This window comes from Vitis riparia, unplaced genomic scaffold (assembly GCF_004353265.1).
Source record: "Vitis riparia cultivar Riparia Gloire de Montpellier isolate 1030 unplaced genomic scaffold, EGFV_Vit.rip_1.0 scaffold437_pilon_pilon, whole genome shotgun sequence".
Taxonomy (NCBI): Eukaryota; Viridiplantae; Streptophyta; class Magnoliopsida; order Vitales; family Vitaceae; genus Vitis; species Vitis riparia.
The window spans coordinates 207,592-273,577 of NW_023269678.1; the positions used below are offsets into that span (position 1 = coordinate 207,592).

Consider the following 65,986-nt stretch of genomic DNA (forward strand, 5'->3'; position numbering starts at 1 on the left):
GTATTAGAGTGTAATTGTCTCTCTATAGTGGGATATTGAGTCAACTTCAGAATTGGATTATGAGGGAGCCCGAATTGTCTTATGAGTCCTATTGATCCCCATTTGAATTCATCTTTCCTTGATAGCAAGGTTTATGAAGGTTGGATGAGTTGTTAGTTTACTTGTGTGTATCAACATTTTAATAATTATGCAAGATTACACATGGGTTTCTGGACTGGGCTAATTGATTAACTAGAACTTTGTTGGGTAATTAATTAATTAGCAACCTTTTTATGCTAAATTAAAAGAACCTAAGCCCATAGTGGGCTCAAGTCATTGAAGCTCAATAGGAAGCCTATAAATACCCATCTTAAGGGTTATAACTTTAGTCTAAATACTTCTTTCCTTAGTTCAAAAAGAAAACCTTAGTCTCTATCTGAGAGATTTCCACCATTTGTTTTCCTAGACTCAAAGAGGAGTCATCGAGTGGAAGACTACTACATTTATGAGATCATATGTAGTTTTGGAGCATTCTACATTGACAAGAATCAATTCGGGAACATCCAGATTGTAGGTATGTGAGTAATATCTAGATTTTTTATATTTATTTTGGTTTTAAATTCCATATTTTTGCTATGTAATTGTTGGGATTGAGCCTTGGAAAACATGACATGATGTAACGGATAGAGATTTATTTATAAATTTATTTATTTATTTATGTTTATTGCTTTCCTTTTATTATCCCATTTGCATTAATTGGTTGTTTGAGCATACATGCTCTACATCACTTGTATTGTACACGACTTGGGTGTATTAGGAGTTGTATGGAAGATTAAAGATATGGGTTCATCTATAGTCGATTCATGGATTTAGGCAATCTATCTGAGATTGTATTGCACTCCTCCTAATTGGAGAGATGAATTGTCTTGGCCATTGAAATGATTTTCCCATGGTAAGTGCACTACTGCATGTGATGCACGTTGGACATGACTTATAATGAATCATGACATAAGACTATATTGCATGAACTTTTAACCTTGAGAGAATATTGAGCTTGTGCCAAAGTCAATAGGAGGTTGTAACCTATGGGTGAGACCCTAAAATGGTCATATATCCCTATGGATTGTGTCATTATTGATGGAGGTTGGTGGTAACAAGTATTCTCAATAGAGACAACATGGTCTCTCATGGATTGAGACAATGTATCCTGTTGGGTGATCCAAATGACATATAATCTAGAAGACTATGGCCATAACATTTCATTTAATGGAAATTTGACATATGTTCCTTGGAGCTAGACTATATCAATTGATCACATAATAAGTGAGATCTATAACTTAAGGATTAGAAAGGTAATTTTGATAAGTAATAGCACTACCTTATTAGATTATAGATACCAGGTCATAGGGAGTTTGCATGTAGTGGATAGTAGGTCACGAACTTAAGCTTTGTCTCATTGTTATTTACATAAAGTATTGGATTATAGTTGATTCTCTTTAGTGGAATGTTGAATCAACTTAAGAATTGGATTCTAAAGGAGTCAATACTCCTATGAGTCCCAATGGTCCCCGTTCTGAGCTCATATACCATGATGACAGGGTTTATGATGGTTGGATTGACTTTAGGTTCACTTTGTGTATAAGGGTATTTTAGTAATTATGCAAGATTATACATGGGATGGTGAACAAAGTCTGTGGATTAGGCTAATTGATTAATTAGATGACCCTGTGTTGTTAATTAATTAATTAAGACCCATTTTGGGCTAGATTAGGTGATCTAAGCCTTAGTGGACTCAAGTTACTTAAAACTTAGTAAGGGAACCCAATAAATACCCCTTAGGGGTTAGGGTTTCCATCATTTTTTGGTGAGAGCCGTCTTCCATCTCCAAAGAGAGAGAGAACCTATGATTTATCTTTTTCAAAACTTACACTTTAGAGTGCCAAGATTGTAATTCCAGTCATTGGGCGGAAGATCTTGAGTGTACGAGACTTCTAGATTCTTTGTTCTTCATATTCACCAAGCGGAATTGATTTCAGAACATCAAAATTAGAGGTAAAGTTTTTCTAATACCTTTTCTCTGGATCCTAGCTTTGTAAAAATCTTATTTTTGCTTCTAGTGCATAGGATCTAAAGGCTTAGGGTAGTTTTCATCTACCTATATAATCCAGGGTATAGGAACAGAGAGATCTAAGATTCCTAACAATTGTTATCAGACCCTTTTGATAAGATTTTGCACATTAGATTTACTTTAGGGTGTGCTAATTCTATAATGTAGGACCTGTTTTTCATCTCATGGCCCCAATGATGAATTTATGTGAGTTTTCAATTTAATATGATGGTTATAGTTATTATTGGATTGTATGCTTTTCATAGAATGGGATATAAGCTTCGTGTTTAGAAGCATAGGATTTTTCTTAGTTGTAAAAATCCCCTTTTTATTGTATTGGTTGTAAACTCCATTAATGGAGTATAGGATTTTTGTGATGTAAAAGATTCATTATTTTTTATTTTTTATTTTTATCAAACTTGTAACCTATGAAAACCTAGAAATCAATTCAAAATCTTACTTTGAGGCAATCGTGACTTCCACACTGGCTAAGGTAAATTTTTGGTGGAGAAAACGACTAGAAAATAAAGTTACAACAAATTTGGCGTATAGAAAAGGGATGCAGTGCTCAAGTGTTGAGATTAGCACTCAAGCATCTCAGGCACCCAAGTGGTGCTTCCAAGGGTGATAAGTGGCTTCCAACATCCTAATTTTTTTTTTTTAAGCTTTCTAGCACAAGTGATAACAAATGTGCAGTAAGGAAAGACAACAACATAAAAATAGCAATTTGGGATTTATCTAATAAATAAGGATTTTTGTGTAACTAACCCTATTTTTGGTTGCAAATATAATTTTGGTAAATTTGGATTTTTTTTTTATCTAAATCGGTTACCAATTTTATGCAACAAGATCCTTAAGGCCATGAGAAGTAATTTTGTTTATTTTATTATTTATTTTATGCTTATTTTATTTAGCATGGGTTAAATAAATAATAAATTGGAAAAATAATTTTGGATTTTTCTTAAGGCAAATAAATTTTCATAAGAACTTCTTTCCAATGTTATTTTTTCTTTTGAATGGGTTATTGTTGAAACACATTGCTATTTCTTTTTGGATTATCTACTTTGTTGGATAGGTGGTTCTCTAGGCTTTCTTCCTTGAGAGAGGGAAAACCACACCTATCATTGATTCTCTAGGCTTTCTCCCCTGAGAAAAAAAGGAAACCGTTTCGTGTATGGATAGTACAAGGATAGAGGAATAAAAGAACGGTTCTTTTGGCACAACAATCCTAGTTTTAAAAGTAAATAACGGAATTGTAAAATCTCATGATAGAGAATTTATTTTAAGAAAGGTTACCATAATTACTAAAATCCATTTTTTTTTCAAAAGATTAAGTAGGAGAGAGGCCTTAGCAAAGACCAAAGCCTCTATTATCAAGCCCATCTTGATTTGAGTTCATCACCACCCCCACCTGTGGGGTGGGCCCTAGGATTCGAGGGATATAGACTCTCCTTAAGGATAAGACTAAACATGTTTATAGTGGGAGCAGCCACCTTACCAGTGGGGTTCCTTTCTTGGTGACATTGATAGTTTAAGAATAAGGTTATACACTTAAAATGTGATATGGAGTGGTTGAATCGCCCACAATGGTCCCATTTGCATAGTCCATAAGCCAAATAAAAGGTATGTTGATCTTGTTTTTATATACTTTTATGGTTAAGGCAATGAGATCAATATGAGAGGGTCTCTAACTAGTAATAAGGTCATGACCTGCCCACCATAGACTTGATTCTTATGATACTAGATACCTTACAAAAGGATATATAGTTTGAGAGTATTGCATTTTTGCTAAATTAATTACCAACTTGTTGTGTATGCTTAATTAATTAATGTATGGTTTTATTTTTGTTACAAATATAATGTCTTATAATCCGATTAATCTCATTCTCACTACTAATAAGTTAACCAAGGCAAACAATGTGGATTAGAAAAAGAATTTGGACATAATACTCATTTGGACATAATATTCATTTATTTATTTTTTTTGTAATAAACAAGTTTTTATAAAATTAAATAATTCATTTATATGCTAAGGATAATTGATAGATAGTCTTTATTGTGGTTCTCCATTATTTGTTTTGCTAAATAATGAGAGTTATCATATCTCACAGTAAAGAAATGAACCTAACACTAATCAAATATAGCTTTGGCACTTACACCTAGGTCATATTAATCGAAATAGGACCCAAAGACTGTTTTATTATGAAATATTACCTCTAATTCCACAAGATTTCCAGTTTGGGAATCCTATAAAAAAAAAGGTAAAATGGATTAAAGGACTCTTTACTGCTAAAGGATATAGAGCCAAGGAGTGTCTAGAGCTAGTGCATAATAACGTGTGTGGGCTTTTCAATGTCCATGTATAAGGAGAGTATGAGTACTTCATCTCATTCACGACTGATTACTCTAGGTTCAGATATGTTTACATGATGCACAAGAAGTTTGATGCCTTGGACAAATTCATTGAATTTAAGGTAAAATCAGAAAACTAATTGGGTAAATGTATTGAGGCACTTTGATTTGATCTAGATGAAGAGTACATGTTTATTCAATTCAATTCTTTCCTCAAAGAACACAAGATTTTATCCCAATTGAGTGATCCTGGAACTCCACAACAAAATGAAGTAATGGAAAGAAGAAATCAAACATTGATGGATATGGTGAGATCTATGATGAATTTCTCATCACTTCTTGTATCTTTTTAGGGATATTCCTTGTAGATTACAACATACATTCTTAATCTAGTGCCTTCCAATTCGATACCTTTAACTCCTAGAGAGATGTGGAAAAGTCACAAACCTAGTTTGCAACACATTAACATTTAGGGGTGCCTAACACACGTGCTGAAATTAAAGGTAGTGATAAAACAAAGGCTATGAATAATTAAGGAAAATACCCAAAAGGGGGGGGGGGGGGGGGGGTGAATTGGGTTTTTCAAAATCTTTTTCCACACAATAATATATGCACAAAATAAATAAAGGAAAGAGATAAAATTAGAGAATTCAAACTCGGGTTTATAGTGGTTCAACACTCCCTTGCCTACGTCCACTCTCCTCAATCTCCTAACCGAGTGAGGGTTCCACTAACTTGAAGCTTCAATCAAGCTTTCAATCTTCTTACACTTGGATTCCGGTTCCAATGGGCTCTTACACAATCTCTTCAAGATTTGAACCACTTGAAGGCTTTCACACTCAGTTTACACAAAGATGAAACTCTCAACCTAGCTTAAGGATGGCTCAAGTACAAGAGAAAGCTAGGATGATTTACAAGAGTGCACTAAGAATATGCAAGTGATGGTTTAATGCACTAAGAAAGAAATGAGAGCTTTTTGATCAAGAATAGGTAGGTAGGCTTTGACTGCAATTGTTCTCTTATCAATAAATGAAGTGGAGCTCTCAATTTATAGGTTTCTAAGCTCGGGAGTCAAAAACAGCAAAAGGCAACCTCGTCCGATCGAGCTAGGGGTCGACTGGTTCACTAGCCGTTGGAGTATTTAATGCATGACAGGTTACCGTTGCCTCAACCGGACCTCGACCGGTCCTCGACTGGACCTCGACCAGTAAAGGAATCACCTCGATCGGGAAGAGAAGGCTACTGGGAGAGAGAGAAGGTTTTTAACCTTCCTCGACCGGACGACTCATCCGGTCGACCGGTTCCTCAATCGGTTGACCGGTTGGCCTTAGCCTCGACTGGTTGAGCCTTTTTGGCCCTGAAAAACCTATTTTTTGATTCCTTTCTTTTCTAACACTTAGGCAAGGTCTTTAGGTGAGTTAATATGCCAATTTTGAATCAATTTGCCTAAGGTATATTTGATAAAACTCGGGTTTTAAAGAAAATCAAGTTTTAAAGAATAAACCGAGTTTTCTAAGATGTATGAAAAGGTATGAACATCCTAAGTGCACTCATGCTATCATCTTACATTCATTTCCTATGATCTCAAGTCTTCCAAGCGTCTCGATCTTGTATCCATTTGGTCATTTGATGAATTTTCGAGTTTATACCTGAGATTCTTAAATATTAAACCAATTAGTTACTTAACCATGGTTTATTATCATCAAAACCCGATTAGGAGAACCCTTGGGCTAACAAGTAGATAAGTTGGAAGTAAGGTATGAGGTATGGCTATTTGTAGGGTATCCAAAAGTAATGAGAGGGCATTACTTTTATTATAAGGTTGACCAAAAGGTATTTGTTAGTATAAATGTCACATTTCTAGAAAATGACTCTATATGATGAATAATAGGGTAAGACATGATATAAATTGAAAAACCCTTGAAAATACTCCCACATTAGCATAGAGGACCATGTGTCTAGATGTTCCTACACTTAACATTCCTATCGATTCTAGTACACTAGTGCCTCATCGTAGTGGGAGGGTTGTTATACGATCAGATAGGTTCATGTATTTAGGCGAGTCTTTTGAGGCGATTCCAAAGGAACATAAGACCAATCCCATGGATTATAATGAAGCAATGAACAATGATGATGCTATTCTTTGGTAAGGAACTATGGAGACAAAGTTAGAATCTATGTATTCTAGTGTAGTATGGGAGCTTATAGAAGCACCTGAATGGATATAGGGTGTAAATGGGTTTATAAAAAAAAAAGAGATAGGTAGATGGAAAAGTTGAGATGTATAAGGCTAAGCTAGTAGCAAAGGGTTATAGTCAAAACTAGTTTTGACTATGAGGGAACCTTCTCACTAGTAGCCATGCTTAAATCCATCAAAATTCTCCTATCCATTACGGTGCATCTCGATTATGAGATATGGAAAATGGATGTTAAGAAAGTGCTCTTAAATGATGATCTTGAATGGAACATTTATATGATAGAACCAGATAGATTCATAGAAAAGGGCCAACGACACCTTTTGTGCAAGTTGCATAAATCCATTTATGGATTAAAACATGTATTTTGCTTATAGAATAGGCATTTTGATCAGACTATCAAGACTATTGATTTTGATCAAAATGAGGATGAGCCTTGTGTGTACAAGAAAACACAGGAAAGTATGGTGGTGTTTTTGGTCTTGTACATTAATGACATTTTACTCATTGGGAATGATGTAGGCTTATAATTATTATTCAAGATCTGGTTATCTATTCAATTCTAAATGAAGGATCTAGGTGAGACACAATATATTCTTAGGATAAAGATCCTTTAGGATTGTAAGAATAGGACGATTGCATTGTCTTAGGCCACCTAAATTGACAAGCTTTTAGTTAAGTATGTGATGTAGGACTCAAAGAAGGGTTTGCTACCCTTTAGGCATGGAGTGCCTCTTTAAGTATGCAATGCTATGTACTAGACTGGATATTTGTTTTTTTTTTTTTTTTGTAGGGATGGTGAGTAGATATCAGTCCAATCTAGGGATGGAGCATTGGACGATGGTCAAACATATACTTAAGTATCTTTAAAGAATGAGGAATTATATGATGGTGTATCATCACAATGAATTGTTACCTGTTAGGTATACAGATTCAAACTTTCAGTCTAATAGAGACTCTCGCAAGTTTACCTTTAGTTTTTTGTTCACTCTAGGTGGTGGGAATGTTAGTTGAACAAGTGAGAAAAATTTTGTATTGTTGACTCTACTATGAAAGTTGAGTATGTTATTGCTTGTAAAGCAACCAAATAAGCTGTTTGGCTTCAAAATTTTCTTTTAGGACTTGGGGTAGTACTTTTGGTTGTATTGCCCTTGGTACTATTTTGTGATAATAGTGGGGCGATGACATAGTCTAAAGAACTAGGAAATCACCAGAAGACTAAGCACATTGAGAGAAAATATCACTTCATACATGAGATAGTAATGAGAAGAGATGCAGTTTGAAGAGAACCTAGAGGATTCCTTCATAAAGACTTTGTCTACTAGAGTCTTTGATGGTCATAGGGATAACTTAAGTGTCAGATGTATTCCTAGCATGCTTTAGGGTTAGTGGAAGTTTGTTGGGATTGAGTCTTAGAAAACATGACATAATGTAACAGATAGAGATTCAATTATAAATTCATTTATTTATGTTTCTTGGTTTCCCTTTATTATCCCATTTACATTAATTGGTTATTTGAGAATACATGTTCCATATCACTTGCATTGTACATAACATGGGTGCATTAGAAGTTGTACAAAAGATCTAAGTCATGAGTTCCTTGCAAAGTGATGAGTTGTTCACAGTTGGTTTATGGATTTGGCCAATCCATTTGAGACTATAGTGCACTATCTCCTAATTGGAGGGATGACTTATCTTTGTCGTCTGGATGGTTTTCCCATAATAAGTGCACTAGTACATGTGATACATATTGGATAGGACTTATGGTCAATCATGATGTAAAGCTTTTAATTGTCATGATCCACCAAACTACTATATTACATGGACTCTTAACCTTGAGCGAATATTGAGCCTATGCCAAGTTTAACAAAAGGCTTTAACTTATGGGTGAGACCCTAAAGTGGTCATATATCTCTATGGATTGGGTCACAGTTGATAGAGGCTAATGCAATAGGTATTCTCAATAGAGGCATCATGATAGCTCATGGATCAAGATAGTGTGTCCTCTTGGGTGATCCAAAGGACATTTGATTTAAAAGCTTATGGTCATAACATTTCCTTTAGTGAAAATTTAAACTATGCTTTTAGAGATAGAGTATGTCAATTGATCACATAATAATTGAGATCTCTAACTTAAGGACTGGAGAGGTAATTTTGATAGGTGATATCACTACCTTATTAGATTATAAACACCAGTTCCTAGGGAATTTGCATGCAATGGATAGTAGGTCATAGATCTGAGCTTTGTCTTCTTGTTATTTACACAGGGTATTGGAGTGTAGTTGGTTCTCTTTAGTGGAATGTTGAATCAACTTCAAAAATAGATTATGAGGGAGCTAGTTTCTATGGATCCTAATAGTCTTTGCTCTAAGATCATATACCATGATGAAATGGTTTATAAGGATTAGATTGGTTTGGATTGGGTTAATTGATTAATTTGATGACTATGTGTGGTTAATTAATCAATTAGGATCTTTTTTGGGTTAAATTAAATGACCCAAGCCTTGGTGGACTTAAGTCACTTGAGCCAAGTAGGGGAACCTTATAAATACCCTTTAAGGGTTATAATTTCCATCACTTTATGGTGAGAGCTATCTTCCACTTCCACAAAGAGAGCCCCTAGGATTCCTCCATTTAAAAGCCCACACTTTGGAATGCCAAGATCATGGTTTGAGTTATTGGACAGAGGATCTTGGGTGTTCGAGACTTCTGGATTCTTTGTTCTTCATCTTGATCAAGTGGAATTGATTTGAGAGCATCTAAATCAGAGGTAAAGTTTTTCTAATGCCTTTTCTTTGAATCTTAGTTTTGTAAAAATGTTATTTTTGATTTTGTTGCATAAGATCTTGAGAACTAGGGTAGTTTGAATTCACCTATATGATCTAGGGTATGGGAATTGAGATATCTAAGGTTCCCAGTAGTAATAGATCCAAAAAGCCTAGAACAAGATTTTATGCACTTTAATGATCCAAAGCATATGAATGAAGTAATCCAAGTTTCCTAATACTAATGTAGTCATATATCCCTATGGATTAGGCCATTATTGATAGAGGTTGGTGGCACTAGATATTCTCAATGGAGACACCATGATATCTTATGGTATTGAGATTATGTGTCTCCTTAGGTGATCTAAAGGACATGTGATCTAAACGACTATGACCATAACAATACATTTAGTGAAATTTTGACATATGCTTCTTGGAGCTAAAGTATATCAATTGATCACATAATAGGTGAGATTTGTAACTTAAGCATTGAAGACGAATCTTGATAGGTGATAACACTCCCTTATTAAAGCATGAACACCAATTCATGGGAAGTTTGCATGCAGTGGATAGTAGGATGTAAACCCGAGTAAGGGTCATTGTAATTTCATAGGACATTGGAGTGCAGTTGATTCTCCTTAGTAGAGTGAATAATTAAATTCAAAATTGCATTTTGAGGGAGCCATTATTTTATTAAGGGTCCTAGTGGTTGGGAACCTTGAATTACTTCATTCGTTGTCCCTGGATCTCATAGGTTGCATGTAAACTATCCTAGGCTTCTCTAAGTCTATTGAAGTAGAAACAAATGACTATAAAAACCCTATTAAGATAAATATCTAGAGAAAAAGTGCTCATACATGGATCTGGATGTTCCCAGATTAGTTTTTTGCATTGAATAACATGCCTGAATGTCTTGTAACCTAAGATCTTTCGCTTGATGAGTTGTACCACTATCTTGGCACTCTAAAGTGTGGTCTTTGGAAGCAAAGAAGCTATGACTCTCTCTTTCTATGGAGGTAGAAGACAACTCTCACCAAAAGTCATTAAGAAACCCTAACCCATGAAGATGTGTTTAAAGGGTTGCCCATTAGGCTTAAGTGACTTAAGCCCATCAAGGCTTGAGTTACTTTATCTAGCTTAAAACAGGTCTTAATTGATTAATTAACCACATATGACCATCTAATTAATCAATTATCCAAAACTAAAGACCTTGTTCATCCCCTATGCATCCTTACATAATTACCAAAATGCCTTTATGCATAAGAATGAACCTAGAGCCAATCTAACCCTCATAAATCATGTCATCATGGTATATGAGCTCAGAGCGAGGACCATTGGGACCCATAGGAGTACTGGCTCCCTCATAACCAATTTTGAAGTGTTGGGATTGAGCCCTTAAAAGTAAAATATGATGCAACAAAGTTAGACTTAACTATCCCCTTGCTATCCTTTTGGTGTATTGACATTGATTTGAACATTTAGCCCATATCTCTTGCATTGTACATGACTTGTGTGCATTAGGAATTACACAAAAGATACAAATCATAGGTTCCTTTTAAGTAGATAAGTTGTCCACAATTGGTTCATGGATTTGGGCAATCTAGTAGAGACTATAGTACACCACCTCTTGATTAGAGGGATGACTTGTCTTAGTCGTCATGATGGGTTTCCTATGGTGAGTACACTAGTGTATGTGATGCACACTAGACAGGACCTACAATGAATCATGACGCAAGGCTATCAATTGTCATGATTCACTAAGCTACTATACTACTAGAACTCTCAACCTTAAGAGGATATTAAGCATGTGCCAAAATCAACATGAGGCTTTAACCTATGGGTGAGACCCTAAAGTGGTCATATATCCATGTGGATTAGGTCATTATTGATAGAGACTTGTGACAATAGGTATTCTTAATAGAGACACCATGATATCTCATGGGATTGAGATAGTATGTCTGAGTGGGTGATTCAAAGGACAAGTGATCATGAAATATGTGACTATAGTAATTCATTTAGTTGAATTTGACATATGCTCATTGGAGCTAGAGTATGTCAGTTGATCACATAATAAGTGAGATCTATAACTCAAGGATTTTTGAGAGGTAATCTTGATAGGTGATAATACTATCTTGTTAGATTTTGAACATTAATTGATGAGGAGTTTGCATATAGTGGATAGTAGGTCACAAACCTGAGCACTTGGTGTCTCGTTGTAATATACATAGGGTATTGAAGTGTAATTGACTCTATGTAGTGAGATGTTAAGTCAATTTCAGAATTTGATTGAGGAAGCTAGTACTCCTATGGGTCTTAGTGGTCCTTATTTTGAGCTTATATCCCTTGATGACACGGTTTATAAGGATTGGGTGAGTTTTTAGTTCACTTTTGTGCATAAGGGCGTTTTGATAATTACGCAAGGTTGCACAGGGATAAGTGATATGTATGGATTGGGTTAATAGATTAATTAGGGCCTTGTAAGGTTAATTAATCAATTAGCAACCTTTTTGAGTTATATTGAGTGACCCAAGCCCATGGTGGACTTAAGTCACTCAAGCACAGTAGGAAGCCTATAAATACCCCTTTAGGGGTTAGGGTTTCGAGATCTTATCATTCTCCCTTTTCAATCTAGAGGGAAAACCCTAGTCTCCACCATTGAGATCTCAACCATCTAAGTGCCTAGACACAAGGAAGAGTCATCAGACGGAAGATCTTGGATGTATGAGAAACACACCAGAATCACATAGGCCGCATGCACAAAAACCACATGGGATGCGTATAAGCTACAAGCATGGGAATCACATGTGATGTGCACAGGTCAAGTGCATGACAATCACATGGTACGTGCACATGGGTAGCATGATGAGGAGAGATTCTCCAATTTTTCTAGGCATGTTCTTCACCACAAGGAATTGATATGGGAAAATCCAGATCCAGGTATGGACATTTTTTTCTTTAGATATTTATTTTATAATGGTTTTTGAAGTCATTATTTTATCTTGCGTTAGATTTAGAGAACCATAAGGATAAATGCATGCACCCTATGAGATCTAGGGCATGAGAATAGAGTAATCCAGTCCCAACATGAAGTTGATTCAATATTTCATTAAAGAAAATCAACTGCACTCTAGTACCCTATGTAAATAACACCGAGACAAAGCTTGGGTCCATGACCTACTATCCATTGCACGTAGAGTTCCCATGAATTGGTGTCTATGATCTAACAAGGTAGTGTTATCTCATATCAAGAGTACCTCTCATATATTTGATTTACAACTCTCACTTATTATGTAATCAACCAACATATTCTAATTTCAAAGAGCATATGTCAAATTCCACTAAAGGAATTACTATGATCATAAATTTTATGATCACATGTTCTTTAGATCACTTAAGGGGACACATTGTCTTAATCCCATGAGATATCATGGTACTTCTATTGAGAATACCTATAGCCACCAACCTTTATCAATAGTGACCCAATCTATAGGGATATGTGACCACTTTAAGGTCTCACCTATAGGTCAAAATCTCTGGTTGATTTTGGCACAAACTCAATTTCATCTCAAGGTTGAGAGTCCATGAAGTATAGTAGTTTGGTGAATCATGACAATTGATAACCTTGTGTCATGATTCACCATAAGTCTTATCTAGTATGCATCACATACACTAGTGTACTCACCATGGGAACCCAATTCCAACTGCCAAGACAAGTCATCCCTCCAATTAGGAGGTGGTACACTTCAGTCTTTATTAGATTGCCTAAATCCATGAAATGGATGTGGACAACTTATTTACTTACAAGAAACCCATGATGACCCATGACTTGTATTTCTATGCAACTCCTAATGCCCATAAATCATGTACAATGGAAGAGACATGAGTTGAATACTCAAATCAGTTTCAATTCACCAAAAAGGATAGCAAGGGGACAATTAAGTCTAACTTTACTACATTATGCCTTGCTTTTAGGGGCTCAGTCCCAACATTAGTGGTCCTTACTCAAACTCCTATGTAGATAAGTTTTCCACAATTAGTTCATGGATTTGGGCAATCCAGTAAGGATTGTAGTGCATTACCTTCTAATTGGAGGGATGACTTGTCTTGGTCGTCGAGGTGGGTTTCCTTTGGTGAGTGCACTAGTGTATGTGATGCATATTAGACAAAATGTATAATGAATCATGACATAAAGCTATCGATTTTCATGATTTACCAATCAACTATACTACATGGACTCTTAACCTTGAAAGGATATTAGGCTTGTGCCAAAGTCAATGAGAGGCTTTCATTGAAACCCTAATGTGGTCATATATCCCTAAGGATTGGGTTACTATTGATGGAGACAGGTGGCAATAGGTATTCTCAATAGAGGCACCATAATATCTCATGGGTTTGAGATAACGTATCCCTTTGGGTGATTCAAAAGATATGTGATATAGAAGACTGTGGTTATAGCATTTCCTTTAGTGGAAATTTGATATATGCTTTTTAAAGTTAAAATATGTTAGTTGATTACAAAATAAGTGAAATCTATAACTCAAGGATTAGGAAAGTAATCTTGATAGGTTGTAGCACTACCTTGTTAGATCACAAACACCAATTCATACAGGTTTGCATGCAGCAGATGATAGCTCATGGATCTGAGTTTCATGTCATTGTTATTTACATAGGGTACTAGAGTGTAGTTAATTCTTTGTATTGAGATGTTGAATCAACTTCAGAATTAGATTTTGAAAGAGACAATACTCCTATGGGTCTTAGTGGTCCATACTCGAACTCATATAGCTTGATGACATAGTTTATTTAGGTTGGATTGGCTTTAGGTTCATTTTTGTATATAAGGACATTTTGATAATTACATAATGTTGCATAAAAATTAGTGAACAATGTCTCTGGATTAGGCTAATTGATTAATTATATGACTATGTGAGATTAATTAATCAATTAAGACCTATTTTGTGCTAAATTAAGTGACCCAAGCCCTTGGTGGGCTCAAGTCACTTAAACCCACACTACAACAAATATGATGTTTGGCAATAAATGTTTTCATGGCAAAAAGTTGGATTTCCATGGTAAATATGTTTTTACCATGAAAATTTTTTGTCGCAAGGTTGTCACAACAAGTTCATCACTAAAGGATTTTATTGATGAATAAAAAATTTTATTGCTAAAAATTACTTTTAGTGATAAATAATATTTGTGGAAAAAATAAATTATTAATAAATGCCTCTATCTTGAAACAAATTTTGTGGCTAAAAGTTTCTTTTACGACAAATATTATTTTATGGTAGAATAAATATCTTTAATGACAAATTTAAGTTCGTGGGAAAAATGTTATGATATATATATATATATATATATATATATATATATATATATTTTTCTATGTAGGTTCCGAGCATGAGTTTCTGTTTGTAGAAACATAATAACACCCCCACACTATCGCAAGTCTTATGGAAGACATTTTGGCCCCCTAATAATTATTATATTAAATTATAATCCTTGTAACTCGAACTTATGACCCTTCACTTTAACATCTTTTTTTTAAGAGACTTTTGTCATATGTTCTATAAACCAATTGATGTTCAAAAAAAGTATAACAACTTTATCTTTAATTGGGTTCAACATTATTTTTATCTTTACACTCATATCAAATTATATTATTTTCCATACTTTTATCAATGAATGAGAAAAAACTTGAAAAAGAAAATTAAAGAATTCAAAACAAACTTTATAAAATTATAAATACTTATTTGAATAATTAATCTTTAAAAATGTTAAAAAATAGATTTTTTTTTTTTAAAGTTTAATAGAAAATTGAGATTTTAATAAATAAAAAATAAAAACTTTAAAAAATTAAGCAGTTATATAAGCTAAAATATAAGAGAAACCAAAATTCTTATTAAAGGAATCTTAAAAAAAAATGTAATAGTTATGTAAATTAAAAAAAAAATTAAAGCAAAAAAAATGTCTATATTAAGCTTGAGAAACTATTTATTTATGTTTTTTTTTTCTTAATCTTATTTCATTTAATTCAGTATATTTTTAATTAATAAATACATTTTTTGCCCTGAAAACTTTAAAATAACACGTAGGCTTCAAAATTTATATATTTTTATTAAATTTTTAGAAATTTCATTTATATTTTCAAAATTATAATTTTTAAACTGACATAAAAAATCAAATAATTGTTTTTTTTTTCTTCACTTTTTATCAACATCAAACTTTTTCTATGCTTTAATAAAAAAATTTCTTTTTATAATTAATAATTATTTTGTATAAAACTATTAGAAATGATTAAATATGCAAATATTAATTATTTAAGAGTTTGATTTAATTTTAGATTTAGGGTTTCACTTTACCCCCCATCTTATACCATGTTTTTCACATTGCCCTTTCGAGTTTAAAATTGAGCAATGTACATTTTTGAAGTGATGGTATTATGTGTATTGGACAAAAGACGCATGTGCTCTCCATGTGACCTATTTAAGTGAGAGAAAAATGGTCATTTTAATTTTAAACTCCCAAAACCCTATTTTCATTTTCATTTTTAAAAAAATCACATTCAAATTTGATCAAAAACTTAAAATTTCACATTGGAAAGGAAAAAAAGAAAAAAAGAAAAAATCTAAAAGATAAAACTCAGTTTGGTAGCCAAGAAAGGATGGGAAGAAAAAAAGACATTGAAACTTTCAAATGATTGAACTTATAATTTATATCACCTTGTTCTCATTTTTCACATTTTCTTGAAACCAAGTTTATTTTCTTATGTTTTTGGTTGAAACCAAGCTTAAGACATTTGCATCAGTTGACTTGAAGGGTCTAATCTTTTCCTTCTATTTTTTAGTAACCAAACATATGGGAAACAAGAAAATTAGCCTAACTTTCAAACTTGAAAATAAAATAAATAAGAAAACAGAAAAGGTTAAAATTCACACCCAAATCTCAAAACTAACGCTAAAAATTCAACAAAATCAAATCCAAGTTTAACCCAAAACCTAATTTTCCAAATCAAGGGATCTAAAAGAAAATGAGAGTGAGAAAAAAGAAGAGCTTTTCAACAATAAAAAACCCAAATTCCCATTAAAATCTCAAATTCAATCCCCAAGTCAAAACTACCGCAAAGAATTCCATGAACTAGCACCAATTCATAAATTCAATCTAATTTCTTAACTCAAAACTAATACTAAGAACCTTATAACATAAAACTAATTCAACTAAAAATACTATTTGATTTCTCAAAAACAAAGAATTGGATTGCCAAAAAGAAAAATGGAGAATTTAAAAAAATAAAATCTCAAATTTATAATAAAATCCCAAACTTCAACCCCAAACTCAAACCTAACACTAACAATTCACCAACACAATAAATAAATAAATAAAAATAAAACCCAACCCTAAATCAAACTTAGAATAATAAGGCACTTGAGTGCCATGATTCGAGATCTTGAGGCGAGTAGAGAATGAGAAGGAAGAACCAACGGAGAAGGAGGATGACTCTTATTCAGGGATTCAACAACAACTTTGTGGGATTGATATTCTAGGGCTTCAAAGGAACGAAGGATGGGAGAGAAAGAAGGTTCTTATTTAGAGATTCAGTAGCAGCAACTGTGAAAGAACAAATGACGAGGGAGAAGAGGGCTGGAGGGGTTTTAGGATTTTAAAATGAAAATAACCCTTTTGCCCTTACTTAAACAAGTCACGTGGAGAGCACATGAGTCTTTCATCCAATACAGGTAATAGTGTCACTTTAAAAATGTACATTGCATGTAATTATAAAGTATGAAGGGTACAATATTGCTTTATTTTAAACTCAATAGGGCAATGTGAAAAACACGTTATCGGTTTGGGGGGGGGGGGGGGGGGTTTAAAGTGTAATAAACCCTTAGATTTATTATATAAAAATTGGTGCATATATAATTAAAATAAAAGGAAATTTTCTATCATAAATTATGTTGTTGAAAAAAAAATTGAACACAAAATGAAATTTTAAGGTTTTTCTTATATATATATATATATATATATATATATATATATATATATATATATATATATATTTATTTTATTATAAATAATTTTGTACTAAAAAATAAACTTTGTAGCAAAATGTCGCGTATTATGTGACAATTATTCTTGCTAAAGTTTTAAAGACGAAATGTAAATTTGTGGTTAAAAGTGATATTTTGCCTCAAATAATTTTGAGGTAAAAAGTGGAGTTCAGGGCACAATGTTATATCTTTTGTGAAAGTTTTTCTAGCCATATTTTTAACAACGAAAAGTAAATTCATAGTAATAGATAATATTTTACCATGAGTAATTTTATGGAAAAATGTTATATATTCCACAAGAATTATGCTTGCCATATTTTTTGAGACGAAAAGGAAATTTGTGGCTAAAAGTGACTTTTTCACGAAATTTAGTTTATGATAAAAAAAATTCGTGGCAAAAAACGATATTTATAGTAGTGCTAGTGGGTAAATCTATAAATACCTCCTTAGGATTAAGGTTTATAGTTAGTCATTTTCCATCTCTAGAGAGAAGAGAGTCGTAGCCTTCTCCCTTCCAAAAATCCATCTTTAAAGTGCCAAGATCGAGATTGAGCCATCAAATAAAATATCTTGGGTTTATGAGGCTTTCAACTACTGTGAATGTACTCTTCATTGAAATGAATTGATTTAGGAACATTCAAATCATAGGTAAAGTTTCTAATGCACAAATTTAGATCATTTTGATGGTTAAAAATGTTGTTTTTGCTTCCATTTCTTAGTATCTAGAGGCCTAAAAAAGGTTTCATTCACCTAACTTGAGCCTGGGGGAATGGAGAGATTCAGGATTCCCTACAGAGGGTTTTATCCTAACATACAAGGAGGACATAAATCATAATAAGAATATATTAATAAAATCTTACTTTGTTACATCATATCATGATTTCAAGGGTTCTATTCTAACAAACACCACTTAAGAGTTTGTAAGCACTAAACATTAATTAGATGGTATTTTCATAAAACTCCTAACTGAAGATAGATTTATTGAAATTAGAAGAGAATTAGAGATAATTAAAATTTAAATTGACCTTGTTTATATGTAAAATTTGCATTGAATATAAATTGATTTTGCATATCCTCATGTATGATCTTAAATTTAATTTTTATACACATTTATAGCATGATGTATCTTAGCATTGTACCACATGGTGTTATGCATTGAAAGGTTTCTTTCTTGAACCCAAAGTAATATTGTTACGAGGCTTAAGCATCAAAAACTGAAAATTCAGAAAGCAAATAAATTATTTTTATTTGTATTTATTTATTGGGGGAAGGGGGCAAAGGGGGTGACCAAACCAAAACTAGGACTGGCTAAAGTGCGTTGACAATTGGTCAATTGCCCACTCCACTGGCTGACTTGTACATTGAGATCAAGAGATTTAAATAGTAAAAACCTTTTATTTATTTATTTATTTTTCTTTTTTTTCTTCATGGGTTCTCTTTCCAAAAATAGATCAGTCTATTCCCATCACTTCTCACTTTTAGAACCTCTTCGAATCCCTTTATTTCCTTGCCCCTTACCTCCTTCCAAGCCCTAACCTCCATCCCAAACCCAAATCTCCATATCCATGGCACTTATATTTACTAGCCACACACAACATTAAGCTTTGATCCTTAGTTTTTCATCACCATTAAGCACATTAAGAGATTCTATGAGTTTTTTCCACCCTAAAGGTAATTGTTGGTAGAATTATTAAATTTTCTTGGTTGAGCTAACTACTTTGGGTTTGATAGACTTTTCATTGAGATGTGATAGCTTTTTGTAGTATTCATGACTAAAATGGTGTACCCTAGGCTTTAGATGTTTTTATTCTAATATGAGGTATGAGCTAAGAGGATCCATTTTTACATCTGTAAAGGCTATAGAGATTGCCTTTGATGTTTACCATTTGTATGCTACACTGGAAATTCTTAATGATGGAATTTATATATTTGAATTTAGAAATTGGCCTAAGGTTAAAGGTTTCATTCTTAGAGAGGTCATTTAAAGGCTATGTGGATTTCCATTTGACACTATTACTACTTGTCCTCTAGCTAGCTCCTTAACAATTTTGAGTAGGCTTTTGTACCATATGGTCACCTATATTTTAATTCCTAAGGGTAGTCAAAGAGATTATTGTTCCTTTTTTCAAGGGAATTCTAGTTGATACTATTTTGATTAGACAAAGAATCAATTTAGGATATATTATTTTTTAGCATATGAACAATTGTTATGAGAGCAACAATTCAATTATGCCATTTAAGATGATTATCACATTTTTTTTTATGGTACTTCAAAGTGAATTTTCAACATGAGTTAAAGACCTAGACCCTTCATATAATACACTTGGAGTTGAAACCTAATGGTATTTAGGGAAAGAAGACTGTTGCTTAAGCCGACAATAAGAAGATGCCAGAGAAGGGGTAGAGATTCATTATGTGAAGGTGGGAAGTGAACCAAAGGGCATGAAGACTAAGATGGGGATGGAGACTAAGATGACGATGGAGATAGATATCTAGTTTAGAGCTAAACAAACCATCCTTAAGCCACATCCACTCGAGGGGGCTTTTTTTGGTTGATAAGACCTATCTTAAGCCTTATGCTCCTCCATCTATGGTAGATCAACAACATTGAAAGACTCTCTATGCCCAAAGAGGTTCTATTGGTTCTTTCACAAAGGAGATGCACTTGGTTAGTGATAATCACTTCTCCTCCTTAGAGACTTGCTTTGATTAGTTCCAAGATAACATGTTTGCATGTCTTCAACTATAGCTTGATCAGTCTTAAGAGGACATCTTAGCTTGCTTATAGACCTGGCATGATAACATGATGACCTTCCGTTGCACTCGATTCCCATCTTATTACCCACCCTAACCCTGATGTCTCATGGATCCTTGTTTTTTTTTTTTTTTATGTTGCTAAAGTGGGAGATATTTTGTGGGCATCTAAGTCATATCTATTTTATATTTTGGATATTATTGACTTCTACTATGTTTTAATTATGTTTCTTATTTTCCATATTTTTTATGCTTTGACTTTTGGATGTTTGGATATGTTCAACTATGTTATGGTTGAAACTCATCTTACCATGTTTATGACATTTCCATTTGATTTTAAAATGTGTATATTCTTGGTCGTCTTATCATGCACTTAATTTGTCCATTTTTATGCATTTTTAGGAGAGTTTTTCTCCTAGTTGACATAGTTTTGTTATTCTCAAAAAGGAAATTTTAGCCTAGTTTTTCACCTAATTGTAATTTCGATGATAACAAAACGATGTTAAGGTGCTAATGAGTCAATTAGAACTAAAATTTGATTTTCTAAAAGAATTTAATCAAGCCTCTAGACAAATAAGGACCAAGATGGAATCTCAAGGTCTTTAGTGAGTTAAAAACCCTTAGGATCATATTTTGTAAGGCTGGATGGTGCATTAGGAGTTTATTACATTGCAAATATATTTTGAAGCACCTAACTCATCCAAAATGATCTTAATAACCTTCATTCATCTATAAATTAGATGAAAATTACTTTCAAGAAAAACCAAAGCTTAACTTGGTAAAAAAACATTTCAAAAAGGTTTTTCAAATGTGTTGAGCTCAAAACTTGTTTCTTTCCCTTAAATTTAGAGAACAATAATGGTTATTAGTTGATTGATTGATTGATTGATTGATTGATTGAGGTGGCCTAATTCCAAAATTATGGATTCCTTGACATTGGCCAATGGTTGACCTAGAAGTTTAACATCTTTAACCAATGAATTGATTGAGTTTGTCTCTCTTAGCAACCATCTATTGTGCTTTTACATCCAACATGTAACATGTCTATTGCTAAAGTCAATCGATCAAGGTAAACTATGCCTAATGTTTAGTGTGACCCTTCTTCTCATTTTTGAGACCTCATATTGAGAGCTATTGCCTCATCTTGAGCTATTATTCATGCCAAAAATAAGAAATCTTATTGTTCATCAATCTAAAGGCTTTCAACATTTTGTTAAGTTCATTTGAACTAAAAATTGCAGTTATTTAATGCACCACCTTTAATCCTAATTTCATTTTATATCTTTATGAACTTAAACTTGTGGCTATTTTTATGAGATAAATCTTCTTCAAATACTACCTTGTGAGTGAATTCAAGAGTGAGGAATCTCTGGAAAAAAAGTGTAAGGTCTATGGTAATCAAGAATCTAAGTGTAAAGGATTAAAGTTTGGTCAAAGCTTTGAAGCTCGAGGAATCCTCAACCTACTAAGACCTTGAGAAGAGTGAATGCAGGTCAGGTTTGGGTCGAACCACTAAAAAGCTTATATTTTCAACTCTCATCCCTTCCCTCAATTTACTCTATTGCTATTTTAATTGCTTATTATCTTTAGCTATAGTCTTTTACACTCATTTGGTTAAAAGTTTGTACAATTTGACCTCACCCCATTCACCTTAAAGGGTAATTAGCGTTACATGACGAGTTTATTTACAATAATGCCATCTCACAATATTAATAACAATGTCATCTAGTTATCATATTTCCTAGTGTTGGTAGTAAGAGGTATACTCAATGAATCTCAATAATTCCCCTAAGTTTTTTAAAAAATTTATTAGCTTTGCGAGTCTCATAATTTTCAAAATAGTTTTTAAAATTATTTTCTAAACATTAAAAAATCAATAATTTAAATAAAAAATAATTCATTTTTTTTTAAATATAGTAACCTTTAATTATATTTTTGGTGTTTGACATTGAAAATTTAAGGTTGTGGATGCATTAAGTATGAAATTAATATTATTATAAAGTTTAATATTTAAACTTAGTAAGATATGATAAATAATAATATAGTTAATTGATATAATTATTTTATAAAGTTTATTCTATATTCTATAAAGTTTATATTATGGTTGTGTGTATTAGTTTAGACTTGTACTTCATTATTTACGATTGAGAAAACTTTTAGGATGTGTTTGGTATGTGAGAGTGAGGAATGATAATGAATATTTTGTTTTCATTTCTTTTCTCTCTTCAATAGAAATTAATTTGAGAATTCTAATTTTTGTGTTTGCATGCATATAGGAATGTAAGGTTGAAATCATAATTTGTTTTCATTTCAACATTAAGTAAAAATGATAATAATAATAATAATAATAAAGAAATAAATTGTCAATAATAGACATAATTAATGCTTTAAATTCTTTAATAAATTTTGTAAATTCTAAGAATAATTTGAAATTTAAAAAAAATTGGTTAATTAATTATAGATTAAATAAAATAATTTAGAATCTCGTCTTCATAATTGAGTAATAAATTTATATATAAAATGAAAATTTTGACTCATTTAGACCTTAAAAATTAAATTTTATTTTTTTATATTCATTTAAAATAGAATAGTATTAGCAATTATAAATTTTGAACAATTATTCTTTATTTTTAACAAAATAAATCAATTAATGTTAACATCTATATTTTTATAATATTTATAAAAAAATAAAATAAAAATTATATTATATTATTAATATTCATATTATATTTAAAACTATTTATTTTTAATTTATTTGTAATTAAAAATAATTTTTATTTTTAATAAGACTTGAATTAAAATTTAATTGACATTATATAAATTGAATTTACAATTTGTATTTTTTTTATAAAATCAAAATAAAAAATTATTTTTAAACACAACTTATCTAAAAAAATCTTTAGTTTTTTAATTTTTTAAGAATATTTTTAAAAATAAGTTGCACTAAGGAATCAAAATATCTCCTAGTTAGGATAAATTGAAATCCCAATTATAAGTGAGATTTTATTTTCATTTAAATAACTTTTGATTCAATTCTCATTATCATTAGCTTTAAATAACTATAAATTGTTAAAAGAATATTTTAAAAAATTAAATAATAAAGTAATAATTTTTTTTATTCTTATATTTACATCAAATAAATTAAAGGGAAAAGTGAGTTTTGACTCATTAAATAAATATATATATATATATATATATATATAGAAAAAGGAAGCCAAACTTTTATAAATCAATTTTATCTTCATTTATTTAAAAATATTTTAAAACACATGCACTTTTTAACAAGTCAGATAATTATTTCCTAAAATGACTTTTTACTTACCACGTTAATAATACCAATCGATAATTTTTTATACTATGAGAATTGATATATATATATATATATATATTAACTTTTACTTCGTTAAATGACACTAGTAGAAAATATAGATTCAAGAAACAATTAAAAATAAAATGGGAGTCAACATTTTATTTTATTTTTAAATTTTTAAGTTTTTTGGTTTTAATTGTATTTAATTTTTAAACAATTTAGTTTTAATTATATTTTAAATTTGTAAAATTTCTTATTTTATTGTTGATGTCAACTAACAAAATTTTTATTCAATTTTGTTAAAAAAAAAAAAAAGAAAGAAAGTAGATTTATATAATACATGACATAAAACCATTATTAATTAGGGAATTAGAAAAATTTTATTTATCACTCGAGGATACTAGAAAAAATTTTCAAAATGATTTATATCTCATATTATATAATTAAAAAAATTATAATATATTTATTTGTAACATACTTTTATCAAATTAACATGATAAATTATTAAATATTATTATTAAGTAAAATGGTATTTGAGGAAATAATTATCTATTTATAAAAAAAGTACATATATTTTAAAATATTTTTAAATGAATGAATCTAAAATTAATTTATAAAAGTTGAACTTTACTTTTTTTATATTTTTTGAAATTAGTGAATCAAAACCCATTTTTCCTTATATTAAATATATATATTTGTAATTAATTTATATGGCATTAAAGACAGGGTTATCATACGGCCATAAAAATTTTCCTTTGAAACTAAATTGAATATCCAAATATTCTCATTGAAGACGGTAGTACTAAATTAATAAAGTGGAATTTCAGAATAACATTTCATTCATCGTACTACAACCAAAACAAAACTACCAAAGCCGCAACCTTTTAAATTAAAAACAATAGTACCATTCCTACGACTACCTCATTCCTCTCCATCCATTCAAACCAAAAACAAACACACTGCATTCCTAACTACCCCCCACATTAACTAACAAACTAAACTAACCAAAAAAAAAAAAGGAAACTCAATTCCACTATTTACAAGCTTTCTGCTGCATTAATCTTGAAATTTTCTCTCTGAATTTGTGGCTGATGGCCGTCAATTCCATGCATTTTTACAGAAGCGCATTGTATTAATTGGAGGGTACGTGGTAATATTTCCCTTTACACGTGCACCTGTAAACAATTGGGCAGGACTCTGCAACTGAGCACTTGAAGCTCACCATCACCCTCTTGCATGGAAAGCACGGCCCGCAAGCGTGCGAACAGTCTGGTAAGCTTGACCCCGTTGGATACACCCTCATGTCTCCTTCTTCCTTTTCTCCTTCCTGCAATATTACCCACATTCAGCTCATCAGATTTGTTTCAATTGATATGCCTTCAATTTTTTTCTCCTTTTTTTAAATTAAGCGACAAACCTGAGGGTTCACATGACTTTGATGTCCATTGTGGGTGCCTTTTCCATGGAAGCTGGATGAAGTATCTGGAAAAACATAAAGACAACAAAATGATAATCCAGAAAGCAATGGTCATTTTAATTTGAAGAGAAAAAATACAGCAGGTTCATGTCAGTTGTGTAATGATAAAATATATGAATTCAATGAAGGGCTAGAAGAGATGAGAACACATACAATGGTGGTGGGTGAAGCGGAGGCCTTTCCCAAGGGTTAATAGCAGGAAGAGGGTGACAAGGAGGAAAGAGGTGTGGGGTACAAGTGAGGAGGAGCTCTTCATACTTGTTCTGCCTTTTAGTCTTGAGGTGGTAGCAACTACACAAAATAGAGTAAGCTGGAGAGATATTTCATTAGAAAGAGGAAGCAGAAGCAAGGTAGGCAATGAAATGAGAGAGAAGAGATGGTGGAGGAATATGGTGAAGGACGAGGTACTAATATATTGGAGACCAAAAGGGGTGGCTTTAAATGCACCAACCAAGTACACCTGATGCTCTTCACATGATCCATGCCCTTCTTTTCAAGCTTCTTCACATGTTTTGGCGTGAGACTCCCACAGTCACTTGGAGAGACCTCCTAGGCATGGGGATGGGGACGGAAGAGAGGGAGGTATTCAGTTTCTAATAACCCCCATTAACAACTAACCCACATTTCATTTGGGTTTTGGAAAAGCATTTCATTTCTCTTGTCAGGAAAAGTGATAGTGATAATCAATGTGAAGGAGTGGAGAAATTAGTTTATAGTTTTGTCAGTATATGTGAAATTATATGTAAGGTGGCAATAAATGGAGGAAGCAAAGAAATTAAATGTGGGGATGGATATAGAAAGTGAAAATTAAAGTTGGGGGAGAGAGAAGCAGTGAAGGTAGGAGACAAGAGGGAGTTCACGTGGACAGCCACTTAGTATGGTCGTAGTGATGGATTATGCAAGTCTGGCAAAGGTCAATTGAAGGAGGCCTGCCATAAACGTGAATATCAACCTTTGCCTTAAATGAACTTCTTTAATTATTCCAAGCCTTTAGCTGCCATGTCCCCCTCCATCTTTCCCTTTTTGCCCATCCATCAATATTTTACCTTTTTTTTTCCAATAAAATTAAAGATATATATAATGTCAAATCATCATATATAGATTAAAAAAAAACAAAGGAATGAATTTTAATAAATTTTAAATGTTTTACCATAATTTTTATTCTAAGTTTTATTTTTAAATATTTATTTTAATGTAAAAAATAAAAAAAAAATTAGCTTTTGTTCTATTAATTTAAAATTTAAACGATACTTTTAGAGGTGTTTAATATATGGAAATAGAAAATGAAAATGAAAATTTAGTTTTCATTCTTATTTTTTGGTGAATGAAAATGAATTTGGTAATTCTATATCTAGTGTTTGGATGAACCTACAAATTCAAGATCAGAATGATTATTAATTTGTTTTCATTCTGATGTTTGGTAATAATAAGAATTTGAATGAAAAAAAAAAAGAATTGACAATAATACCCTTATAGATAGTTTAAAATAATTTTTTATTTTCATTTAAAAAAATAAATTTTGAGAGTTTTTTTTTGTTATTAAATAATAAGACTAAAAAAATAGTCTCGTTATGGGATGAAGAGGCATATGAATGAAAATTTTGAGGGTAAAATAGTAATTTTAGATTATTTTATATTTTCGTATGAGATAAATGAACCATAATACTGTCTACTTGTAATAATTTTTTATTTTATTCCTACTTTTATGACATTTATTCAAATATGGGAATAAAAGACGGAAACGGATGATTCTTATTTAGCCTTTGACCGGAAATGAAGATTTAAAATAAAAGAAAGGCATGTGTGACAAGATGAGACGTTTGAGCAGCGAGAGAATGCCTTGTCATGACTCGTAGATTGCCTGGCGGTACAAAATCTTTCACTCTCACGACTTCACTGTCACACTTGCAAAGTTACAATGAGACATGCCCTTTCCTAAGGGGCAACTACCAAATGGGCCTCACCTACCTTTTTCCACTTCTTTTGGACTATAATAAGCCTCTTTTAAGGCCCAAACTACATTCTGGGTTGTGGGCTTGTCTCGTTTTGGTCCCCGTTTGGCGTAGCTATTGTTTTTAATAAAGCTTTTTCTTTCTTTTTTTTTTGAAAATATCTCATCAGATTAAAGTTTATTACAAAAATATCTATGGCATTTGATTCAAGTATTGAACCCTTTTTCATCTTTGTATGAAGTTCTACTCCACTTTGCAATTAGAGTTATGACTGGGCCGGTTGAATTGGATTGATTACAAACCCAAGCCCAACTTAAATTAAAAAAAAATTACTCTGAACCTAATCCAAATAAAATCGTATATGGTATAATTATAATGGGATAGTTTTTTAGAAAACAAACAATGTGAATATTATTATAATAATAATATAAATTATAAATATTATAAAAATATTAAATTAAATTTAAGTTAAGACTTAGATTGCCTAAATTTTAACCTAAGTCTAACTGAAACTAATATAGATAGAAAAAACTTAATGTAAACTCCCTTCAATGTTAAAAATGATTGTCCAAAGGTCAAATTGAGTTTGAGTTTGGTTAGATCAACCCATTCAAGTTGCATCCTCATTCATATGCTTTAGTAAATTCATTTTTTAAGCTAGGATGGTATTGACTTCATTGTTTTTATAGTATTATTTAAAAGAAAATAGGTGTTTAATAAAACTTAATATTTATTATTTGATTATTTAAGTTGACTTTAAGTTAAATTACTCGTATAATTTTTAAATTTAAAATTTATTATTTATTTTTCACTTAAGATATTAAATAATAAGGTTGTTTGATAAAATTAATTTAAAATTTATTTTATGATATCAATGCGTACCCTCTAACTGATGTTATGTTATTTATTTATTTTAATAAATGCATATATAACATAAATGTCAATGTTCATCATTTTAGAGTCCACATGAGGCACCGTTGCCTTCAGGTTGAGATTAAATTTCAAATATTTATAATTCAAATTTTGAAGGTATGTGCCATAGACATGCCCATATGTACAATTTTCTTGTAAGTATTAATACACCACCTTATCATTATTGTTATAAAAAATAAAAAAGAAAAAAGAAAAGTGATATAACTATCTTGAAAAATGACATATTTTTAGGGATCCATTAAAATCATTCATTTATTTGTTTCTTTAATAGTCAAGTTGGTGATAACGAAATTCATAACGCAAAATTACTTGACATCTGAATAATTTAACACTAGAGAGTTACTTAACAAAAATAACTGTAATTTAGGGAATTTGATTACTAAGCCCTTTAGTATTATTTTTGCAGAAAGTTGGTTCAATTCAACTCGATTTTTGAAAGAGTTTGGACAATCATTTTTAACATTTAGATTTGACTTCAATTAAATTTTTTAATCTAAACTTAATTCAAGTTGGATTCTAACAACCCAAACCTCATTTAAGATTCTAATAATTTTATAATATATATTATCTTATATAATAATATTTATTTTATTTATGTTTTTTTAATTTTTTTAAAGAAAAATATCACATTATAATTAGATCATTTTTTTTTTTTCATTTTGTGAGAAAAATACATAAATCTATTTTTATCATTTTTATTACTATTTTGAAATTTTATCTCATTTTCAATTTAAATTTTGGTACAAATATGTAGAAGAAAGTTTTTTATATGCCCCAAAACTGCTTCAGCGACAAAACTTATATGCTTATATTCATCATTAGGCATAATATTTTATCAAAATAATTTGGTGTCCTAATATCTTTTTTTTTTTTTTTTTTTGAAAGAAAAAAACAAAATCTTAAAGATCTTAAGCTATTTTTAGAATAATTAAAATAGAGTATCCCTCTTTCATGAGCATTAAAGATGATTGAGCTTTAATTCGAGTCTTTCCAATGTTACAATAATTTGAAGTTCACTCATTGTGAGTTGAAAAGACAATTAATCCCCTTAATAACAATGTTATATAATTTCATTTCTATATTCAACATTTATAAATAAATTAAGACTTAGAACTCAATATTTTTTTCCTCATTTTCTAGACTACCTCCTACTTGGAGAGATGATTTGTCTTGGTCGTTGAGATGAGGTTTCCATGGAAAGTGCATGAGTGTGTATGGTTACACATTGGACAAGACTTATGATGAATCATGACATAAGACCATCAGATAGTTATGATTCACCAAACTACTATGTTGTATGGACTCTCAACCTTGAGATAATATTGAGTTTGTGTTGAAATTAATAAAATGCTTTAACCTATGAGTGAGACCCTAAAGTGGTCATATATTCCCTACAAATTAGGTCACTATTGATGGAAGTTGGTGACAACAGTTATTCTCAATAGAGGCACCATGATATCTCATGTGATTGAGACATTATATCCCCTTGGGTGATCCAAAGGACATATAATCATGAAATCCAGGGTTATAGTAATTCCTTAAGTCAAATTTAACACATACTCCTTAGAGTTAGAGTATGTCAATTGATCACATAATAGGGGGATTCGTAATTCAAGGACTGGAGAGGTAATCTTGATAGGTTGATAGCACTACTCTGTTAGATTATGAACATCAATTCATGGGGAGTTTGCATGTAATGGATAATAGGTTACGATCATGAATTTTGTCTCGTTGTAATTTCATATGATACTAGAGTGCAGTTGACTCTCTTTAATAGAGTGTTGAGTCAACTTTAAAATTGGATTATGAGGGAACCAGTATTTTCCTATGGGTTCCAATAGTCCCCACTCGAGCTCCTAGTTCATGGTGGCACACACTTTAAGGTTATTTTAGGTATATAATTCATAAATGTGCATAAGGGCATTTTAGTAAGAATGTGAAGTTGCACTAGATCTTATAAATGGTATTTTTGGATTGGGCTAATTAATTAAGTAGAGTTCATTAGGGCTAATTAATTAATTAGATCCTACGTGGGTTAGATTAGGTGACCCAAACCCAATTTGTGCTCAAGTCACTTAAGTTCACAAAGTAGCCTAGATAAACCCCTTTAGGGGTTAGAGTCTCAATCTAATAGTTCAATTTTCTAAAATTATAGAGAGAGGAACCCTAGCCACCTTTAAAGAGAGAGAGAGAAGTTCACCTTTCTCTCGTACCTAGCATCCATGAAGGGAGAAATCGAGTGGAAGATCATTGGGTAGACGAGTTCTATAATGATCATGACGGTTTCATCGAATAGGATTTGATATGGGAACATTTAGATCACATGTTTGAGTTTTTTCTCTTTAGATACAGTATTTTTATGGTTTTTATAACCATAATTTTCCACTACTTTAGATCTAGAGAAGCCTAGGCTAGATGCATGCACCTTATGTGATCTAGGGCCAAGAAATGAAGCAATCTAGAATTTTGAGCAATAGACGCCTTTATAGATTCATATACCATACCATTTTTCTGAAAGTTGCCCCACGCTTAGCAAATTTTGATGAAGACTTGGAACATATAACACATTAGAGATAAATTTTGGGATCCATCCTCCAATTTAATGGAAAACTTACGTTTATCCTTAATTGGTATTGTTGTGTCATTCCTAAATTTTACCTTTGAATTAAAAGTTTCATCCAACTCAAAAACCATCTCTATCCTACCACACATATGATTACTCTAGTTTGTATCTAAAAACCATGTACTTTTGTCGTCATCTTTTTATATATTACAAGCGGCTAATTACAAGGTTTCCATATTTTCACTTTTACCTTCTATAGTATTAGCCTGAACAATTTTCTCACTTTGCCTCCTAGCCCTACATTCTAACTTGTAATGACTATATTTTTTACAATTATAATATTGGATATGAGATTTTTTATTTCTTTGAGTTACAGTATTACCTCTTTCTTCTTCTTAGACTAATTCGGAATTCCCTTGTCCACTGTTTTGCTAATTTTGATATTTCTTACTTAATTCAAAATTATCTTTAGAGTCCACTTTTTCCCTTTTAAGACTTACTTGGCTTTGTAGTGCTTTTTTCACCTCAATCTAAGACCTATCATCTAAGCATTATTCATGGGCTTGCAAGGAACCCATCAATTTATTTAGTATCATGACACTAGGATTTTTTTATTCTTCAACTATTGTTACCTTGTACTCAAATCACATTAAAGTTCGAAAATTTTCCTCTATAACTTTGATATTTGAAACGTTTGTGCCATTAGATTTCATCTTATTAATGGAAGCTAATATCCATGAAAAAATGGTTGGAGACTCTTTTTTTTTGTTTTTTCTCCATTAGAAGAAATTCAAATTGTCTTTTCAAAGTCTTTAATCAAACCTTGTTCTCGTTCTCAACCCTTTAATAGGTGTTCATAAGAATGTCTCATGCACTTTCTGTTATGGTTGCATTTGCAGTCTTCTAAAAAATTGGTGATTATGTCTCATGCATGTTTTGTTGTAGTTGTATTTGCAATCTTCTAAAAAATAGGTGGTTTGATTAACTAATAGATATAAATGTGAACATGTACATTTTTTTAATTCTCCAAATTGTCATTTTGCACATATGTGAGTTGTGCTTGATCTGGTAGTACCACAAATCCTTGATTTGATATTCCTCAAATATTTTGATATGCAAACAATAATTGCATTTGGATCCTCAAAATTCAAAATTATTCTTTCCATCAAACTTTGAAAATTGGGGTTGACTTAAATTATTGGTTGTTTTCATCTTTAATTGATAGGTTTTAATATCAAATATGAACAACCAAAAATAATATTTCCAACACAAAAACAATTTCTCCACAAAAGAAAAAGAAAAAGAGATAAAAAAAAAAACAATGGATGAGATAATACATAATCATATAAAATTCACCACACCACACTTTCTATTAGTTTTTAATATACATAAGAACAATTACAAAAACCTAATTCTAATAAAATGTAAACTCATAATAAAATTGGGATTCCAAATTCTAGAAACACGGCCTTGGTTTAATTAAGACTCTTACATTAATTTAATATTTTATTGATTGATTATTGATTGAAAATTTTTATTTCAATAAAAAAATAGTTTCATTTGCTATCCTCATCAAATTTTTTAGACTTACTCATTTTCTCAAATAATCCAACTTACTTGGATTTCCAACCTATTCTGAAATATTTTATTTTATTATACTTATGTATAATACTAAGAAAATGTTTAATTCACTCATTTTCCATTTAAATTTTTGGGAATTTATGCAACCACACATCACAATGGAAAATTTTTCCTTTTTAGGAATTTTACTTTTTACTTTTCAAATTCATTGTCATTTGGGGAAAAATTTTGGCTTTCCATGCACTATAATAGTGATATTGTGAGGCTTCCAAAAAATACTCTCAACACTTCCAATTGGATCACTAACTTGGAAAAGTCACATGAGCAAGCTCCAAGTTGGCTATCCACTTAAGTTGATGACATGGCTCGTGTACATGTCACCATCCAACATAGACAATCCACATGGATTGGATTTAAAAAATATATCTAAATTTTTTTTTTTGAGATTTACCCTAAATTCATCTTCTTTCTCCAAGCAAACCCCAACTCCAAAAACCCATTTTCTTTCTATTTCGTTCACAATCATAATCCATCAACCTTTCACAACCCTAAACAAGTCATAAAAAAATTTAAATATATATATATATATATATATATATATATATATATATATATATATATATATATATATATATATATATATATATATATATATATATATATATATATAAAATCTACTATCTTCTCATTTCGACGCAACCCATCAACCCCAAACAAGCGTCCAAAAGTCAATCTTAAAAAAAACCTTAATAAAATGGATCAAACCATGGTGCGTTAACTAGAATGAAACTAGTGGAAAAGAGGAGTTTTTCGACCTCAAAATAGCTTCGGAGTTGAAAACTACCAATAGTTAGCTTCGCCAATTTTTGATTGCCAAACTTGAACATGTATAGAAAGATGATGACCTGTGGAACAAATGAAGGTTTGTTCTCTTTTCGTTTTATTTTGTGAATTTTTTTTTTTTTTTTTTGTCTTTGTACTTTTTTTTGTTTAATATAGTTGGTTGCATGATAACCCCTTAATGTTAATGAAAAATGCTCTATTACTCCAAAATAATTTTAATTATTTTTTAAAAAATAAATTCAGTTGATTCTATTATATTATCACAATATTTAATTAAAGTTAAAATTGATGCAAAGAGAAGTATTCAAACATTTTGATTTGATTTTATTCTACATAATAGTAAAGATTAGGGTTGAAGATTAGTTATAAAAAGAAAAGTTATCATATTTATTTAAAAACTTGTTCAACTTTAGGCAAAGTTAACTTACATTTGTCATCAACGGGATATAATAATTGACTTTTTAGCCCTTATCAACGGATTATAATAGTTGTCCTTTACATTTTCATGGTGGGGAATGTAATTGATTTGAACCCAAAACTCTAGGGGTTTGGTTAGAGATTACTAGTACTAGTAGTATTTTGTTTCGTCCACCTTAAAAGGAACATTTGAAGCTAGTCACCCATTTGTAAAGTCCCACTTAACTAGACACTATTTTTTATTTGATAATCAAAGGGAAAACAATTGAAATATATTTGATTTGAAATGTATATGAAATGATTTTGATATATATGAAAATATTTGGTTGAATAGTTTACATGTATTAGCATGTTTAACTCAAAAGTTTTATAAATAGAGTATATATTATATCTCTTGTTTGTAAGTATAATTGAAAATATTTGATCTATGAAACTATGTTAATGTTCTTTATTGGGCTTTGAACTCATCCTCCTTTGTTGATAATTTTCTAGGTATCCTCAATTCGGATGAAAAGTGACGGTTAGGGGGAGAAATTGGCTTGTTAGAACTTTTGTTAAAACTCTCTATTTTGGACATTATTTAGATGTCAAAATTTATTTCCCATTTGAATTAATTGAGTTTGGAGTCATTTGAACAATAACACTTGGGTTGATGTATTAGTTTTTATAAATTGATATTTAGATATTTTAGAATTTATTTACTTTACTACTCTGAACAACATTTTGGTAATTAATAATTTTTTGTTACAAGATGAAAGTTTATGTCGTTTCCACTTTGAGCCTTCAAGCCTGAGCTGTGAAATGATTGTGTCTTGCACTTGGACTGGTTTTTGGGGTGTGACAAATATTCAAAAGGAAAGTATCTTCTTTCTGCATATGGGACATGAATCACTCTCTTCTAGCCACCGAACAAGGCAATAATGGTGAAAAATATGCCAACACAACATCCCCGTCATCTCTCTTCCACCACTCCATAGCTCCTCCAAGCAAATCACACACGCGCCACCCTCCTCCTCAACCCCTCTAATTCTAGGTCTTCCACTTCTATGACAAGAACGACCTCAATGTCCGCCACCATTGCCAACCCATTGATCATCTCCTCCCCTAAGCTCTGCGCCATATCAACCACGAAAGCCTCCATCTATGCTATCAGCGACTCGAATACACAAGTGTCTTCGTATTCGAAGCAATAGAGCATGCTTTAGAAGTATTATTTTCTTGCTTCCGGGCAAGCGAAGACGGTTGGATGAAGGCGAAACATGCTCACGAATGTTGGTCCAACTACGTCTTCTACCAACATCTGGACACCACTGTTGGATATCTGGATAGTGTGTTATCTTTTAGTGAAGTAGACTTGGGCAAGCGACATCTTTGGCCATTGAATTGGGGGCATTCTTGAAGATAAATTCACATAATCGTGGGTGTAGGAAGCCATTGATGAGAGGAGTTTCTTCAGGATGAGATTCATGTTAGGGTGAATTCACAATATTCCAACAAACACCAGAATTTTTCTACCATTTCTTTGTGTAAAATTAAATAGGTAATAGCAACTAGCAACAATAAATAAATAAACTCATGCAACGGAAAAATAAATCAAACACTAGAATTTTTACATGAAAAACTCCCAATGCAATGGGAAAAACCACAGGATCTAGTCCAGTTCAAACTTCCACTATCAACAATAATGGGTTACACCTGTCTTCTCTAGAATAATCTCTAGAGGCTACCAAATACATCAAGAGCACATATAACCTTGAATTATATAATCTCCTTTGGCAAAAAAAAACAAGGAAAATTGGAGAAAGAATATCCAAAAACATGATGTTACTGTTCATAGGCAGTAACACAAGTTCCCGACCTCAAAATCTGATCTTCACCATTTAGATTGTAGCTACTTGAGTTTCGAACCTCTCCTCCAGATTTCAACTCGATCGGACCACAGATGAAGCAGGGTCGATTCTTTGATGAAATTTGGGCAGTGAGATGTGTTTTTCCTTTCTCTCTTCTCTTCTCTTTTTTTTTTCCTTTTCCAATCTCTTTTTGTTTTTGTTTATTTATTTATTTTATTGTAACTGACTTGGGCCCCAAGAATATGAGCCCCACTCCTTCACATACGAGGGAGCCCAACAATTCAGTGGGGAGTTCCCTCGGGTTCATATATTGAGAATGTTTTGAGAAGAGATTTGTTCCCTATTAGAGTGGTGCACTTTGATTTCCGCATTTGGGTCTGAGGGTTTTAGGAAACTTAAGAGGTTTTGTTGCTTTTAATTAGATAATAGTTTTTTTTAATTAATTAGATAATATTAATTATTTATTTAAATAAATATTATGATAATGAAAAATTAGAAGTTAAAGGGTCCAACATCCATTTTTTAGGCATGAGCTTGGTTTAAAACAATTTATATAAATATTATCTATGATTTTTTTTTTCTTTTTCTCATGGATAGTCAAAATTAGAAATGACACATTATATTGCTAATATTTATTTTATATGAGAATATTAATCATCAATATTTATCATATACAAATATGTGATTGTAGACCCCCAGGTAGGGTCATTTTTTATGATACTTATTTGGCCAGGTGGAGCAGCTTCAGGAGGCCACGTGTTGCCTCTTCATTGGCTGCTGAAGAATCAGGTTAGTGGGATTAGGAAGCCAATGAGAAGATGACACACGTCCAAGGAATCTGCAAAAGCTCCAGACCGTTTTGCCAGCTGCAGAGATCCTTCTTCTGGCCGTTGAGGAGATATTTTGAGGGGGTGCTTTTTGGGAGTGCTGCAGGGAGATTTTTTGGGAGAGATTCCGGAGGAGCCTGGGGGGGAGGAGAGCTTTAGAGAGAGGAGGAGAAAAAGGAGGGCAGAGGGTTTTCAGGAGGAGGAGGAAGACCGGGAGGCTGATCATGGGCAAGAAGGGAACTCATGGATTCTTTTCTACAGGTTGGTTTTTCTCACGTTAAGGCTTTCCTTTTTGTTTGTGTTATCTGGATATTAATGAGTTCTTATCTCAGTGTTTGAATGCATTTGCTGGGAATTTTTGCTTGTTTTTGTTGGGACTTTGAGTTTGCTTGCATTCACCCTCACCATCCACCATCTATCATATTCATTGCCAGGAGCTTGATTCATCATTCTGCTCATTCTAATGACTTCCATACCTCATCATGCCTCTTCATACCCATTGTCATCCCCTATACCCATCAAACCATCCTACTAAGCTCATTTCTTACTCTAAACTTTCTTCATACCCATTAACCCATTTCATCTCTCATCCATCACACTTTCTCTCTCTACACCACACCACTCTCCTATTCTCTTTCAAGTGCCCTTCAAGTTCATTCTTCTCGCCTTTGCATGGCCATGCACGGCCATGCATGACCACCTTCATACCCATTCCCTAGTCCACATGCATGGTCTCAACATGCATGACCACCTTCATACCCATCTCCATGCATGCCCATGTCACCTAGCTCCTATACCCGTCATCACCTTTTCTCTCTCTACATTCTCCCATCCACTTGCATGGGAACCATGCATGCCACCACCCTTCTATGCCCACCTTACCCATTCTTTCTTACCACCTTTCTCTCTCTACACCACGTTCTTCATGCCCACTTCCTATCCACATGCATGAAACCATGCATGGAATCATGCATATCATCACCCTCTCATGCCCACCTTACCCATTCTTTCTTACCACCTTTCTCTCTCTACACCACGTTCTTCATGCCCACTTCCTATCCACATGCAAGAAACCATGCATGGAATCATGCATATCATCACCCTCTTATGCCCACCTTACCCATTCTTTCATTAACTTATCTCTCATTCCGCACCTCCATTCTTCATGCTTTCCGGGAACCATACCATCATACCCATATCAACACCCACTAACCCATTCCCTCATCATATTATTGATACTCTTTTCTCTTACTTATCACCTTTCTCATTTTCCTAACCTCCATCACCCGCTCCACTAGTCTCATACCCATTTTCTCTCACCACCGTGGCAACCTCCATCCATGCCACCCCACTTCCTTATCCTTTATCCTAGAGGGAAAGGTTTGGTAAGTTTGTTCATTTTAATTTATACAGTGGACGTTTTTTTTTATTGTTTGTGGGTCTTGCATATTGGTTTTGAGCCCTTGGGCCTAGGTGCAATTGGGCATGGTTTGAGTTGACTATTATAAAGCAAGTTGTGTGCTGTGAGGCCCTTTGGGCCCGTTTAGGTTTGGGGTCATTATGCTAATGGATATGGGCTTGAGTTGAAGCCCAGGCCCATACGTGTTGATGGAAGGTCTCATGTTTTGTTCACCCACCTTAAGTTGGCCCATGCCCATTCCAAGCCCATGTCCACTTCAATTGATTTGTTCACCCATCTTAAGTTGGCCCATGCCCATTCCAAGCCCATGCCCACTTCAATTGATTTGTTCACCCACCTTAAGTTGGCCCATGCCCATTCCAAAGCCATACCCACCTCAAGTTAGCCCTTTTGTTTTCAATTTGCATGACTTATCTTCCTAAAAACATTAATTCCATTTTCTAAATTAAATTCCAATTTTTGAAATTTTAATTCTTACATCAATTTATTTAATCGTCATTATCTTATTTATTTATTTATTTGTTCATTTTTAAAATTCAACCTTTAATAATCTCTCCAAAATTCCGTTTTCTAAATTAAATTCCAATGTCCGAAATTTTAATTCTTACATCAATTTATTTAATCGTCATTATTTTATTTATTTATTTATTCGTTTATTTTTAAAATTCAACCTTCAAACAATTCCTCAAAATCCCGATTTCTAAATTTAAATTCCGATTTCCGAAATTTTTAATTCTCATATCGATTTATTTAATCATTATCATTTTATTTATTCGTTTATTTTTTGAAACTCAATCTTTAAATAATTCTTCAGGATTCCAATTTTCAAAATTTAACTTCCAAAATTCCCATTCCTAAATCCAATTCCCAAAACTTCAATTTCCAAATAATTTTCGAGACTCCAATTATCAAACAATCTTCGAGACTCCAATTTTCAAATAAATTTCAAAAATCCAGTTTTCACTCGAACAGTTTTTAATTCCGCTTTGGTTTTTAAATAATCTTCTTTTTTTCTCTTAATTTTATATAAGCGTGAATGTCATTTTCATAATTTCAGAATAATGGAATTTGTGAGATTAATTCATGCAAGATCGATCGGGCTTTGGTGGGGGCCCCACATACGTGATTTTATGATCGATTGGAGGATTGATTGATTTAATTGCCATGCATGATTGATTTTATTCTACTCTATGACATGCTCGAAATTATTCCTTAATTGTGCACTAACCTCACTTCTTGATAGCGTTTTATGGATCACTGCCCAGGTATGCATCCACATCCGCTCGGGTCATTTTCTGTATGCATGTTTAGATTCTCACATGTGCATGATCACTCTGAGTATTCATTGATTCCCTCATCAATTGCCATGATTGCTTCATTTTATTAGTAGAGACCCGACTTTAGGGACTTAAAGGGGTGCTACGGTCTGTACCGTACCTTCCCGATAAGTAACCTGACTCCCGAACCCGATCCGGTTTTTCACAGACCACCTTTTCCAAAATAAGGAGTCACACTTAGGGTTTTTCTTTTTTATTTTGTTTACCCTTTTAAAAATAAAACAAAAATAAGTGGCGACTCCAAGTCATTTTCAAACAATAAATAAAATCAATTTTTCAAATAAAAATCGAGCTCGCCATCGAGTGGGAAACGCACGAAATGCGGGGTCCACAGTGATTCATCTAGATTTCCTTTTAAATGTGTGAAATGACTAGTTTGAATACTTATGAATACAATAATTAATCACAATTACTTGGCTCCATATATGTTTAATTGCCCTACCCTTGAGAAAAATTCAATCCATCTTGTTACTAGAAAGTTTTTTGGCTTGAATTAGTTTGAAATTTTAAAATATCATAAGTAATCACATGTTTGGGAATGTTTTTTAAAATTTGTTTTTAAAAACTATTTTTTATTCTTTAACTTAAAACTAATTTTTAAAAACAAGTTTTAGAAAATATGGTCAAACTGGTTTATGTTTTCCTTTTGCTTTAAAAAACTGATGAAAACAACTTCTACTTGTACTTTAAAAATTGTTATCTATTTCACTTTATTTTAAAAAATTATTTTCAAAGAACAATAATCAAACAATATTGGAAATTTTAAAAAACAATTTTTTGTTTTTAAAAATAAAAAAAAAATTTAAATCACACAATCAAATAGACTTTAATTATTTTTCTTTTTTTCATCCATAATATTACCTTATATTATATCAATATATGATTCACTAGGAATTTTTTTACGATAAATGATTAGGTTGCATGTTTAATTTAAAATTTTAAAAACCAAAATAATCAATCGATCACATTATCAATTTAATTTGATTAGCCATTAATTTTTTTCCCTTATGGTTAGCCAAAATTGTGAATGAAATCATGTATTATGATTAATTATTTTATAAAAATATATTATTCACCTAAATTATTTTTTAATGATGTACGATTAATTTATATACTTAATACTAATAAAAATCACTTAAAACCATATCCGTTTAATTGGATTGGTGGTTAAAAAATGAAATTGAAATCCATCTCTAAAGCATAAGTCAGTTTTAAAAAATTTCTAAAATATATATATATATATATATATATATATATATATATATATATATATATTTCATTTTTGTTCTCATTGATGATTAAAATTGGGAAATGATACAATATACAATTAATATTTATTTTATATGAATATAATAAGATTTATCTTGGTTTTATTTTTTTTTATTGAAGCACTGATTTAATAGAAGTTTAAATAATAAAATTATTTATAATAATTATTTAGCACCATATATATTCAATTGGATTGATAGATAAATAAAAATAAAAAAAATCTAGTCTAAATCCATCTTGGTAATCATGAATTTGGCTTGAAATATATAAAAATAAGGTTAAAAGAATAAAATAAAAAAATCATAATTAGTGACCACTAAATTAATTTAATTTGACTAGCCATTAAAAATCTAGTCCAAATCCATCTCACTGTCATGAGCTTGACCTAAAACAATTTTGAAATTAAAAAATATTACTAATAATACAATGACCATGAAGGACATGGTAGCATCAAATTCTTGAACTTATGCTTAGGGCCAAAATGCCTATTTTTGAGAGGAAAATAAATGGAAAATTATAAACGTATCCACTTAAACTATCTTTCCATCCACCCTTTTAATAAAAAATTTTAAGATATAAATGACCCCTTAATAAAATCCTCAAAGTAACCTTCAACGCAAAAAAAAAAAAAAAAAACCCATGGTATCCAGTCCTAGAAGACCGGACCTAGCTGAAATGTCCGGAACTGAAGGACTGAACATTTTAGTTATGTTTGACCCTAAAAGATGAATAAACCCTAAAAGATTTTCAAGTCCTATGTTTATAGATTCAAACAAAATACAAAATAAAAAATAAAAAAATGAAATTGGCTATAAATATGGCTACAATGGTCTTCTAATATCAAATAAACTTCAAATAAGATGATTTGTAATTAGGGTTTGTAGCTGAGAAGAAATGGGTTGAGTGGTAAAGGAAGAAGAAAATGGATTTTGGGAGAGGAGCATGGAAATGGTATTTTAGGTTTCTTAAAATTGTAGGGTAAATGTACTTGGAAGTTTTTAAGTTTTCGGTTGAATGTATAATAAATAGGGTGGATGCAAAGATAATTTGGGTCAATGCATTTATAATTTCCCAAAATAAAAATACACTATTTGCCCATATTTTGAAACTTATGATTAAAATACCATCTATCATAGCATGCTGCAAGAGAAACATATTGTACATTTGGATACACTCTTGTTTTCTATTTTTAAAATTACAAAATAATAAAATTCTTATATAAGATACAATAAATCTTAAAGGTTTATACTGAAAATGTGATAATTTAGAACATTGTTTTAAAAAAATTAATATATGTAAAAAAAAAATTACTATTTTTATATAATATTTATTTCTACTTTCTATTTTTTATACAATTTCTTTCCATTTTAATTTTAACTTGATTTAAACAAAAATTAAAGAATTAGGTGGTATATGTTTTTTGGTTGAATAGAGAAAACCAAACTATTTGACTTTTTCTATTCAACTAAAAGTAATCAGTTGACATCGTCTAACATAACATAACTAAAGTGAACTTAAACATAACTAAAGTAAATATATTGATAACAATTTTACTTTAGTTATGTTGGACGATATCAACAGATTACTTTCAACTGAATAAAAAATGTCAAATATTTTGATTTTCTCTATTCAACAAAAAAACAAACACGAAAACACTTTTTATTGTTTGTTTTTAAATCAAGATTATAAAGAGCCACTTTTTTTTTTTTTTTTTTTTTTGGTAAGTTTTAGTTTTTTAAGTTTTAGTTTTTCTTCATATTCACTATTAACATTATTTTGATAGCCTCCTCCAAAAATGAACTTTTTATAATATTCATTATCTACGCTTTATTATTTTCTTTATTTTAAATTAAAAATTAAGAATGCTTGTAAAAATAAATAAATAAATAAATAAATTTTCTACCCTAGACCTATTTGAAATTCTTAGGATATGCTTGAAAATGTTACAATTTCTAGCTTAGAAAAATACGTAAAACATTGCTTTTTACATTAAATTTAAGGTACTTTCACATGTTTTTTGTGAATTTTTTTAGCCCTTATTTTGAACAGAAAATCTAATTCAGGACCGTCCTTAGATGTCATGGGAGGGAGAAAATTAGGAATCAGTCACTAAATGCATGCCACAGAGAAAACAAAGTAATCTTGTGCTCCAATTTACTCACAAACATGCAAACTGCATATTTGTCAAGGCATTTCTGTGCTCTCAATATCAAAATTTCCCACTACGCCATTAACTTAGAACAAAGAAATGGCCCAAAGTGCAAAGCTACAGATTCACAATGCAATGTTTTTGCACAATACTCATGATGAAGTCACTCATTTCATTTTGGTATAGTACAAATAGCTAGTTTTTCTTACTGGAACTCTGGGATCTCAAATACCCGGGCAGTACCATCCAGGGAACCAGAAACCAGGAAATTCTTATCAGCGGATACACCCAGAGACTGAATGGCATCGGAATGCCCACTGAAAGTTCTCACACAATCTCCAGAGAGGCTATCCCAGATTCGAATTTTCCCATCCACACACCCAGCAGCTACGTACTTAGAATCACCTAGCCATGACAAGCATGTCACCCCATCCTGTTCACAAGAAGGATATGAACAATATAAGGACCCTAGGCTTGACTCACCCAAGCATGAGGCTTTGATCAGAAACAAACAAGTGGTTACATGCATAGAAGATAATTTTCTCTATGAAAATAAACTCCAACAGACCTCATTGTCACATGTGCAGCGTGGTGATGAATGCTGCAGATCCCAGACAATGAGCTTATTATCCATGCCGCCGGTTGCAGCCCATGGGGAACTGCCACGCAAAACAAGTCATGGGAATCATGTTTGCATGAATTAAAAAAAAACTAAATTAACAGCAAGACTGCTTTATATATGTGGGTTTCCCCTTTTGGGAAAAGGGAAAACTTCAAGGGGAGACCCCTAGTAAGATTTTATGACCTCTCTTTAAACCATAACATGCTCAGTTCTTAGTGGGCCAAAGCAATCTTACATACCACAGGATTCTTAAGACCAATTTTAGAAATATTAGTACTAAATCTATTCCTGTTGTGCCAGAAGCAGCAATCCATAATTAAATTACCATAACACAGCAAGTCTTGACAGCATGCTGGAACATAAAGCTATAGACCACCCTTTTGTGGTGATTAAACCAACAGCAAGACCTAAATGTACATATCTGATCGAAAAATAAAAGAGCTAAATGTATACAGAGAGCATTCTGCACTCTTAAAGGGTCAAATAGATTGTATTAACTCGGATACAAATGGGGAAGGGTTAGGGATGAGAGGATTGGGGTATTGTATTAACAATTATGATTTGATAAGATCAAAAGAATGGATTCTGCATGCACACAGCACGCATAGTGGGTGTTGTGTTCCTAACAGGCTTAAACCATACCACATGGTTTCAGCCCCTCATTTTCAAGCAGGTCAAGGCTCAGGTTGCAGTACCTCAGTTGAATTTGATATCTAGGGTTTACAGCAAGATCAGATGTACCAAGTTAAATGTTACTGTAATACATTGCCAGTTTCATTAGTCAAAATTATATTGAAACTCCACTGTGGTGACTAGGTAGTGATGCACCTTGTCACCACATTGGAACATGACTACATCCGCATGTCATACATGGATTTGAATTATGCAAAAGATTTTTTTCAGTCAATATTAATTTCAAATCATATCCACAAAAGACAAAAAATTCAGCCATTTTATCAAAAAAAGGTATAATGATCATTAATTATGTACACTTCTGATGTTACATATGTGTGTGTGTGTAAGAGAGAGAGAGAGAGAGAGAGAGAGAGAGAGTTCAGGGTATACACCTCAGTGAAAGGCCAATACATTCAATTGAATCTGTGTGAGAAGTCAATGAACTAACAACCTGTAGATCACACATGAAAGTTTATTACAAGTCTGCCTGACAGATTAGAGATGTTCACATCCTCCAAAATCCCCCACATATATCAACTAGTACAACTAAACCTGATAAGAATGAAAAGCAATGCACACAGTTTCCTATCTTATCAAAGCATGTTTTGGCAGGATGAATGGATGATGCACTTAAAATTGACAAGAGACCCAATTTTCTATTGTACCATAAAAGTAGAAAAATAAGTATGCATACTAAGATAAAAGGAACTCAGTTTCAGAAGCCAGAGCAACTAGACATTATAAACCAGGTGTTAATGCACCACATGTCATGCCATGTCACATAAGTCCATTAATACATGTTCTGTCCTGATTCAAAACCCATTGGAAATTCTCACAACTTGCTGAACCACATATAACATGCCCCACAAAACTGTAGTTGGCAGAGAAGGCTGCCCCAAGTATACTGAAATCGGAGTGTAGCCCTCAGCACCATAACAGTGAATATGCCAAATGATGACTGCTCTAAGCATGACAAAATAAGACATGAAAGGGGTACAATATAAATATTAACCATCACATGAGGTTCTGAAAATACATGACCTTTATTAAGATCTATTGTTATGAATTTAAAATGACAGCATAATTTAGTAACAAAACCTGAAAATTTCAGTTGATGCATAGCAGCTATGGCACTTCTTCCAAGTATTCTGACCCAGTATTTCAAAGAGGAGTAAGCTTGGGTCTGAGCTTTTGAAAATGGCTGCAAGGCAGACACAACATAAACTACTTTGAAGAGCCAATTCCCCTCAAATCCTGACCAAAACCACTTTTATAACTCCTCCAGTCACTGACAGCACACTTCCTTTGAGATAACAAGCATTCCCATTCTACAAAGTCCCAGTAACCAATAACTGATCCAAGGGGTAGTCCGAATATCTTAACTAATGTGCACTCCAGGTTATCAGAAAGTGAAAAAATCGAAGGCCGACGAATTTGCATTTAGTTGAAAGAAGATGATAACTTTAGTGCCTGGTAAAAGGGTTGGCAGAGCAACTCTTTGTAAAGCCTAACCAAACCAAACAGTAACTTGGCCATTCTTCAAGAGACCATGTTTCCTTTTAGTGACTAAGACTTAATCTTCAGATAGGGCCTAGAACTCTCAGTCACCCTCTAACAAAATTTCTTACTAATATATGCTATGTCACATCATTAGGTATAAACCCAAGTTAAATGGGTGATCATGAAACATGCTCTCTTTGGAATGTCAACTAATCAATACAAATTACAACTTGCATAGCCCATTTTATTTTTTTCTTTTGGATAGGTAAATTTTTGTCCCAATTGGGACTTGAACCTGAAACCTCCCATAAACCCTTCCCATCCTATTACCACTTGAGATAGGCCTCAAGGGTGACACCAGACATGTGATATAGCCAAAACACAAATGTAAATAGTAAGATTGGTTCATCCCGCAGTTTCAAATTTCAGTCCTGAAATTTCAATTTACCAAGAATTTCAAAATGGCTGAAATATCAAAGTGTAAGATAATTTCAAAATTCAAAATGTTTATATAGATGTGTAGTGTTAAAATTATGAATCTAATATGACTTCTTATCTAAATCAACAGTACAAGAGCACAATGACAAAAATGAGGCAACAAAAACAAGGGATCAAATGCAACAAGAAATCAAACCTTGCCAGTTGCGATGTTCACAATGTGGACAGAACTATCCTTTGAGCCAGTAAGAGCAAGAGTTGAATCAGAGGTTATTGCCAAGCATGTCAGTCCCTCAGTATGATATGGATGACCTAGAGAAGGCAAAATATCAGGCGTCAAGAATGGCAACGAAAATCCCAACAACAAACAAAGGCTATCTTGAATAGCATGAACCCTTCCTTGATATATATATATATATACATTTTTTTTTTTTGATAGGTAAATTTTTGCCCCATTGGGTGTTGAACCTAGAACCTCCCACAAACCCTCCCCATCCCTTTACCACTTGAGCCAATCCTCAACAGCTAATAGCATGAACCCTTCATCTAGTTACTCTGTGTGGTATACTAAGATAACCAGCAAATAGAGTAGAACCTATAACCGGGTTGATAAGGATGAAGAAGTACCCTTCATTGATCCTTCCATATAACCACATAAGTAACATGTAGTCACACTAGGAACCAACAATCAGATATTGTCATTTATGAAACAACTCATCAAAAACAAAAGGATATCAAGAATCTTAGCCAAATTCATTCCTTCATATGATGCAAGAGGAAAACAGTAACACAAAAACAATTTGCCAAAGCTTCTCATAACTACTTCAAATAGTAGAACTCCTAAGCATTTCCAGGCCTCCTAGTGGGAATGGTAACAATGGAATTAACCACCATCAAAAGAAGTGATTTCACCTTATTAATAACCTTTCTCATTTAGAAGTAATTTAGTATGTTTTAAATTTTGGAAAAACCTTGAGAATAACAAGATTTAGTTTCAATTTGGACCAATTTGAAACTTAAAAGTTCTGAAATTTTCAATCCTTCACCAGCTATCTTGAAACATTTTGTATAACAATGGCTAATATTGACATCAAAGAGTTGTTGGCATTACTCATATTAAATTCACAAAGGTGAGACAAGCAATGAGATAGACAAAGATAACATTTAGGAGAAAAAAAATCATATTGTTGCCTATGATCAAACAACTTGGACATCAATGCCATGAAACATGGACATGAGCTGTCGTGTGTACAAAACCCCTGATACTTACTAAAATGCAACAGCATAATTTTAATTCAGATTTTAAAACTGGAATACTAACAAGGAAAGGGAAAAACAGAATAGACAGTAATCCACATATATACCTCTAACAACATGGGTATTTTCACCACTTCTTGGATTCCATATTCTTAAGGTTGCATCATCAGAACCAGTACAGATTGTTTTGCCTTAAACAAGCAGCAGAAACAAAAGGTAAAAATAAATATTTAAAAATAAAATTGGAAAGTAAAAAGGAGAGGTAAAAGAAGAAGGAAACGCCAAATTTCTCCCAATAGAAGGAAATATAGTACCATCAGGAGTAAAATTGCCACATGTCACACTACTAGCATGACCTGAAAACATGTTAAGGTAGGCACTTCTGTCAGCATTCCACATCCAAACTGTGCAATCCTCTGAACCAGCCAAGACCAAATGTCCTCTTGGATGCCACCTGACCCACTGCACAGTGACATATTTTATACTCAATTTTTATAAAACCATATCAGAGTTGCACAACTGAAAATGCTTAAGAAGTGCACCTCAATGCCTCCACCAGGACCTTCAAGTGTGCCCTTGAGGTCTCCAGAAGATGCATCCCAGATTTTAACAAGCCCATCAAAGCTTCCAGATGCAAGCAGCTGTCCATCAGCACTAAAGTCTAAACTACACACAGAATCCTTGTGACCTGAACAGAGATTTTAACAATGTCCAGTTGCAGTTTAAGCATAAAATTAAAATCTAACTTATTCATGAATGTGGTTAAATGAAAAGCAAGTTGGAGCTAAAACCCTCAACCAAGGGGATACTAAAGCACATCCCAATTATGTTATACATATACCTCCAAGTTCAAAAGCCCAGTCTCCATCAAAAATCTTCCAAATAAATCCTTTATCATCTCCACCCCCTGTTGCCACTAATCTTGCATCCATTGGGCTGCATGCAACTGTGTAAAGTTCACCTATGCCCAAAAAGAAGAAGGAAAACAGACTTATAACCAGAAATCTCTCCAATACAAAGCAAGGAAAAGATTGAGTTCCTCAGTGAAGAACATAAAACTTGAGCTATTTTTCAATCCATATCCATTGTTTGATCCAAAACCAAACAGAACATGTGCATGGAGCTTTGATGCTTATTAGAACTTGTAATCTTTCCAACCTTGGCGTGATGAGGGATCTCAGACATGGCCAAGGAAACACCCTCAGCAATGTACTAAGTCCAAGCACAAGCTGCCTTCATGTCATAACTAGGGGACAAGGAGAGCCTTTACAATCATCTTAAGAATGCTCTTCCTATCTGAAGTAGATTAATCGCATCAACATATTATAACAAGATAGACAACCTAACAAGCTAATCCCAAGATGTTCACAAGCAGCACTGCTAACACATAGAAGCATACTCAAAATAGACCCCTTTTTTTTAAAGAAAAAAGTATTAAGTCTTTTTTCCAAAATTCATTTTTCAAAGGAAAATAATACTCTCCAAATGGAATATTTTGCACAAGGACATTCATAAATCAGGTCTGCCTGGAGAAGCCAGTTGAAGAACAAATTCAAAGAGCACAACATTACTCTTCTTCAAAATCATAGTTTTTCCACACGGAGAGTTTTTCTCATATGGTTGTGAAAATATAATATAGTTCAAGTAGCTATACAAGTTTCAAAATTTGGAAAACTTCAAAGGAGATTCTCACATTTGAAGAGGGCAGCATTATTCATAGTTTAGATGGTTCAATCATTTTTAAAGGCACGACAAATTCCCTAAAAGCCACACCCACTTACCTAAGTACATAACCAAACCATTTCACTATAGAAATTAAATGATGATTCCACGTCAAAAATACAAGAGTCCAATAAATTGCATAATAACCCGGGTTCAAGCCTTATCTATAAGAATTTTTAGTGCAGAAATGAACAATTCAATCATCCCAATTATATTATAGTACCAAACTGAATAATAACACTGAAATAAATTCCAAAACAACCCAGCTTACCAGTATGACCAGTGAAAATGTGCATGGAATCATCAGCTTCCTCTACACCCACCAAAAATTCATTCAAACAATTATTTCAAAAACCCAAAACAATCATTCAAGTTCTATAAAGTTATAAGACAGAATTAAAAAAAAAAAAAAAAAAAACAGGTCGAATAAGGGCTATACCAAAATCTTCCGCATCATCATCTTCGCCTTCTACGTCAGGAAGATCTGCATACACAGCAAGGGAGACAAAGAAATTAAAAACACACACACACACACAAAAATAGAGAGAAAAAAAGAGGGGGAGATAGATTCACCTTCGTCGTCTACAGTGATTTCCTGAACAACGTCGTTTTCATCGATAAACACATCCCCTTGATCCTCATCTTCGTCATGGTGGGCTGGGTCGTTCATTTGGTCTCCGTTTGCAGTCCGGTTTAGAAGAGGGTTTTTGACAGCCACTCCTTGTTTTCAATTACTAGGTTTGTTCCACGTGCAGATAATAAAATTAATATTAGCCGGCTCCGACACAATATTCGTCACCGATTATAGGTCGAAGGAAATTTCGGTAATTTTCGGGAAATTTCCCGATATTTCCTACCAGTCCAGCCCGCGCACAGGATACAAAATCTGTCCAATTTTTTTTATAAAAAAACATAAGATGCTATTTGGTAATCTGATCATGATTTGCAGGGAAAGGTTGTGTTTTTCAGCATGGCTCAAAAATCGTGGATTTAGGGTTCGTGAAATTTAAATCCAATGGCACAAAAGCAAAGAGACCCCTAGAACAGATCCAGAAAGCACAGGGAGCCAAAAAAAAAAAAAGCAATTTTTTTGGTTTTCCTTGGGGGTTTTCAATGGATTTTCTCGGAAATCAAACGAGGATGAGTTTTCCCGGAAATCGAATGGGGGATGGATTTTCTTGGGAATCAAACGGGGGTTGCAAAAAAAATAAAAAATAATAACATGATTAGATTAGTACCTGCGAAGATTGAGAGTGGCAAAGGAAAATAGGGCCTTTTTCAGGAGTGTAAAATGGGATTCTTCACTGGGTGAAGCTTGTTGCCAATGTAGCGAAGGCTTGTTGCCAATGTAGTGAAGGAAATGCTACCAGCGGTGGCAAATTCAATTTCATGGGGCAAAATGATTCTTCACTGGGTTGAAACTTTGGAACCAAATCCAACGAGATTTTGGAGATTATGGATGCTGTAATTTGGGTTGGGTTTAGGAAAACATTGAAACTAACCCAATCGAATATGGGTTAGATTTGGCTTGGCACATAATGAATTATTGGATCATTTTAATTAAACAATTATTATTACTATTATTATATTTAATTAGCAATATTTAAATTTAATTACTTTTAAATATTTAATTGATATTCAAATCATTTATCATATATAAAAATTGATATACTATCTTTTTATTTGTTAAAATTAAATAGTTTATCTTGTATAAAATAAATACATTAAATTGAATTTGATAAATTAAAATAAATTTAATTTGATTCAGTCTTGTATAGCTTTTATTTGATTCTTTTTAGGTATATGAATGGATAGTTTACTTACAATTGTATGTTATAAGAATGGTAAAATAATTGATGGCTTAGATGGGGTGTGTTACAATTGTCCTCCTAAAAAATGTGTTTTAGTGAACAATTTGATAAAATATGATGAGTTGGAAGATGAGTTGTGTCATGTTATGTCGATCGATCGCGCTCATACCATGTTATCCATGATATTACAATATCTAATTCTTATGTCGATTGGAAATGAGAACATTAATTATATACAATTACCAATTAAAGATGATGATGATGTAAGGTTAATGTTTCATGTTGTAGCATAAATCCCACTATCGAATACTATTGAAATGTATTTTCATACATGTCCAAGGGATCATTCATTTGGGTTAAGTCCATCATTTGATCAAAAAATTATGGGTTATGATGTGGAAATACATGAGGAAGCTTTTAATTGTTACTTCAACTGATACAGTAAAGTGGACACACCATAATGGGAAATGACACATCTCATATGAAGAAAAGAGTCATTTTGATATAATATAGGCATTAAAGTTTATCATCGAGATCAACTCAAATGAATCGCTACATGATTTGCACGCTCCCTTAATTTTCATTTCCTTATTATATCAAAATGACTCTTTTCTTCAGATGAAATGTGTCATTTTCCATAATGGTACGTTCACTTTACTGTAGTCCACCATCTCATCAGCAACTGATATCATCCATTACTCAATCAGGAGGTGTACGGTCTAAAAGGGGAGGGGCTCATACAAGAGGGACTAGGCATACATCTATTCTTAGAGATGCACCATCGACTGACATTAGCCTGCCACCTGTTGAGGAGACTCCTATTACACCTATGGAGGTGCCATCCACCCCACCTGTAATACCACTTGTTGCATCATCACCACAATCGATAGAGGCTACATTAGTTGATGAGGAGTTAGTTCATATAGCAAAAGATGATCAACAAGGACAAAAGAATGATTGTCGTCGAGGGCATGGTTGAGGACGTAGTAGGAGACGTGGTCATCAAGCTCATGGAGGGGTACATGTTAGCCCCATAGAGCCAATAGTGGAGCATGCATATCATGGACATCCACAACGGAAGAGGAAGGCTTTTTCGTGCGGTACACATTGAGGATGTTACTACATATGACTTGTATTTTGGATACTACTAGTATTTTTCATATTATTATTTTGGACAAATACTCGAGATGTATATTAATACTTGTTATATTTTGGATTAACTAACTTTTTATTAACGTAAATTCTATAGTATTCTATCTATTTTGAACTTATTTTACACAAAAGAGTATTGTTACTATTTTGGAAAGGTGCTGACTTAATTGACATTTGGTTTACTTGTTTTCATTGGTTTTGGATTGAATGTCAAAATATTGATTATAATGTATACAGGTGATAAACTTTAAACATTTGGTTGTATAACATGTAATACTAATTAAGAGATTGAAATTTTTTTTTCTTTTGTGGAAGGTGTACCTTCAGTATAAATTCAAAATTTTCTACTGTGTATGGAAATTGTGGAAAATGTCTCTTGAAGAGACACTTTCAATATAAATCCAATTTTTTTTTTTTTTTAAATTATGGAAGGTGTCTCTTCAAAATTCGAAAATTTCCACTATGTATGGAAATTGTGGAAGAGACACTTTCAGTATAAACCCAATTTTTAAAAAATTATGAAAGGGGTTTGAGTATAATTCCATTTTTTGGGGAATTGTGGAAGGTGTCTCTTGAAGAGAAACTTTCAGTATAAACCCAATTTTTTAAAAATTGTGGAAGGTGTTTCTTGAAGAGACACTTTCCACAATTCCAAATAAAAAATAAAAAATGGAATTATACTAAAGGTGTCTCTTGAAGAGACACCTTCCATAATTTTTTAAAAATTGGGTCTAAACTGAAAGTGTCTCTTTAAGAGACACTTTTTATAATTTCCATACACAGTGAAAAATTTTGAATTTATGTTGAAGGTGTCTCTTCAAGAGACATCTTTAGATTTAAAATCATTTCCACAATTTTTAATACATATTGGATTTTGTGGAATTGTGAAAAGTGTCTTTTCAAGAGACATTTTTAGTATAAATCCAATTTTTTGGAATTATAGAAAGTGACTCTTCAATTGACACCTTTTGTATAAATTAAAATTTTTTGGAATTGTACAAGGTGTCTATTCAAGAGACATCTTTAACTTTAAAATCAAATTCATGAGACATTCAAAATTTTCAAATTGTGGAAAGTGTCTTTTCAAGAGACACTCTTAGTATAAATCCAATTTTCTGGAATTGCAGAAGGTGTCTCTTGAAGAGACACCTTCAGCTTAAATTCAATTCTTTTAAATATGTATCATGATTTTGAAAATTGTGAAAAGTGTCTCTTCAAAAGACACTTTCCACATGGCAAAAACTGTTGTAGATCTATCAATATTTATCCAACTACCATTTTTTAATAATTATTTTTTTAAATTGATGCAAAAGTTAAAAAAAGCCCGATGAAATTGCATAAATGTCATTCCTTATGGCTTAATACTTTAATGTTTCTATTGCATTAAATAACATAAATGGTAGTTTTGTGAATATGTGAAGAATGTAAGGATTAAAAATAGTCACAACAAAATGGTAGGACTTTTATATATAATATAGATATAGATATAGATATATATTTTGATGAAACTTTCAAATTTTTTTTTACATGTTACAAAATATTTAAATAATTTCATTCATCATAGAATAAATTTGATAAAAGAAATTCAACAGACTAATTTTTACTTAAACCACAAGAAATAATAAGCTCTTTTTAGTTTTTACATTTCAAATATCCCTTTGATTTTATTTATTTATTTTTTGTCCATTCAAGTCAATATACCAAGATTCAGTTCTATTAATTCCATTTGAATATAAATTGGGTCTATATATTTTCTCTAAATAATTATAATATCATCATATTATACTAAAAAATTAAAATAAATCCTATTGGATTTGGTGATTAAGTTTTTATAAGTTCATATATTCACTAAGTTTTTTATTCACCCTATTAAGAAGCCTTTTGTTTATTTATTAAATTAAAATGTTCATTTATTTTTGTGAAGTCTTTGCTTATTTTCACATAGTTTTATAAATTGGGACAATTACAACAAAGGTATATGGGTGAGTGTGATAATAACTCTAAAGGCTATATTATTTACATAATTGTTGTCAAGTCTATAAAAATTTTTGGATAAAAACACTCTTTATCATTTTTATTTACATTCTTTTTTCATCCTTATAGATTGTTTTCAATATCAAACCATCGAAATATTATTTACTTATGCATAAATGTCAAATACAATTTTCCTTTTTACATTTTCGTATACGTATAAAACACTTGTTTTTAATATGCAAAAAGATATTCAGTTTTGAGTGGAACACATGTGAAAAATTCAAGTCCACAATGTTTTTTTTCATTTTCTTTATTTTTATATCATTGAAAACATTATTTACATATATGCATAAATTTCAAAGATTTTTTTTATATATATATTTTCATATATGTTCAAGACATTTATAATAATTGTATGAATTATTTGTACTAACTAACAAGGTTTGTACAAGCATGCGTATTGTGAATATTTTTGGGTGTTTTTAAGTGTATTAATAAAAATATAAAAATGTATATATATATATATATATATATATATATATATATATATATATATATATATATATAAGTCATATGCAATGAAAACAGGAATTATGCCATGATTCAAAACAAAGAAGAGGGTTAGAAACCAAACAAGATAAATAACCAAAGAAATTTAAAAAGAGACGAAACCTCAAACTTTTTAGTTCATAAATATAAAACCATCCATGATAGGAGGTAAACTGGAAACATAAAACAAACCATCCATGATAGGAGGTAAACTTAAAATAAACTTGAAAATTTACATAATTTAAAGACCATCCATCATAGGAGGTAAATCTTAAAACATAGATACATAAGGAGAAATATCTTACAATGGGAGGAAAGCTTTGAAAAAAGCTTGGGGCTTGAAGGGCTTACATGTTGAGAGAGAAAGAAGAGAGAAGAGAGAGCATAAGCTTGGGAGAGATTTCAGATCTAAAATTCTAGGTGAAATTCTAGGTTTTTACAAATGAGGATCAAACCTCCTTAAATAGCCGAAAAGAGGGGACAAAACATTGTTTGCTTTTTGACTAACTGCCATGAATAGTAATCTTGTGCATGAATAGTGAATAGTGAATAGTGAATAGTAAAACTTCACTTTTCCACTGAATTCCACTGAAAAACCCACTTTCGGCTGAGAAGACTTCTGACAGGCTGCTTTAGATTGTGTAGTCACATGCTTGCTGCTTTTGGTGCTGAAACTACAAAGCTGTAAAATATTCTTGATGGAAGACATAAGGCTGATGATTACTTAGATCTTCTTATTGGAGGAAGGATTCCTTCACAGTCGTCACCATTGTTTGGAAGGTAGCTTGTTGAATCATCAGATTCTGTATAAGAATTTTCTTGGGCGAAGCTTGAGCTTCCTTCTTTAAGGATTTTCTGGAAATCTTAAGGGGTCTTAACTGCTGCGAGCATGGCTTGTAACTATTTTTTTTAGGAGAAACTGAGACATATCATCACTGGCTAAGACTTGTGTGGGGTTCTTGAGGAAATATTGCTTAACTGCATCAATAGATGCATCATTTTTCAAGGCATCCCACCATTTAGCTTTAAAAGTCCTTTCCAGAGATGGAAAGACTGCTGATTCATCTGTAATGATAATATAGTCCCACTGGACTATCCAAGCAAGACCAAATTTGTTGAAAAAGAATAGTAAAGGAGGAAAAACTGAAAGTTCTCTGGGGATATCAAAAGAACTTCTGAATAGCTTAAAGCCATCCAGGATGGGCTTAAGAAGAATCTTAATAGTCGGACCATAATAAGTCCACCAACTGTAGAACCAAAATGGGAAAGAGGAAAGTTGATTCTTAGATGGAAAATAGAACATCCATGAATGATGGAAGTCCCTATTCTGGATCAGGAAAGCATTAAACCATGCTCTTTGATAATCCCAATAATTAAAAAACCTTGGCTTTAATGGTTCAAAAAATTCCCTTGAAAGATTAGGATTTCCACCCCATTGCTTGACAGTAAGAATCTTATAGATATGGCATGTGGAGAATGCCAAGCCCATATTGCTGAATTTATCAGCGTTATGCTTAATTTTAACAGAACCGGTTTCTGTAAGGACTGTTTCATAAAACTCTCTTGTTTTTAAGATATCACTAGAGGGATAATGAAAATTTTCTTGAAAAGCTTTTGCAGCAATCTCTCTGAGGTTTTCAGAGAAAAATTCTCTTTCAATAACCAAAAGAGGTTTATTTAAATCATTTTGCCAATATCTTGATTTTTTTGAAAGAGGTGTGGGGTTGGCAGCCACCACAATTTGCTTGTTTGAAAAAGAGGAGTTTGATGCTAATTCCTTTTGAGAGGGATTAGCCTTAGTGACTTGCTTGAAGGTCTGGGACCTTGAAATGGCTGGGTACTGGGTGGCCTTGACTGGATTAGCTGGATCAGAATGATCATAGTACAAAGTCATCATCTTGTTAGGCATGGGGTTAGAAGAATGAAGCCTTGCTTTTTCTTCTTCAACTTGTTGGCTCCATAGCATTTTATGGGGAGAAGGAGCTTCACTGGATTGGGTTTTCTGGTTAGGAGCTTGGGTATTCTTTTTAGGGGCCATGGTCTCGTGACCCTTGCAAATTCCACGAGTTGAGTGATTAGGAATGGAACTTTCTCTTTTAATAAACTTAATTTGAAAATTAGGGTTTAAAATAATCCAATCAGTTAAATTATACTTAAAAGCTATATACTTAATTGTTTTCTGAGATGTGAAAACAACTTTTAAAATTCCTTGGTTCCAAATATCAGTTTGAAATTTTGAAATACATAAAGGAATGCTTAAAATATCATTTATAATGAGATTATGAATGAATTGGGTACCTAATATCTTAGGTGGATCATCTATTCTAACAAGATTAATTTCTTGATCACAAGGAGTAATGTTTTCAACAGGATTAGCAAATTCAAAAAGAATTTCCTTATCAAAAAGTTTTGTTCTTATACCTTGGTTATCTACCCACAAGGGATAAATAGAGCTTAAGAAGGGTATTCCTAGGAGGGCTTTTTCCTTAAGATCCTTAACAAGGATAAAGGTTTGCTTAATACAGATGTCATGGTTACAGATATGAACATCTGTTAATTTATACTTAATGGCAAGTCTTTTGCCATTGGCTCCAAATAGAGACTGACTAGTCTCTTCACATAAAGGAATAGGTACAAGACCTTCTTGAAGGCAATTTTCAGCTGCTCCTGAATCAATCAAAGCAATAATATTAAAGACAAATTTATCTTTGACTACTATAGTAAGGGAAACTTCCCACCTTTGGAAGATAACCTTACTCATAGTATTGAAAAAAGTATCTGTCTCATTATCCTTAACATGAGAAGATTCTGGAATATCCATAAGGTTTCTTTGGTTGACAATTCTATTGATTTGTTCTTGGAGATTAGAGAGACCTAAACCTATGAATTGTCTTAACTCCTTAATCTCCTTTTTATACGGCCTAACTTCATCATGAAGTTCCTTAATGCTAATTTCCTTGAGAGACTGTTGGTCAAACCTGTTTAAGATATCATTAAGGTTATAAGGATTTACAGTCTTCTTGGCTTCTACCTTAACAACAGATTTCTTAAAAACTTCATAAAGATTTTGCTTAGTCTTTTCATCTTCAACTTTTCTTAAAGTATCTAGGATAAATTCCTGATCTTGGCTTATGACATTTATAGTTTTAGGACGACAATTACAATTACCTTTAATACATTTTGCTTGGTCACTAGAAGATTGGTTAGAAACTTCACCACTACTGTCTAGTTGATTAATGTCATCTTCATTATCTGAATCAGTCCTTAATTCAGAATCTATGGAGTTTGACATTACCTTACAAAGCATATTTTTTAGGTCATCTGAGACACTTAAGTTATTAATATTTTGCTTAACTCTACAATCTTTTTTATAATGACCAACTTCGCCACATTTAAAACAGATAATTGGCTTGACATCTAAAATAGGGACTTCCATCATTCATGGATGTTCTATTTTCCATCTAAGAATCAGCTTTCCTCTTTCCCATTTTGGTTCTACAGTTGGTGGACTTATTATGGTTCGACTATTAAGATTCTTCCTAAGCCCATCCTGGATGGCTTTGAGCTATTCAGAAGTTCTTTTGATATCCCAAGAGAACTTTCAGCTTTTCCCCTTTTACTATTCTTTTTCAGCAAATTTGGCCTTGCTTGGATAGTCCAGTGGGACTATATTATCATTACAGATGAATCAACAGCCTTTCCATCTCTGGGAAGGACTTTTAAAACTAAATAGTGGGATGCCTTGAAAAATGATGCATCTATTGATGCAGTTAAGCAGTATTTCCTCAAGAACCCCACACAAGTCTCAACCAGTGATGATATGTCTCAGTTTCTCCTCAAAAAGCAACTGTTACAAGCCATGCTCGCAGTAGCTAAGACCCCTCAATATTTCCAGAAAATCCTTGAAGAAGGAAGGTCAAGCTTCTCCCAAGAAAATTCTTATGCAGAATCTGATGATTCAACAAGCTACCTTCTAGACAATGGTGACGACTGTGAAGGAATCCTTCCTCCAATAAGAAGATCTAAGTAATCATCAACCTTATGTCTTCTATCAAGAATATTTTACAGCTTTGCAGTTTCAGCACCAAAAGCAGCAAGCATGTGACTACACAGTTTGAAGCAGCTTGTCAGAAGTCTTCTCAGTCGAAAGTGGGTTTGTGGAATTCGATGGAAAAGTGATTTTTACTATTCACTATTCACTATTCACTATTCACTATTCATGCACGAGATTACTATTCATGGTAGTTAGTCAAAAAGCAAACAATGCTTTGTCCCCCTCTTTTTGGCTATTTAAGGAGGCTTGATCCTCATTTGTAAGGACCTAGAATTTCACCTAGAATTTTAGATCTGAAATCTTTCCCAAGCTTATTCTCCCCCTTCTCTCTTCTTTCTCTCCCATCATGTAAGCCCTTCAAACCCCAAGCTTTCTTCAAAGCTTTCCTCCCATTGTAAGATATTTCTCCTTATGTATCTATGTTTTAAGATTTACCTCCTATGATGGATGGTCTTTAAATTATGTACATTTTCAAGTTTATTTTAGTTTACCTCCTATCATGGATGGTTTGTTTTATGTTTCCAGTTTACTTCCTATCATGGATGGTTTTATATTTATGAACTAAAAAGTTTGAGGTTCCTTCTCTTTTTAAATTTCTTTGGTTATTTATCTTGTTTGGTTTCTAACCCTCTTCTTTGTTTTGAATCATGGCATAATTCCTGTTTTCATTGCATATGACTTTGTCTTGGGTGTCTGTGGTATATATATATATATATATATATATATATATATATATATATATATATATCTAATTTAAAACTAAAAAATAACAATGGTCCAACTTTAAATTGATGAAAAATAAATTAAGATATATATATATATATATATATATATATATATATATATATATATATATATATATATATATATATATTAAATAGATTTTGAGAAAGATTTTATTTATAGTTGTTTAAACTTTTCTTGAAGTCTTAATATATTAATTATGATGAATACTTAAGAATAATTTAATTAGGCAAAATATATACTTTTAGGGCTATTATCACCAATGTTTTAAAAATCGGACCGACCGGTTTGACCGTCGGCCGGTCACGGTTTCGGTATGGTCTAGTCAATTGGACCAAATTCAGATTGAACCGGGGTCGGACCGTCTGAACCGGCGGTCCAATCGGTGAACCGGACGAACCGGTCAGTTCGGAGGGAATCGACCTGTTCAATTGAATTTAATTTTTTTTTTAAAAAAAAAAACAGCATCAAAATGATGTTGTTTTGGAGTGTATATAGTTATAAGCCTGCAACTCCAAACCCTCCCTCCTCCACTCCCCCAGCTGCCAACCTGCTGCTCCTCTCGCCACCGACATGTCGGGCGTCCCGACACCTAGGCAGCTCTCGCAGCCCGCCTATGACACCCAGAAAATTCCTATCGACGTTAGAAAACTCCCCGCCTTCCTCTCCCGGCTGGTACCCCGCCCCCTCTCCCACTCCCTACTGGTAGCGCCCCCCTCCCTCTTCCACTCCCCCAGCTGCCAACCTGTTGCTCCTCTCGCCACCGACATGTCGGGCGTCCCGACACCCAAGCAGCTCCCACAGCCCGCCCGTGACACCCAGAAAATTCCTATTGACATTGGAAAACTCCCCGTCCTCCCCTCCCGGCTGGTACCCTGCCCCCTCTCCCACTCCCTACTGGTAGCGCCCCCCTTCCCCTTCCACCCCCTCCCCACCTTCGCGACTGGTACCGCCCTAACGGCTGGGCAAGCTTTCTTTCATTTTTTTTTTCATTTAGATTGTTCTGCTATTTGGATACACACAAGTTGAAGCCCATTTTTTTTTTTTTTTTTTATCATTTCTGAGTTTCATGCGTTACTACATTGCTTGATGATTAAAAGAAACTTTACATTATTTGATCATTTTTATGTTTTTCCAAGTTAGTTGATGGATATAAATTATTATTTTTTATTTTTATAATTATTTAAAATTTTAATAATTTATAAATTGTATATTTATGACGTCATCGGTTCAACTACGATTCGACCGGTGAATCGTGAACCGGTAACTTTTCCGGTTCAATGACCGGTTCGATTCTGAAAACTTTGATTATTATCCTCCTCTTTGTTGTAATCGTCTGTGGTAACATTTTTTGCAAGAAGGGTTAATAATAACACTACTTCATTTTTTTGTTTTTTAATTTCCAAAAATTTATATTAAGTAACCTATATGTATTTATTGTTTTTATAATTTGATAGAAAAAAATGGAAACCCTTTGTTACCAAATTTAAAATAAATTTTAAAGTGAGATTACATCTACAGCAAACATCTCATTCTGCTCTCCCAAACAAACAACATTGATGTATTCTTGACCATGAGTTCACTCAAAATCATCCATAAATAGTATAAATATATGGATTTTTTTTTTCTTTTTTCTAATATAATTACAAATTTTGTTATTTTTTACTTTCAAGAGCAAGAAATAAAAAATAAAATTATCAAACATGGCAATTGTCTATATCTATTGAAAGCACACCTAAAAAAATATTTATATTTTCTATTTTTGAAAATAGCAAAATTAGAATGATATGCACAATGATTAATGGTCTATACTTTATATCATGTTTGTGTAGATTATTTTTATTTTACTTGTTAAAAAATAGAAATAAAGTGTCAACAAATGTTTGAGTAGTGTTTTTTTTAACAAATTAACATTTGATAAAGGTTTAAAAATCTTAAAAATTACTTGTCACTACTTGTTGGATGCTTTTTTTAAATATTATTTTTTATTAGATAATATATTATAAAAATTATTTATTTTATATTTACATATTGATTTATTTTTTGTAACAATATTATTTTCTATAAAAATGTCTAATAGAGTGGTAGTGAGTGAGGTACTAATCAAGTGGTGGTTTGACATTTAGAAAATACCTTTGAGAAACTTGTGTTTTGGATTGGTTATTTGCAAATAATATGGTTTTCAAATCCCAATAATTGGGAATATTAGATTCCACTGTTAAAAGGAAAAATGTTATTGTTTTTATACACTCTGTGCTAGTTCCATTTTATGTTCCTAAATTACCCATCCATGTTTCCATGTCAGTAGCAACTTTGTCTCCATGTCAACGTGGAAGGTTTAAAAAAAAAAAAAAAACTAAAACTTCTTAAATCTGAAGCACAAAAAACACCTGACTTGAGAACCATTTCAAATTTCCCAGATTTGAAACTTTTTACTCTTCAAGTTTAGCAGCATTTCTCATTCTTTCTTGGCTTCCTCACCCACCCGATCCTAAGACCCATCTGAAATTTCCCAAAATTTCTCATTTGAGAAAAAAAAAAAAAAACCCTTAATCCAAAACTCTAATATGCATTTTTCTTTCTTCTTCACTTTCTCAGCAACCAAATGGAACACTCCATCCTAAGAACGTCCAATTAAAAGATGACTTGAAGAGGTGTAGCTGTGATTCTGATTTTGCTACTATAGAGTGGACTTGAATGAAGAACTAAAATCCAAAATATTGGCTTCCTTAACAAGATATTTCGTCTTTCTGTCACTCTATCTCATTTTGCCCTAACCCTAACCTTAAATTTGAAGGTAAATAATTTTTATTTATTATTTTTTAGTTCATTTATTTCAAATGGAGCACATCAGCGATTTTGGAGTCGTTGCTGGACTCCAATTTTTGTCTTAGGTTCTAGAAACCATATTATTCTCAAATAACCATAGGACCTACAAGTGGCATTCAATTTGAATGGAACTTATAGTGCATTCGATTGCACTTACAATTGAGCTTGACAGTATGCGTTTTATTAGGGTGGTGAGTTGATTCACTTATCGTATGATGGTGACTGTATCTTAGGTACTACCTTAATCTACCTTAGGTTCTACCTTAATCTTCTTTAGGTACTACCTTAGTTAAATCTGGGACCTGCATGAAGCCGTGAAACTTCATTTGTGAGTCATAGTCACTGTATTTGTGAATATTAGGTAGTTTCTTTGCCAACCTTAGGCAGTCGGTTTGTGAACCATAGGACCCACAGGTGGCATTCAATCCGGATAGAACTTTCAACGTATTCGGTTAGACATAGAATTGAGCATGTCATTATGTGTTTAATTAGTGTGATCAATTGGTTCACCTTTGGTATAGTGGTGATTTTACCTTAGGTACTACCTTAACCATCCTTAGGTACTACCTTAATCAACCTTAGGTACTACCTTAGAGAACCTTAGGTACCACCTTAGCATACCTTTGTTACTACCCGTGTGAAGTCTCAAAACTTCATTTCTGTACATTACTTACTTCATTTGTGAACATTAGAGCATGACATTATATGTTTAATTAGTATGGTCAGTTGGTTCACCTTTGGTATAGTGGTGATTGTACCTTAGGCACTACTTTAACCATCCTTAGGTGCTGCCTTAATCAACCTTAGGTACTACCTTAGTGAACCTTAAGTATCACCTTATCATACCTTGGTTACTACCTATGTAAAGTCTTGAAACTTCATTTTTGAACATTACTTACTTCATTTGTGAACATTAGAGCATGCCATTATGTGTTGAATTAGTATGGTTAGTTGATTCACCTTTGGTATAATGGTGATTGTACCTTAGGTACTATCTTAGTAAACCTTAGGTACCACCTTAGCACGCCTTGGTTACTACCTATGTGAAGCCTCGAAACTTCATTTCTAAACATTACTTACTTCATTTGTGAACATTAGAGCATGACATTATGTGTTTAATTAATATGGTTACCTGGTTCACCTTTGGTATAGAGGTGATTGTACCTTAGGTACTACCTTAGTAATCCTTAGGTACTACCTTAATCGACCTTAGGTACTACCTTAGTTAAACTTGGGTACCACCTATAAAGCCTCAAAACTTCATTTCTGAACATTACTTACTTCATTTTTAAACATTAAAGCATGATGGTATGTGTTTAATTAATGTGGCCAATTGATTCATCTTTGGTATAGTGGTGACTACTTTAGCAACCCTCAGGTACTACCTTAATCAACCTTAAGTACTACCTTAGTGAACCTTAGGTACTACCTTAGCACACCTTGGGTACTACTTGTGTAAAGCCTCAAAACTTCATTTTTGAACATTAATTACTTCATTTGTGAACATTAGAGCATGGTATTTATGTGTTTAATTAGTGTGGTCAGTTGGTTCACCTTTGGTATAGTGGTGATTGTACCTTAGGTACTACTTTAGTAACCCTTAGGTACTACCTTAATCAACCTTATGTACTACTTTAGTGAACCCTAGGTACTACCTTAGCACACCTTGGGTACTACCTGTGTGAAACCTCAAAACTTTATTTCTAAACATTACTTCATTTGTTAACATTAGAGCATGACATTATGTGTTTAATTAGTATGGTTAGTTGGTTTACCTTTGTTATAGTGGTGATTGTACCTTAGGTACTACTTTAGTAACCCTTAGGTACTACCTTAGCACACCTTAGGTACTACTTGTGTAAAGCCTCGAAACTTCATTTGTAAACATTATTTACTTCATTTGTGAACATTAGAGCATGACATTATGTGTTTAATTAGTGTGGTTAATTGGTTCACCTTTAGTAGAGTGGTGACTGTATCTTAGGTACTACCTTAACAATTCTTAGGTACTACCTTAATCATTCTTAGGTACTATCTTAATCTACCTTAGATAGTACCTTAGTGAACCTTAGATAGTACCTTAGCACACATTGGATGACTAATTTTGTGAACCTAGCTACTTTCTTTGACATCTTGTTTTACAATGTTAGTGAGTTTGTTCACTTTAGCTACTTTCCCAATTGTAGGCACTACCTCACTGAACCTTAGGTACTATCTTAGTAACCCTTAGGTAATACCTTAATCTATGTTAGGTACTATCTTAGTTAAACTTTGGTACTACTTGTGTGAAGCTTAGTGAACTTTGATTGCTACTTTGGCATGTTTATATTTTGAATTTTTTTTGTTAATCATCATTATCATTATCCTAAAATGTGGTATACATGTGTGAATTATATATGTTTTGTACTATCTTTTGCAATAGTCATTACTTGAATGATTATCATAAATTAACCAACAACAATTATGTCAACAGATGTCAAACTTGCAAACATACTATGTAGTGTTTGTTGGACACAAACATGGAGTGTACAATTCTTGGGTTGAATGCCAAAAGAATGTGCTCCTTTATAAGGGGGGTGTTTACATAGCATATACTTCTAGAGAGGAAGTTGTCTTAGTCTGGGAGTTTTATGAACCAAGATGAAGGAGAAGTGATGAATCTTCAACAGCTGCCAAACCAAAGTTTGAACATGTAGTTGGCAATCACCATTCCATGCAAAATATTTCATATCAATTTGTAATCAGTTTCATTGTTGGCTTCTTTATAACATGTGTTTTCCTTATTGTAATATCTAGTTTAACATAGGTTGTGCACATGTGTTATTGTAATATCACAAGAAGTTTTAAATGTATTTTGAAAATTAAAAAAGATATTGGTTTTAAAAACTAGTTGAACTTAAAATCTAAATTAGTTAGTATAAATCAAACTAAATCGATATTAAAAGCATGTTTGAGAGAATCACCTATCAAGTTTTTTTTTTTGGTTTTTGTTTTTTTTTACTACAAATGCATTTTCAAAAATAATACAAGTGATTTTAAAAATTTTTTTAAATGTTTCTTCAATTTTTTCAAACACGTAATGTTTTTTTAAAATACCTTTTAAGGTAAAAACATTTTTTAAATTCATTATCAAACAAACTCAAAACATATTTCATTTGATTAGGACAACTTGGTTTGATTCAAAATTTTAAGTTGGTTTGATTCACTTTCTTCAATTGACTAAAAATTTGATGTTTATACTATGGAATGAGTGTGCGGTATGTTTATAGAAACGGAGTGTAAGGTAGTTGAAAGGAATCCCCTCCATACACTATGGAACTCTTTCACAAGCATGTTTTCTGTAAGTTGCATTCTGCTCCCGTGAACTTATATTTAAATTGCTCCTATCTTTTTTTTTTTTCCCCTTCTTCAACTCAATGACCCTACATTAAATAAGCGAAAGACAGGAAATCCAATTAGGTCAACACAAAGCAATTGTGTATGTACTAGCAATGAAGTCTCACATTTACACATAACATATTTAAGAAATCTTATCTTAAACATAAAATCACTCGAAAATTCAAGCACTACCCAATTACAAATTTAAGATCAATTGGTGACATTAATAATTGTATTGATTTCTTACATCAAAATGATACAAAGTGAGCTACACACAATCAACATTTCTTAGGTACCTTCAATATGAAGAACAAGTAGTGGCTACTAGATAAAAATTCATAGGCAACAAGTTATAAGAACCAATACAATAACTAGTATCAAAATAACAAGGTTTTGCCTATTCATTCACATACCAGACAACATAATTTGATACTTAAATCAAATATGGAAATCAATTACACGTAGTATAATTCTCTTCAAGCAGATATATTTGTAGGACATGGTGTAAGATTTATGGGGATCAGTGAACATATAGGAACTTCTCATAATATAGTACACTCATTTTTACTCCATGAGGAACTTGTCTCCCACCAACATTGTTATTGTCATCGTTAGTCTTATCAATTGTCCCATTATGGTTAGGCTTGATATCCTGAATTGCAAACAAAAGACTAATGATGTATTATGGATATCTAGGAAAAAAAAAAACAAGAATCAATGTCCATGTCATTGATTGTAATATCAGCAACTATAACCTATACACAAACTTATTCCTCATCTCCTACTATTATTTGGTCATAAGGAAACTATTAATTTGGCCTAATGAGATGGAAGACTGAAGCAATGAATATAATTCTTAAGGTTTCTTCTTACTTCTATATGCTCCTAACAAGTCCTGTACCATTTCTAAGGTCTTTCTATACAAGAAATCACACATGAGTGCCACGCAAGACAGAGAAGATATGAAAAGTCCACCCACTACCCATACCATCTATGTAGTTCTATGTCTTAGTGGTTCCACATCAACTTTTCTAGTACCAACCTCCATTCTAATATGAAAATGACCAACAAACAAGCATCCAAAAAATGTAGTAACATGTTGAAAACTTGATAACAAAATTAAAAAATTAAAAAATAAAAACAAAGAATAAAA

General features: G+C 32.3%; 2 protein-coding genes across 4 annotated transcripts; both read right to left on the reverse strand.

The window, feature by feature from the left end:
• Nucleotides 1–24,321: 24,321 nt before the first annotated feature.
• LOC117909855 (protein EPIDERMAL PATTERNING FACTOR 2-like) lies at nucleotides 24,322–25,355 on the reverse strand. Its single transcript, XM_034823907.1, has 3 exons — nucleotides 25,141–25,355; nucleotides 24,928–24,992; nucleotides 24,322–24,837 (listed from the first exon to the last, which is right to left on the reverse strand). The coding sequence occupies exons 1-3, from the start codon at nucleotides 25,241–25,243 to the stop codon at nucleotides 24,643–24,645; spliced, it is 363 nt and encodes a 120-aa protein (XP_034679798.1). The 5' UTR covers nucleotides 25,244–25,355; the 3' UTR covers nucleotides 24,322–24,642.
• A 16,749-nt stretch (nucleotides 25,356–42,104) lies between these two features.
• Nucleotides 42,105–49,819, reverse strand: LOC117909852 (angio-associated migratory cell protein). 3 transcript variants are annotated; one of them, XM_034823902.1, is made up of 12 exons: nucleotides 49,581–49,811; nucleotides 48,916–49,076; nucleotides 48,782–48,826; nucleotides 48,614–48,655; nucleotides 47,462–47,581; nucleotides 47,163–47,308; nucleotides 46,935–47,082; nucleotides 46,728–46,811; nucleotides 45,560–45,675; nucleotides 43,818–43,876; nucleotides 42,697–42,787; nucleotides 42,105–42,561 (listed from the first exon to the last, which is right to left on the reverse strand). In XM_034823902.1, exons 2-12 carry the CDS (start codon nucleotides 49,010–49,012, stop codon nucleotides 42,334–42,336), a joined length of 1,176 nt encoding a protein of 391 aa, XP_034679793.1. In that variant the 5' UTR covers nucleotides 49,013–49,076; nucleotides 49,581–49,811; the 3' UTR covers nucleotides 42,105–42,333. The 3 variants fall into 3 exon arrangements, with proteins under 3 accessions (XP_034679793.1, XP_034679791.1, XP_034679794.1); XM_034823900.1 differs by having other exon boundaries at nucleotides 48,916–49,228; nucleotides 49,581–49,810; XM_034823903.1 differs by lacking the exons at nucleotides 42,105–42,561; nucleotides 42,697–42,787; nucleotides 43,818–43,876 and adding exons at nucleotides 44,061–44,383; nucleotides 44,524–44,626 and having other exon boundaries at nucleotides 48,916–49,228; nucleotides 49,581–49,819.
• Between the last annotated feature and the right edge of the window lie 16,167 nt (nucleotides 49,820–65,986).

Coding starts and splice junctions, on each gene's coding strand:
- LOC117909852 (XM_034823902.1), bottom strand. CDS start 49,012: ATGAACGACCCAGCCCACCATGACGAAGATGAGGATCAAGGGGATGTG. Junction 47,083..47,162: donor GTCCTGGTGGAGGCATTGAG/GTGCACTTCTTA, acceptor GTCACTGTGCAG/TGGGTCAGGTGGCATCCAAG. Junction 45,676..46,727: donor AAATACCCATGTTGTTAGAG/GTATATATGTGG, acceptor TGCCTTCTCTAG/GTCATCCATATCATACTGAG.
- LOC117909855 (XM_034823907.1), bottom strand. CDS start 25,243: ATGAAGAGCTCCTCCTCACTTGTACCCCACACCTCTTTCCTCCTTGTC. Junction 24,993..25,140: donor CCGCTTCACCCACCACCATT/GTATGTGTTCTC, acceptor ATGTTTTTCCAG/ATACTTCATCCAGCTTCCAT. Junction 24,838..24,927: donor AAAGTCATGTGAACCCTCAG/GTTTGTCGCTTA, acceptor GTAATATTGCAG/GAAGGAGAAAAGGAAGAAGG.